Consider the following 70,720-nt stretch of genomic DNA (forward strand, 5'->3'; position numbering starts at 1 on the left):
GGGTTACGGATCTTGGTTTTCATGCATTTTGAGTTATTTGGTGAGTAATAGTTTCCCTATTGTTTGTACATATCGTGGTGCCACTTCTGAGTTTATATCTCAAGTCATATCCCTCAGCGCAGAGAATATTCATGACATCCTTTGTAAATTAGATTTTTTTTTTTTTACGTTTTTGGTTGTTTGTTGTCTTTGACGTGCCCTGAATTTGACTGGCTACCATTACAGGCTGTAGTCTCTATATTTGTATTTTATTTATTGTATTCTATTAATAACTGTATTTTATTCATTATTGTATATATGCTTGTCTTTGACTGTAAAGTGTCCTTGAGTTTTGAAAGGCGGTTGAAATAAAATGTATTATTATTATAGTCTGCCTCTCGCTTAAAGTCAATTGGGATAGACTTCTCACTCGTAACCCTGAACAGAATAAGTGAAATGAAATATAAAGTCCATTATTAACCCTGAGCAACCACGACGTAGAAAAAAATACATGTAGAACAAAATGTGCCCATGGGATTCTTCAAAAATAATATGAAGTTTGAGTTTCGACTTGTGATTGTTCAAAGCAAGTAATTGTTTGTGTTGCATGAAGGGGCCTTCTTGAGTGATGACACAATATACTGAAATACATGAATGCTTCATGACAGTTAATCCTCCGAGAGACAAAATGACACTTGTTGCGGTTGCCCCCACCAGGTGTCTGATTCAGGTGTTGACTGGATAACGATTTGGCCGCTGTGTGAAGACAAACACTTCTTGATGCATGCATTTTCATAACAACAACATCAGCAGTCTGTCCACATGCAAGTGGTCCGATAGAGTTACGCGGCTGAAGCCCAATGAAGTTTTAGAGGTTAACTGAATGTATTATTTGACAAGGGAAGGGCATTGACAAGGGAAGGGCAAATTGCTAGATATTCATGATGTGTAATTGGTCCTGGGGTCTCACTGGGGTCTCACTTATCAAGGAGTGGAATTCCAACAAAAACTGTGGGTGACTCAGCTGTAAAAAAAAAAAAAAGTCAGACCAGTAAGACAATTTCCCATGATGAGTCAAGGACATGGAAATCTGCACGTTGGTCACAGTCCCGACATGCCCAAATCCAGATGATCTTTGCAAAGTAGTAGATGGAAATGGAGTCATGTTGGCCAATGTGTGAAGGGTCTATCGTGATGACAATAACTATTATTGCAGTGTAAATATTGTTTGGTGACCTTGGCTGGAGGGCTGGGCAATAGGCAATATGGTGAAAAGTCAGTGACAATAGAAGTATTTTATATCAGTCCATACCGATATGTATCGAATAGCATTTGTTTTCTTTTACTCTTCAAAATTAAACAAATCTGCATGTAGGTAATCTTATTTGAAAATGTAATATTTAACCCTAAATAGGAGGCAAAAACAAGGCTGAAAAATGTGACATACCGATACTTGTAGACAGGATGTTGTGTACGCATCTCTCAGACCCTGTTTTGTGCATACACACTGTTGATAAGTGAGACCCTGGTGAGGCGGCTCATTATTAAAGACGCTCGTGTGAGCCAGCAGCCGAGGTGTCCCTGCAGTTATCCATCTGGACACTTGCTCACCGAGTTTGGCTGCCTCTTATTTAAAGAGCCTTACATTACCAAGTACTGTATCCTCAATCCACTTTAGTTAAAAGCGCTTGAATAAAACTTTTTGGGGGTCATAAAACACACATAAATAACTACGCCCCCAACATTGAATGTATAGTTAGTTGAATGATTAAGTGGGAATGTGAAAGACGAAGAACAAAGGTAAATGTGTGATTACATGTATGAGCATTTTTATGATACGCCTAAGCATTCTTCATTGCAAGCACAATCAATGTATCATAAGCAAATGTATGATAACTAAAAACAATAACCCTAACATTTTACTGTACATCACTCGCTGTTTAAAGGCTTTTTTTCCCAAAAAGAGTGACTTAATCGTCATGGCGGTCACGTTACTGACATATTTTTTCTATCATACAGATGGTTTGATCTAACTGTGCATGGTTCCACACAAATAATGAGTGGCAGGTCTGTAATTTCACACCATTTCTCAGTCTTCTAGCATTCCCTACCTTACACACAGAACCGGTTTCATCTCAGTTACTGTACTACCTTCAAAGATAGGTAATCGCCCCACACCCTAGCATGTGCAATGTTGACAGAATAGTGACCCAGCAAACAAGGGAGGAAAAAGGTGACTTTTCACAGGCAATGAAAATGTAGGAAAGATGTTGCAAAGAGCAGCACGTACAGTTAATTCGATGATTCAAAACCTTTGCGTGCGATAAATATGCAAAATACTTTTTAACCGAGGGCAAAATACTTTTTTTAATGGCATTGTAGGCATTCATTTTGGTTGAACATAAAATCATTCATGCTGACTAAAAGCAATTGATGGTAGTTTTGCATGATGTCAGCATTTTAGGGTGAGCTCACAAATGAGCGTGTCAGCTGAAGACTGGGAGGTGTTCGCGAGAGCATCTTTAACAGAGAAAAATGCAGTGGTTCTACGTTTCCTTTGACATTTCTCATTCTTTGCACAAGTAACTCAATGTAGCATAGATGCAATTGGCTACCACCGCAAGAATATGTAAAATTCTCCTATATAGACTTGATCGAGTTATTGGCTTGATCTTACTTGATTTGTCGTGAAATCCTGTGTACTTAATAATACTAAAACAGAGGATGCAGTGAGATCAAAAAACCTTTGGATATTTCACGAGTAACAGCACACAGAGTAATCACGGCTATTCATGTAAAATGAAATAAAAAAGTGTAACGTAATGAGAGCAATAAATATTAAGTATTTTTAATCTGTTCCTTCTTCCAGCAGAAAAGAAAATGTCTCTAGCAATAACTCAGTTGTCGAGTAAAATGTATCAAAAAGAGTTTGAGAATAAAACCCAGTTTTCGGAATGGAATGCAAAATTGTAAGAAAAATACCTTTGTTATTTGCAATAAGTCATAAATCACAAAAATAAATCCGTGTGAGGACAAACCCTATATCAGGTGCAATGTCTTATTGTCTTCTGTGTTATTTTTTTAAGTTTACTAAGACTGCAGCAAAACATAAACTGTCTTGACAGGAAAAAGTTTCCATATCAACACCAAGCATGACACCTACTCCTTTCTATAACATAACGTTCACATAGCGCCACAATTTCATAAAATGTTGCACATTTTGGGTGAACCCTCAAAGAGAAATTTAAGACGCACAACAGGAAGGTTGGGAGAGGACAAAAAAGAGCTGCATGGTTCATAGATGACCTGGTCCAGTGTGACATCGCTCACTAGTTTCTTCACTGTTTACAGTGCATCTGGACTTAACACTGTGAAGAAAGTGTCTCCTAAATCTGCGGTTGTGGTGACATTTCAGTTTCTTAAAGTTGGCAGGGACCTCGTTTCCAGAGAATATTGTAGAAAGAGGCATGACCTTGTCTGACTGAACACATAACACTTATGCATGCACACGCAAACCAACATTTGGTATTAGCTTAAAACTGGGAAAGACGTATTGAAAACACCTCTTAGAAGTTCCAAATTAGCACACTTTCCATTATTTACTGCTATCCAGCCATTGTTTAGCTTGAACGCTTAAAAACCAGCTTCATTCACATTTTTTTTTCCACATCTGGGCATCTGTCTGTCTGTCTGTCTGTCCAGCCTTCTTCCTTCCTCTGTACTTGGACAGGCAGGAAACTTTAACGAAACAGGGGTTGGCATGACATTATGTGCTGCCATGATAAGAACAAACACAAGAAGTGGCTTCTTTGTGTCTATCACAGGGGTGTCAAAGTCAATTTTTGCTGTGGGCCACATTGTAGTTATGGGTTCCTCTCGAGTGCCGTTATGAATTTGGGGAACCCATTAGAATGTTTAAATCCCTTCAAATATTACATATAGAGCACATAGCAAATTAATGAATAACTTGTTTTCAAATTTGAAGTCAAGAATAATGACTTTTATTGTGGTTGACATCCAAAAATATGAAATTTTGGCTCCGATTTTAGCAATCGTCATGGAATTTAACAAGTTTGATTTGCTTTCGCGGGCCGAAAAACATGATGTGGCGGGCCGGATTTGGCCCGCGGGCCTTGACTTTGACACCTGTGGTCTATCATGATACATTTCAACTTGATAAAGACAGAGAAATTACTTTTGTTGGGTTTTCATTGCAGCGTAATTGAGTAACAGTGAACCGCTCCGCTACGCTCACTTGTTCGTTGCCTCCTTCCATTTATCTCATTTTCCATATTGTCGGCCACATAGTATAGTTGCCGAAGTGCGTTTAGATGTTGTTCTGTGACATCCTCAAGAAGGCGTTGGGAGGGAGATCACTATTATTTTGAATGTACCGGGTTTGTAGAAAAGAGTAGAAATGTGTGAATTCAGAATTGTTAATAAACCAACAAATAAAGCATAGCACACACAGTGTCAAACTGTTCCCTGCTCAGTCTTACATACAAGTTGAAGTGGTGTTCATGGAGTTGTAGTTCCATGACAGGTCAACTCAGAGATTCGGTTTTGCTTTTCGGAGCCAAATCCATCTTTCACTCCTCTTTGTCTCCTCCCTCTAATGATAATAAGAAACGCCGAGGCATCTCATTGAAATACAGGCAAATGCATCTGACTGAGCTGCGGTCCTCTTTATGTCCAAACTAGCAAGAAAGGGAATCAAGCTGAAGAAACATGTGCTTTGTTTAGTCCCTATGCAACAAATGCCATATAATGGCACAATTGCACTGTGCAACTGACCTGCATGCCTCATTCTGGCCCATGCCCTGAGGTGGGTATGGTGCAAACTAAGCACAGTATAAACATACTTTTTGGCTTCTCATATGTCAGTCATGGTACAACACCAGACACTGCGTTAGATCACAATCAAGTTTTGCAATTATTTCATCATGTGAAATTTGACTTACACCCAGAGGGAAATGTTTTTGAAGATCAATTTCTGACAAAAGGAAGTTGGTCGCATGTGCAGTGATGTTCTGGTTCACTTTAAACTTCCACATGGACATGCAGGCATTTCGTCAGTGTTGGTGATATTAATCAGATGCACAATTCACTGAAAAGTCAATCAGAGAAAACACATGCTTTCCACGTGCTATCACAGTCAGCATGACAACATCCAGAATGCTACATTTTTCTTGTTGGTGTTGTCTTGTTACTGGTGGTGTCAAAAAAATGCAAAAATGATAAACAATGAACAACACGCAACATCATGATCAGAATTGACGAAGACAAAAATATGTTGCCATGTTGTTTGAAATCGGCATGTCAGTACAGGAGAACAATTATCCTACATTTCTAATTTTAGACTTGAGTCAGGACCTGATCGACAATTCAGAAAGCACACAATGAGGGCTGTTTGTCACTCAAATGTGTGGCTGCACATCTCACTTTGTATGTGCATGTGTGTATCTCAGTACTATAAAAGCTAATGCACTGCAGTTAGTGCAATGCAGTACTGTACTGCAGTGTGGTCAAACACATTATAATGATCTGTCAAATGAATTTTGAGAAATGGAGACGCATAAATGAAAAAAACTATTATGAATGTGTGTTGTATGCACTTGTCAGTGAGGTTGTATCTACCATGTTGTGAGGACATATTTCTATACCCCCATCAAGACAAGCACATTTACGATGATCATAAAGAGCTTTGAAGCACCATGCGGCTGGCTTTCAAAAGTTTGTTGCACAACATCAGCTGGCAACACTTTCTTGTTTGATGATCGAGGGGAGTTAAATTTCAAGTTAGCGACAATAAGTGAGTGAAAAGAAAAGCAACCAGGTCTGCTACAGCAATGTTTATGTAGAAAATAGTCCTAATTGTGTGACTGGTCTTGTTAAACTGGATTTTGTTCATATACCAGAACTGGATGCTGCAGTTGTTGTGTTACAAAAATATTTTGGACCATATATTTTGGGATTCTATCGTCAGTATTTTTACTTTTATCTGAATGTTACCGTACCGATGACCATTTTGTGTTTGGGGGGCCTTTTATCGAGTATCTTTATCTTTATTAAATTCACAGAGTTGCTTGTTATGTAGCCACAAGAGGACACAAGCCAATGTCTTATTGTGCCGGTCCCAAGCCCGGAGAAATACAGATGGTTGTGTCAGGAAGAGCATCCGACATCAAAGCTTGGCCCAAACAAACATGCCAATCAAACCTCTGAAGATGGAGGGCACTGATTCGCTCTGGCGACCCCTGAAGGGAAAATCCGAAAGGAAAAGAAGATTGGTTTTGTAGAGCATGCATATTTTGTTATGATACTTGCGTGTTCAGAAAGGACATGCACAATAGTTGTTTTTGACACCAGGAACTTTTGTTATTGGGAAATATTGGACAAAATAAAAAACGAGTATTGAAGGCGGTGCGATTCGCCAAAACATATATACATACAATTGCGTGCGTGCACACTGATTTGACATGTGGATTTCTCATCTGAACTTGGCGCGCAGACACACATACACAAACACACACACACACGCACGCACACACACACACACAAACACGCTCGCGCACACACAAACACACGCGCGCGCGCACAGTGCCCAAGTTAGCTAACAGAGTTTACTAAACGACACTGAATCTTCATATTTGCATGAAAACGCCACTAATGCATAGAACTCACCTCCTCCACAGTGAGCGGCATACATATCCTGTACTCCTTCAGCAACATCTTCCCTTGCTGCGTGCCGCTGAGAACGTGCTTAACAACGCTCCCTCCTCACTGGGATGTACGTTCCACAAAAGAAAGAAATCTAAAAGTCATTCGCGTCGTGTCAGCGCAGACGGGGGGACGGTTTCCAACTACGGCCCAATACACGGAGTTCGCTCATCTGAACCAGCGAGGCAAGCGTCCGATAACGGAATGGAACGACCCCAAATCAGCTCAGTTTGTATGATTTGTCCCCTCCTTGAAGAGTCAGGAGTCAGTAACAAGCTCACAGGAAAGCATTGCCGGAAATATTACAGATTTGAGCTTCAAAATAAGAGTGTTGAGAGAGTTCGCCCCCCGCCCCTTGAAAAAAAAGGAATTCTTGAGTCGATTGGTCTCGATGTTGTCAATTCTAAGTCATGCAAAACTGCAGATATCAAACTCTGCCAATGGTTCCAATATGGGGAAAAGTTTACACTATATTGCAAGGGTGGGTAACGTAAATGCTGTAAAGGGCCTCAATTTTTCATCTGTGATTGTAGGGGAGCACACACGACCACTCATTTCTTCACCATCTATTACCAAAAAAACGATTTTATGGACAAATTAGTTGCGCATGTGCAACATATATATTCTTAATCTATTTTATTATTTGATAATACAGTATATTGTCGCGAGCAAAGGTGTCAAAGTCAATGCTCGGGTGCATAATCTGACCCAACACATCATTTTATTCGGCCCGCGAAAGCAATTCAAACATGTCAAGTGCCATGATGCTTGCTAAAGTACAAACCAAAATTGCAAATTGTCATATGTAAACCACAATAACAATCATTATTCTTGATTTGAAAACTAGTTATTTGAAAACTAGTTATTCATCCATTCAACCCTAGTCTCTCTTCTTTCATCAGAAAAAAATAATGTAATACATACATATTGTTTTATATAGAGCTTGATCAACAGCTGAAGCTGGAACAAAGCGCTAACATTGAAAAAATGGAAATGCTGCCCCTTGTGGAAAGGAAAAACATGACCAGAAGATTTATCGGCACCCAAACAAGAAAAAACAAAACCTGAACAAATTTGGGAATGGCGCTCTCCTATTTTCAATTCTCGAATAAATTTGTGGATGGCAGAGAATTAGTTAATTGTCTAAACATGGTGGGCTAAACCCTACTTCACGGATTTTTCTCTATCACGGGTGGTCCTGGTACCCATTTACGCAAACGAGGGACTACTGTCGTGCTACTGATCACTGTAGTTGATTAATTATTATACATACAAACACAACAACAACTACTACAAACACGCGTGTAGCTATATGCAAATTGAAAATGGTCAATTCATTTTTTATTCGTTAAGTAAATATGACAACGCATCCACATTAATGTCTGTATTGTAATTTATATAGTACCGTCATCGCAAATGTCTGAACACGGCTTAATTATTACTTATCATATTTGCTGCGAAAATCTTTTTGCGCTTGTAAGTATACATCTGAGGCAAAAAATATGTATATTGTTGACTAACGTCGCAACAGGCATAATACTGACGTACATAACGGGTCTTTTTACGGTCCTTCAGGCGTGCTGAACACCCTTAACACGCTCGCACTGATTGGTCAATTTCCAGTTGCGTTCGATTGACAGGCAAAATACTTGCAGAAGCCTGGCGTGCAGCATAATCATTGTACGTTATCGTTGACGAGACGCCGCAAACATGTCAGAGGAACGATCGGAAAGATCCGATGGAAAGATTGTAAAGATGGAGATCGACTACAGCTCAACTGTGGATCAACGTCTCCCCGAATGTGAGAAGATGGCTAAAGTAAGTGGTCGTCAAAGAGGCCCCATCGGCTGAGTCATGGTGCCAAAACTAATCTAGCTGTTGAGCTTGTGTTACGCTTCTGAAAAATACAACCCCACAAGCCGAGCCACATACGTTGAAACAAAAAGGTTATAGTTCTTAAAATGTCAAATTTTGTAACATCTCTGTATCTCTCTGTATTTATCTTTGTGCTTTCTGTGAGTTTGTAAAACGAAACTTCTTAGCATGCTAACAGACGAAGCCGTCCGTGCGTTTCTCAACAGAATACCGGTTTCCAACAAACGTATTTGTCTGCATAAAAGCTCACGCCTGTCCAAATGTTTTAAGTGTAGCAAATGTTAAAAGTGTGCAAGTGTGTGGTGTAAAGTCTGCGTTTTCTTCACCAGGAAGGAAAGCTTCAAGAAGCAGTTGAAAGCTTGTTATCATTAGAGAAGCAAACTAGAACGGTAAGTCTGATTGTTGACCCTAGTTTTACTGTTCGCTGTATCGCACTTGTTATTTAAATGGAGGTTGGGTTTTTTTGTGCTGATCAATTTTGTGCACCCCCTTACCCTCGATTTCATTTTCTATCAAGGCGTCTGACATGGTGTCGACCTCGAGAATCCTTGTAGCCGTGGTCCAGATTTGTTACGCAGCAAAAGATTGGGATGCCCTAAATGAAAATATCATGCTACTTTCCAAAAGGAGGAGTCAGTTGAAGCAGGTCAGACATTATTTTTCTATCAGTCCTTTTCTACCAGTTAGTCATTCAACCATGTTTTTTCCCCTAAAATGTTCACAATTATTTCCAGACATTGTTTAGTGCTCACAATGTTTATCAAACCTGTAATAAAAACCTGAATGTGTTGTGGTATTTCTTTTATTAGGCTGTTGCAAAAATGGTCCAAGAATGTTACAAGTATGTTGACTCTGTGACGGATTTGACCATCAAGTTGAGGCTAATTGACACGCTTCGCACAGTGACTGCTGGAAAGGTTTGCTATGTGTCAAATACTCATATGGATTGTAGTGTATCTGATTTGAACGAATTGAAAGTGTCATCTAAAGCTTTAAAGGAACCCTTACTACTGACCAAGCTCGAATGCCAATAGCAAAAATTGATGAGTAACTTCCTGTCCCCCTAAAAATGTTAGTAGTGGTCTTTATTAAAAGTTTAAACTCTAAATAAATCTTTTATCCTAAATATTACAACATTATCATTTAAGTAAGAGGACAAAAACGATTTGTCGGTCAAGGCTCCATATAACCATTGCTGAAATGAAAAGCCAATATGAACATTAACTTCGTCTACACTCGTCTACTCTGACAACCTTGAATATTTCAGATGTTTTTGTATAATGTTTTAAAGAGTTGGTTTTGCTGCTTTGCTGAGTTTTATAATGCCCCCTTCCAGATCTATGTCGAGATTGAGCGTGCCAGGCTCACGAAGACCTTAGCTAATATTAAGGAACAAAGTGGAGATGTGAAAGAGGCGGCATCCATTCTACAGGAGCTGCAGGTAAGAGACTAATTATAGGTTTTTACTACTTTGGTGATAATTGTCAAATTTATTTGGGCCTAATCAATGTATTTTTTTCCTTTAAACCCCAGGTTGAAACGTATGGCTCAATGGAGAAAAAAGAAAAGGTGGAGTTCATTTTGGAACAGATGAGGCTTTGTGTTGCTGTCAAGGATTACATTCGCACACAGATCATTAGCAAGAAGATCAACACCAAATTCTTCCAGGAGGAGGGCAGTGAGGTAGGACACTGACACAATCATGGATTTAAAAAAGCCGTATATTTTGTCCAATACAAAGAATGATATAAGGTGTGTTTTTTTTGTTTGTGTGTTTTAAAAAGAGTTTGATTAAATAAATGGAATTTATTAATGACTCATCACAAAGTCTTTCTCAAACGTCTGGAATAAACTCCAGATGAAATACAACCCCAATGAGGAAACTTATTTGACTAAATGAATGAATGAATGGATGAGGGTTTCACGGAAAACTATCTTTTTCTTGAGCAATTTAGGAATTGAAGCTGAAGTACTACAACCTAATGATTCAGGTGGACCAGCATGAAGGGTCCTATTTGTCTATCTGTAAACACTATCGGGCCATTTATGATACCCCTTGCATCTTGGAAGACAGCAGCAAGTGGCAGCAGGTACATCTGCTTTTCAGGAAATGTATTTCGTCTTGATGACTGTTCCATTTTTATGAACAAATGTCTGCACAAAATGTGAATGTGTTTTAGGCCCTGAAGAGTGTCGTGCTGTATGTGATTCTCGCCCCGTATGACAATGAACAGTCTGACCTCGTACACAGAATCAGTGCAGATAAGAAATTGGAAGAGATTCCTAAGTACAAGTAAGTTTCCTGATGTATACACAGCAAGTAGAAAGTATTCAGAGTACTTCCCTTTTTCCACATTTTACATCATGCCCTTAATAACAATCTGAAAAGATGTGTGTGTGTGTGTGTGTGTGTGTGTGTGTGTGTGTGTGTGTGTGTGTGTGTGTGTGTGGGTGTGTGGGTGTGTGGGTGTACATGTGTATGTATACGCCGCATATATATGTATGTGTATGTATGTATAAGTGTGTATGTGAATGTGTGTATTTATATGTGTGTGTATGTATGTGTGTACATACATACACATGTGTATATATATATATATATGTGTATATGTATATGTATACACATATTTATGTGTATTTTGATGTATTTTTTTCTGTTAATTGACTAAATGGTGGAAAAATCAACTCTAAAATCATTCAGTAACAGACCTACTGTGAATATTTGTGGATGTCTTCAGTGATATCAGTGGTCCATTTACTTGTGATTAATCCCCAGGGAGCTTCTAAAGCAATTCACCACTATGGAGCTTATGCGCTGGGCTGCCCTGGTGGAGGATTATGGGAAGGAGCTGCGAGAAGGCTCACTCGGGAGCCCTGCCACTGATGTCTTTTTGTATTCTGAGGAGGGGGAGAAACGATGGAAGGATTTGAAGAACAGAGTGGTGGAGCATGTAAGTTTGAGATTTAGAGATATTGGTTGAATCTCTGATATTGTCATTTGTTGTGTTAGCAATACACATTAAGCATTAGCCTTTAAATCCAGTGAAGCCGAGAAAAATAGATACCAGAACAGAAGTTATAATTGTCTTAAAACAAACTTGGAATGAATGAAACTTTGATTTTGATGTATTCCTTAGCACTTGTTTTTTTTTTTCCCATCTTGGTCATCCAGTTCTCCAAATAAGAGACAAAGCACAGTGTAAATAACATCAGCAGAAAATAAGTATAGGTTTATTGCAGTGTACAACAGTTGGTTCTCTATTTCCACAGAACATAAGAATAATGGCCAAATATTACACCAGAATCACAATGAAGAGGATGGCTGGCCTCCTTGACCTCTCCATCGACGTAAGGACTGATTGACGTCTGTTGGGGTAGCCTTTTCAAATCAAGTTTGCCGTGAGGAAAAATGAGACATGTTATATTCTTCAGGAATCCGAGGAGTTTCTCTCCAGCCTCGTTGTGAACAAGACCATCTACGCCAAAGTGGACCGCCTGGCAGGAATCATCAACTTCCAGAGGCCCAAAGATCCAAACGATCTCCTCAATGACTGGTCACAAAAACTCAACTCCCTTATGTCGCTGGTCAATAAGACAACACATCTTATCGCCAAAGAGGAAATGATCCACAATCTGCAGTGAAACAACATCATAGTTTTTGTTGTGTTTTTAATGTGTTGTGTTACAAACACAACTGAGTCGAGTTTTGTCTATTAAAAACAGATACAGGACCATTGTGTTCCTGTCACACTTTCTGTGTTCCTGTCACACTTTCTTGCGACCCAGTCACTTCATCTTGAATTGTTAGAGCCTTGACCAATTATTTACTGCTGTATTTGACAAAAATAAATTACAATCTAAGAAACTGTAACAAATGTGTGATATAGTATTTCATGACAACCCTTTCAATACTAATGACCAAGTTACGAACTAAATAATAGAAATTTCATGAATATTCCAGTTAAATGCAAAAACATGTTGGTTCAATGAGAGCAATGCTTCCCAACTTTGGAACCATGCACATCTTTTATTTTAGAAAATGTCGCCTGAAATAATGATCTTGTCTCGTTTCACTCGCAAATTTGATTTCAATAAGACAACACAATGTTTTTCTTGTTGTCTGCTTGGTCTGCTTGTCACATTATGGTACTGGCAGTGATGGACGAACACGGAGATAGTTAGAATTGTGTTGTATGTGATGCTTTTTGTATCAATTAAATGAAATTGAAATACTTCCTTGTTTCCCCTGGTGTTCTTTTTTCAGAATTATGCTGCAGCACAATGGTTGGGAATGACTAATTTAGAGCAAATTATGAGAACCGGCGCTGTTCAATATGAAATATGCCGTGGTTGTACACCGTCCCTTGCTCAATGGCAGCTGAAATGATGTATGAATGGAATATAAAGAAATATACTATTTACAACCTCAATATTACTGTCAACCTACTCACACATGCTTATTTTTATTTTCCTATGGCCAAAAATATCGAATCCAGTTATTTGTTTATTTTTTTCCTTGACTTGGACGCAAATCTCAGTCACACTTCGACTTTTTGAACAAATGCATGTCACAAAACCAAACATGTACGCACCCTCTTCAACCTTCAGATCATCTTCCATCCCATGATCCTTTGCGCGAGTCTGACAAGTAGATCCAAGATGGCGTAGAAGTAAAGCTAGGTAAGTGTTGACTTCCCATTTTCAAACCTTTCATTTTCTTTTTTATTTTGAGGCCGGTGTCAAAAAATGCTAATGCACAGCGATAGGAAAATAACACATGGTTGTATTTTATGTATTGGCAACAGGGTGGTGTCATATCGATATACATGCGCCAGTATACCGTAGCGGAATCACAGGCCCGAACCCATTTTGTTACGGCGAACCCAGCTAGCCAACATAGCTTGCTAACGTTAACCCAGTAGTCTGCGACGCTTTAATCGAGCTTTCAATGTTGGTTCTGGGAAGATTCACGTTCTGAAAAGCGAGAAAACTGCACGTTATGAAAAGCAAACAAACTGCAAATGCTGCGTTCCCTTGTTAACGCCATTGTAGTTTTGGCTGTGGAAACGCGGTGCCGTGGAGACATTTTCGTGGCTTTGAACGTCGCCGTTTGTCATAGTCAAAACAAGTTTGCCTCACCAAAGAAAAAAGTAAGCCCTCACCCGATAGCTTCTCAGGATAAACGTTCTAGTGGGCTTTTCAATCTGATGAAATATGTCGGCTGGTTCTGAAAAGAGGTCGCACCATTAAGGCAACGAGAGAAATTTGGATGTTATTAATTTTATTATAATGACGAATTTATTAAGCTCACTTGGTCATCAGTTCAACCAAGTGCAGTGTTTTTTTATCCCACGTGCAAGCAGATGTCGCACCAAAACATTGGCATCGCACCAAAATGGTTATTGTAACGTCTTAAAAGCATCATGATCTCATGTTTATATAGCCCATTCATAACACATCCGTAATACACGAAACACATGAGCTATAGATGCTAAATACGTATAAATAACTCAATCATAAATCACGATGCAAAGTCTTCTCTGGAAATACAGTTGTTCAAAGCTGTTAGCTGAGGACAGAGAAGTTTCGGATGAGTGTGCCGGAATCCTAGATTTTGCACTCACAGTGCACCAGATATCACTCAATTTAGCTTCAAACTGATTTTGAAACAAGTCTTCAAATCTGAAGTCGAGAATAATGACTGTTATTGTGGTTGACATGGGACAATTTGAAATTTTGGTTCGGACTTTAGCAAGCATCATGGCACTTTGACATGCTTGATTTGCTTTCGCGGGCCCAATAAAATGATGTGGCGGGCCGAATTTGGCCCCCGGCCATTACTTTGACACCTGTGTGTTAGAGCATCCAAAATTGCATCTCCCTTCCTTCAGAGAACAACAAAACAGAATAAATGTTTAATCATCATCCTATACACACTGATGGATTACTTGTTTAGAAAGCATTCAATGATTTGTTTATTGTTTGTTCAATTATTGTTCCAATGGGTGTCAATGGAGTCACAAAATAATTGCAAAATCTCAACATTATTGATTACAAATGACAATTGGGTATAGATTTCACCAGCTAGATACATTAACTTTCTGGCCCTAATCTGCCCAAACACCCGCGGTCTAGTGAGTGACACCTGTGGTTTAAAGCAAAGATGCCTTATTGTGAAATAAAAGAATAAATACATAGTACAACTGGTTTATCAAACAAGTTTTAGGCTTTCTTTACGAATGATGCAACATTAATGAAAATACTCAGCTCTTTCATGCACTGCTAGTTTATTTTGTTCCTCTTCCATCATGCCCAAGTGCCATGACTTGTGTTCACAATTGTGATTGGCAAGTGGTTCACATGTCAGCCTCACAGTGCAGAGTTACAGGATTCGATTCCAGGTCATGCCCTACCTGTGTGAATTTTGTATGTTCTCCCAAGACAACTGCCCAAAGACAGCTAAAATAGGCCACGGTAGTCCCGTGACCCCTGTGAGGATATGTCGATCAGAAAATGGAAAAATGGATGCTTCATTTATTACAGCATCCTGTATTGTCACTTTAAAAGTACACTTTCCTGAGATATTTTTGTGCGGAAAGCCATACAGTGGCTCTTTAATATGAATGTATTTGTATTATTTTTACATTATTAATTTTTAAATGTATTATTTATTTTAGCTCTGTCCTCTTTGACTCGTTTGTTTTAAATGCATGAAATTGTATTTATCAAAGTTCACGTATTGAAAAATAAATGTGAAAAGGGTGACAGATTATGAAATGCTTTTGCGTTTATTACTGTCAATATGACAAAAGTCACCAATTTTCAGTACAGTGTAAGAGTTTCAGTGCTCCGGTACCGGGTAACGTAGCCAACTGGTTCAATTGTGAAGAGTTTTCATCATTGCATGCCCCTATAGATATGCACATGCGTGCTGTTGTCGATGTGGTTTTCTTTCTTTCTCTCCACTTCTCAGAAGTTTTGTCCCTGAGTCATGGCGGACAGGAGAGCTGAGAAATCATGTGAAGAAGCCAGCAGATCATTAGTAAGGCGGGAGTATGAGGCAGTAGTCAGTCATAGCACGGACACCTTGGCGGTCCTTGCTCCCCAAGTCCAATCCACGGGGATCCAGCTCTCAACAAACCTGCCTTCCGGAAACCTCCGCAGCCGTGCCTTGCTTTATCGCATTGCTGCGTTCCTTCAATTGGTGTGTATAGCACTGGTCCACTGCTCTGTCACATAGTGTAGAAATTGGGTCCCTGAGTGAACGCTTCCATGTACTACAAGCCATGCATTTGAATGTTTCTGGTTGTGAAACTGCTCACGTGTCTGGAGATTGAAAGGTCTCCATGTTAGCTTTCTCTGGTTACTCCATTTTCCTCCTACATAAAACAGACAAATGAAAACAAACATGCATATTACTGTCATATATGTGATGACTGTCTCTGAAGATATGTGAGAGTTGTTAAAGATAACTATGTGGAGGGGATAAGACTTGCTTTGGAAAATACCAATACTTTTAACCATCAGGGAAATCAACTGTTTTTGTTTCCAGGTTTTAAAAAGACAATAAATGAAGATGTTGATTTTCAAATCACTCTTTCACTTAAGTAACGAGAAGGTTGAATGAGAGAAATAAGCATTTAACCCTAAATGTTCTCTTCTCAAAGCAGTAAAATTATATGCGATACAATTATGGACACTACTTAAGATTTATCGTGATAGCATTATCTCCATCGTGATCCCATGAACATCTGTGAAGCTTTGACCCCGACACATCTTAAACATATTTGTTGTCGCCGTTTTTCAATTTCTTCTTTGTTGTGCCTGTTTGTTCAATTTCTTCTTTATTTCCCTACAGAAAAAATATGATGAAGCAGATCAAGACTGCAAGCATGGTAAGTGTTATACATTGACCTTTATACAGTATATAAAACTCTGAGGATTCTGAGCTCAAGATGTGATTAATTTATCAATAAGGATGTTCAATACCGCTTGTGAAAACCTGTCAAGAGCAACAAAGCTGAAACATGCAGCTGCGCTGCAAAAAAAAAACCTTCTGTGATGTCACAAGCCCTGCCATTTTAATGATGAATGAATGAAGTCTTCCCGGATTCCAAAAATATGCATAGCAGGCTGATTAAAAAAAAAATCTTTGAGTGTGAGTGCAGATTGAGAACTATAAATTGTCTTTAAGTGTGAGTGTGAATAGTTTCTCTGTGTACCTTGCGCTTGGCTGGCAACCAGTTCAAGGTGTCCCCCATCTACTGCCTGAAGACAGCTGAGATGGGCTCCAGCCAGCATGCCAGCACCACTGCAACGTTAGTGACAATAAAGCGGTTCAGAAAATGGATGAATGGTAAAGAATACTGTTCTACATAAGCTTAGAAGGCACACTTTGACCTGATTATTGACAGGCGTCTTTAATTGGCCACTCTGTCATTTAACTGTTTGACTTTGCATTTTGACACATTTTGCAGAGCAAGCGGCGATGACGTATAGAAAGAAAACTTGCACGGGTCATTAATATGACTGTGATTTCGCACATACATGTATATATAATCATAATAATACATTTCATTTCTAAGCGCCTTTCAAAACTCTCAAGGTCACTTTACAGTCACAGGATTAGCTTTTCTGTGGGTGAGCAGTGGCAGCGCCAGCGTTCACTCAACCTGGAAGTAACTCAGATAGAAAGATAGCTATCTATCTAATAGATACAGTAATAATAATACATTTCACTTATAAGCACCTTTCAAAACTCTCAAGGTCACTTTACAGTCACAGGATACAGTCGCTACAGAGTTTCCCCAGAGTTTCTGTCACTGGAATTGGCGGTGGTCTGTCAGGAGAAGCGGAATGACCTTTGAACAGGCTTATGACGCCACTTCGGATGGCATCCGTAACCATGGCAAAGTCCTTCGGGGTCACAGGGATTTGACAAGTGTTGAGAAACTCCGCATAGTTCATGAAATTATTGTTTGTGTTAAAAAGTTGCTTTACATATATGATATATGCAAGTTGTGTGTATGACTATTGTACGCTTTTTTTGTGACTAGGCCCTATGTTCTTCCCTTTCTTTCTAACCTAGTCTTGGCAGAAGAAAGGGCTGGGGGAGACGGTTTGCTCCGGGCCATCTTGTCCTCCATGCAGTTGGATGGCAGCCTGCAGGGTGTGGCCAGCATCCTTTCTAAAACATTGTTTGGAGAGCCAATGGTATGTTGAATGGATAGTATTGACTTGTATGAGCAAAGTCACCTTTGGTCAAGATAAAAATACACTGCAAATTTGGGCTGGACAATTTATTTAAATTAAAGCTTGATTTAAAATGTGGCTACTCCCGAGCTTTAAAACATTAGCATCGAAGATAAAAGATGAATGTTCAACATGCTGCAATGCATTTACAAGTTCCTGATTTTGTGAAAGTAAGTGTATCCTGAATGCACCATGCTGCTTGTGGGACAAACTTGAAGTATATGTGATTCTGCTTTCCCTGACTAAAACTCAAACATCCAACAAAAACAAATACTCACATTGTATTTTGAATACAAAACAGTTTGTTTTAAAATCAGTGTTATGGCAATGCAGCATCTCATTGTAATGCAATTCTCTAAACAGTAGAATGTTTGCTAAGAAACAAAGTCCACTTTATGGGGGTGAGGGCGACCATAATGTTTTTAAGCAAGAGGTAGCGTTCATCTTGCTTGTTTCACAGTAATGCTGGGGGTCATGATGTGTTTTCATTTTACATGGAAAATAATTGAGGTGTCAGAATGTGTGGAGTGCCTTTCAGCAGTAGTGAATGATGTCATATCATATTCTGAATCATGTTGACATTTTAATCTCACACTGTCTTGAATTTATGTAATTATTCAAGCAGCTGATGTTTGTAGTGAGGAAATGTTTCTTTTTCCTCCACTCAAAACCAAAACGTCCTTCAATCATTCATGTTACAAATCATTGTTGTAATGAAATTTCTTTCATCTTTTTTTCCGCAGAATGGAATTGTTGCAAAAGATATATCCAGATTAAAAATTCTGTTTTCAGAAATAGAGGTCAGTATTAAGTCGTCACACAACACATTGGCATTGTTGCTCGCTTTTTTTCCTTCATGCCCTTTGTCAGGCATTAATTACTCAATGCTTCAGGCTGGACTCATTATGGTATTTTTCTCACTATGTATTTCCCCTCAGTCTAGTTTGTGGCTTTTTTTGGAAATTATATGTGATACTCTTGTAATTGTAGTAGTCAAACTGCTTATTGGGTTATACTGTATGAAGAGCAATGACACAATAATTTTCCATGTGTCCGCCTTCCCATTACCCCATCTTTTGTCTGTCAGGCGATAAAGAAGAGTGTGATGGCACCAGAATACACAGATGACCAGGAGGAGGGTAGGCAAAAAATTGCATCCCACTTTGATGTTCCCCAAAAGATTTTCATTCAGCGTCTGTGACGATTTGACTTTATGTGCCCTGACAGAGGTCCAAGATGGCTGGCAGTTTAGGCCGCCACCCCGAGGAGTCACCAGCAGTGAGGAGTACACCCTCTGTAAAAGGTGGGGGGGAAAAAATAATAATAAATGACCGGTTTGAAGCTGTGCAATGTGTTGAGTTTGGATGAGGAGTTTACAAATATCAGAGCAATGTTATATATACCACTTTGTTATGAATAAAAATCATTTAGTAATGTTGAGTCAACTTAATATGAATAGCACATGTCGCTGAGGTTAAAATGTCTATAAATTGGTCTTTGAATGCTACTTATTATCTCTCTGGGTCCATTATGTCATGTTGAACCAGGATACGAAAGAGAGTGATGCTGCCTTTATCTATACTGAACAGTTTCACAGTTAAAGGTTGTTTAATTGAAGGATAAAAAAAAACTAGCAACCAACAAAATTCTTCACTTTTCCTTTAGGTACCTAGAGCAGGGTCTGTGTCGGTATGGGGCGCAGTGTACGTCAGCACACTCGCAGGAGGAGCTGATGGAATGGCAGAAACGATACGCGTCACGCCTCATCCGTCTCAAACAACAGCAAGAAAGCAAACACTTCACTGAAAATTACATGGAAACTCTAATAGAGAAGTGGATGAACTCTCTCTCCCCAGAGAAAGTGGTATGTGACTTGCTTAATAGAAAACACCAGAGAGTACGTTATTCACAGTCTACTGTGTCTAGTGAGGTAAAGGATGTGTCCACCGATCTATCTTATGCAGTGAATCAGAATCATCTTTATTGCCAAGTATGTAGAACACACAAGGAATTTGTCTCCGATTGAACACGCTGGACTAATATAAGAAAAATTGAGGCACTATACAGTTCTATTTGGGTTACTGTTTAGAGAGATAATGGCTTGGGGGAAGAAGCTGTTTAAATGTCTGCTGGATTTGGTGTGCATGGATCAGTATAGCTACACGCCTTCATATTTAAATCTGATAAAACTGCTTATAGTGCATAGCATGTTTGTAATTGTTGCAAACTGACCAGAGTTCATTGACACGAGCCTTTGAGCAATAAATAACAAATGTCAAACATGCATTACAAATACGTCTTACTACAGGTTATAAAAAGCACTTTTAAGCAAATGTTTTAATCAAAAATCAAGTTTTAATTAAAAGTGAGTGTTGGATAATTATTTTTTCAAAGTTATTTAATCTGTAGAAGTAACAATTGTTTTTGTTAGGGGTTTCAAATGCTGTTGGCATTTCACCTATTTTCCTCTTTCCAGCTTAGCGACTGTTTAGAAGGGGTCAACGTTGAAACCAGCACTAGCCTCTCTCTCACTGTTACCACCAAAAAATCCTTCCAATCTTGGACCTTCACACTTCTCTGCAAGGTAGGAAGAAAGACAATTTTTTAGCGACCATTTGATCAACACCCTACTTTTTTTAAATGTTGTTTGCAGCAGGGAAACTTCACTATTCTCCACGAATACCAGCCGATAACTGTAATTAAGGCCGAGTCAACATGATCAGCAATTTTCAATAAATTCCATAGAACTTTTTTGGGGCGGTCATTTTGAACTTAGTCTTTTCGAGGAAATGTAATTTTCATCACATTTAGGTCATTCCTATTCATTATAGTTTCAGTAGACAAATGTTAAAAAGGTTTGTCTGGCTTTGTTGTGGCTTTATTTCTGTGAACACTTCTGCTCAAGTACAGAGAGCATACACATGGCTAACCATCAAAATTAAGCAAAACAAATACACTAAATAAATGCAACAATGTTTGTTTTTTTTAATGCTGTGTTTTCTGTTCTAAACCAACATTTTTCTGTCATCTGTCTGTATTTCTTTGAGTAGCCTCCAAGAAAACTATATCGCATTGCCCTGCTCTACGATGCCCACAGACCACACTTTTCCATCACGGGAGTCTCTGCTGGGGAGCAGATACAAACTGTGTCCATTGGCTCCCAAGAGTGGACTCCACGAAAAGAAATGGCAGGTATGTTGTTTGGAGTATGATGCCCAATCGTCAGAGTATAGGTATTCTAATAATTTCAAGGCAAGTTGGCCTTGAAATTATTATTATTACTCTGCACTGTGAAGCCGGCATGCTAACCACTCGACAATCGGGCCGCGCAACCATTGACTATTTATGATAATACGGCACCAGCTCGGCCTGTATTTATTCAGAGCAGCCTAAGGCCACTTGAGAACCATACCTTGAGTAATACTCGCCTATCCCTAGTTGTAGTCTTTGAATCTCTTATATAATGCAAGTGTACTTCCTTTTTGAGGCTTATTTCCGCACGAAAGGTTGAAAAGTCATTTAAGTCATTAAGTTGTTGTATTTGGGAGGGTGGTAGATGACGGCACAAAGCACAGGGATAGCACGGCCAACTTCATAGAAGGTTGCTTCGAAGCTGCTGGTTGTTTTGTTTAATGTGCAACGTTTGCTTTTAAAATTATTCTGAAAAATAATCACCGTTCCTCGGGTGTCGAGGAATGAACAGTCAGGTGGCAGCAATTCAACTAATACATTGTACTCACCAGTAGTAGACCAAGTCTCCGTCAGACACAGGAATGTGAAACGGTTCACAAATAAATTCAGTATGTTGCATTCCTTGTCATCTTTGCTCTATGAACAGTAGCAGCAGACAACGGCATAGACCACTGTGTCTACAAGGTCACAGTGGAATTCACCACAGAGATTTTTGGCACCTTCAGACAGACCATCGTTTTTGACTTTGGCTCTGAACCAGTGCTGATGCAGCGAATCATGGTGGATGCTGCCTCTATTGAAGGTATGACAAGAAAGCAGCTTTGTTGCTCGACACACATCATCATGGTCAAAAGAAACTACAACCATTGAATTGAGCTTACTTGTGTTTTCTAGATATAGAACATTTGATGGCAGCCAGACAACAGCTGTTGATGACTGCAAAACGTTGGGACTCTTCCTGTAAGACTATAGTTGGATTCACACCTAATGAAACCATGTGTGATCTGGAGCGCAGTCTTTTATCCCGTTATCAAATCCCACTGTCGGCGGACCAGCTCTTTACTCAGTCAGTTCTGGACAAGTCTCTGACCAGAGAAAACTACCAGTCCCGGCTCCATGACCTTCTCTACATAGAGGAGATTGCACAATTTAAAGAAGTGAGCAAGTGAGTCGTTTTTTTTTCTTCCTGGTTGCAGTGAGACAATGGCTTTCCTATAATTGGAGAAGTGGGTCTAAATGAATATCACAATCTTCAACAGTAAAGTAGGTGGGGATTTTTTTTTAATACATTGGAAACAAAAGTAGTTTTCGTGCACTATGAGCTTTCTTGCAGATATTCCACCATGAGTCTTAAGTTACAGTAAAAAAGTCACAGTAAAATATAGGCAAGATGTCGAGTATAAGAATCATGAAATATATGCTGGCAGTTTGGTTAATTGTTCCCTTTGCAAGTTTCATACTACTTACATACTAAAATACTGTCATTGTGAATTTTCAATTTTAATGTTGGTTACAAAAAAACTGTTTTCGAGCTACCACAAGGTGTCAGCCTTAATCTTGATTGTGAGCCTTACATTTGTCTCTAACGCAATTCAACTTCCAATACGGTCGATGGACATGCCTGAGGTCAAATCTCAGATGGTAGAAATGCAAACAATGTACTCAATGAGACTACATAATTTTCAAAGTTTCAACTAAAGAGAATAATGAATGACTCTCTCTGTCTTTGTGTTGTCATATTATTTGCTATTTAGTTTTTTGTTGTTGTTATTTTGACTTCACGATGGTGCCGCGAGAGTGGCTGCCTTTCCAGCTGCTCGTGTATTTTGTTTTTCTACTTCATTCCTTTTATCTTTCTTTCATAACTTTGCTGCTGTGAAATGTAAATGCCTCCACTGCGAGACTAAGGCTAATCCAATCCAAATTGTATTGTTTTAGCCGAAAACCTGTATTTGCAAATTTGTCCAGATTTAAGGATGACTAACCTTCTGGATTGTTCCTGTTCTGATGGTTGACTGTTTTTGAAATGTCAGTTGGTATTCTAATTTAGATATTTTTTGTCTCTCTAGGTTTAACATCAAAGTAAACCTGCAGCTGGTATCCAGCTTCATGCTGACTGGTATTTCAGTTGGAGCCAAGTATGCCCAGAATGGACAACTCTTTGCACGTTTTAAACTCACAAAAACACTGTCTGAGGTATTGAGGGATTGTATTTCACATTGTGGGATTGCTACTGATATTCAGTTAGTTGCTTTCTCTCTTAATGCAGCAGCATTTTTATCACTTTTAGGACACACTGGCAGGACGACTTGTGATGACTAAAGTGAAGTCAGTTCTCTTCCTGCCTTTGGGCTCAGAGGGCTTCAGTAGCCAGCCTCCTCCGGGAGTCAAAGAGCGTGTCTACGAAGCTGTTATTGAGGAGAAGACTAAGGAATACATCTTCCTCAGGATCTGCAAAGACTGCTGTGATGAACTTGGACTACTGCCTGACAGAAAAATCCAGGTTTGTGCTTCACAGTGTATATAAAAAGTCTACACAGTCCTCTTCAAATGCAATTTTCTTGTTTTTTATAGCATGAGATCAAGATGAATCGTTTTCAAACCTTTTCCAATGGTGTTGTGACCAACAGTTGAAAGCATAAATTGTTAATGTATTTAAAAACATTACTGTCTGACATGAAGTTTAGGAGGGTGCACTTTATGACGCATTAGCCATGCGTTTGTCCCCTGGTGGTTCGCTGACCAGTGGTTTAGAAAGTGCTTAGATATGTATCAAAACCTGCATTTTTAATTTTCAGTGTCGGCAACAATCAGGTCACTGTAATTGCGGCAGGCACAACGGTAGTCATGATTAAAATTGAATTAATTGTGCTACCTACTTATGTTCGTGGTGCCATTTTTCTTTTCGGTTACCTTTTACCTCTTTTTTTTGTTTCAGTTTAGAGCCCACATTTACCAGTATTTTGGTGTAAATGGCGTAACACTTGATTATTTTGTCTGTTCAGTCAAACAGTGACGTTGCTTCTGTATCAGGTGGAGCTCCAGTTCCAGCTGAACAGGCTACCACTGTGTGAGATGCATTATGCCCTGGATCGCATCAAAGATAGTAAAGACAATAGCATTCTTTTTCCTGATGTTAGCCTTGTCCCAACCATCCCCTGGAGCCCCAACAGGTAATTCACACCGAACGCACACTTCAATGTTGTTCTTGTTCCTCACTCCCTCCAACAAACCTGGTCTTTATGTTGGAACAGTAGTTTGTTGGACACAACTTGTAATGGCAAAGCATCTTGCTCTCACCACGGTGGGCCTGTAACGGCAGTTCATAAGATAATCAATCATCCTTATGACCGGTGAATGTAAAGAGCAGATATCGGCCAATTCGTTGGTTTGGCCCATAGTTGTTCGGTAACTGAGTGACATAGTCTCCTTAAGTGGGTGACAATATATTCTATACAAAAATTGGCGTACTTCATTTGACTTATTAAAAAGAAGCGAGCAGCTTAATAATAATATAGAACATAATATGCCCCATTTTGAGTCATTTAACTGTCCCACACTCTTACCTCTGCACATATCTTTTTTTAGTTATACACACAGACACACCTCCTTGCAAATGATCATTCACTTTTAGGGTCATGTTGTTCAGGAACTCTCTTAAGCTCCACCACAAGTAATTCGATCAGGCAGTCAAGGTTGTTTCTCGTGCCAAAGCGGTCTCCAGTTAATAGGGAACATTTATTTGTTTTAGACCTAAAAATGTCAAAAACATTTCGCCATTGTGGCGGATAGTTCTATAAATAATTTGTTGAATAATTACTGGGCCCATCTTCCTTACACTTTCAGGCAGTGGGATGAACAGCTGGATCCTCGTCTGAATGCCAAGCAGAAAGAGGCCATTTTAGCCATCACCACTCCCCTCGCTATCGGCCTGCCTCCAGTCCTCATAATTGGACCCTATGGCACTGGCAAGACTTTCACCCTGGCACAGGCTGTCAAGCACATTCTACGGCAGGAAACTAGCAGGTATGTATGTTTTACTTTGTCAACCTATGTTCAGTCGCAAACTACAGATTTTCCCCAAGAAGCATTTTCCATCTATTTACTTTAAAGTCTCATGCATAACACACACCTGTATACACCAATTTGGGCTCTACCCCGCTTACTGCTCAAAGATAAGTAATATAGCCTCTAACACGCCATGATACTCGTCAGGATAAGCGTTTCAAATATTGGATGGGTCTAAGCCACGTATCGAGCTCATTGCACAATGTTTCTCAGTTCTTTATGAAAGATAAATGAACCACTGTGTTCAATGTTTTGTTTTCTAAGTGCCAGAAGGTTGACTGTACGTCACATGAAAGTGAAAAGAAAAAGATCTTTGGGACAAACTGGCAGCAAATGTAACATTTATTTTTCATTTTACTCTGAATGTATACAATAATGAATGTTGAGTGAATTATGGATGTTTTAAAAGCCAAGACATCCTACTGACATACACTCGTGTTACTCTTAGATCAGGGGTGCTCACACTTTTTCAGCATGGGAGGGACTTTTGAAATGACCAGGTTAAAATGATCTATCCATTATATTTCCTGAGAAATATATTGAGGATTATTGCAATTTATGTTGATGTATAACCGCATATGTTGCACAACGCAACATAATTATGTATTTTAATTTTCCATTACCTGAGTTCACTCTGATAACTGGCAGACGAGACAAACGCACTTTGAAAAGGTCATAGTGACATAATGTCCTCCCATTTTGTATGAAAGTACTACTTATTTTCTTCTTATTTGGTCCAGCTCCCCACTCACTTTTATACCCTATCTTACTTTTAAGAAGATAAAAACTAAGCAAAAAATTTGGATGTAACCAATGACTAGCTTGTTAACTTTTCAAAGCTCGGGGGCATTGTTAGAGCATGAAGTGTATCTAATAATGAGATGTTATCTGATTGGTTGTCCGGTGCATCAATCAATTGAAGAGATATTTGCAGCATGCCCAGTGAATGATTTCTCCCTGACTTGTCTTTTCTCTCTACAGGGTTCTGATCTGCACCCACTCCAACAGTGCAGCCGACCTTTACATTAAGGACTACCTTCATCCTTATGTAGAAGCAGGAAATCCACATGCCAGACCTCTCAGGTGTGTATATGTCCCCCAAAAAGCATGATGGCTGAAGTCCAATTCAATATTCATTTAGCTTTACACATTCTATTTATTTCTTATCCACATATTTTGAATTCTGTCTGCAACAAAGGGGATTTTATTTTTCCCTTAATTTTTGTAGTAAGCAAGCAAAGGGAGGACATTGTGATAATCTTTAACTATGTACCACAAAGTAAAAAAAATGATGAAATGGGGTTGAAATGAAGCGTAAGAAAGGTGGATGGGAATTCTGCTCACAAGAAATCATAACTTTTAAGATGTGATTGACATCTTGGGAAATAAATAAACATACAGCCTCAAGTAGCCAATTTTTGCTTTGATACATTTATTTTTATTTTCTCTTTTTCTAGGGTATACTTTAGGAACCGCTGGGTGAAGACTGTCCACCCAGTGGTCCAGCAGTACTGTCTCATCTCCAACACACAGGTCACTTTTAAAATGCCCTCAAGGGATGACATCCTGAGGCATCGTGTTGTTGTGGTAACCCTCAGCACTTCCCAGTACCTCTGTCAACTTGACTTGGAGCCTGGTGAGACGCATTTCATCTCGTGTAGATCAGTGAAATCCATTTCCAAGAAAGACCCGCCACAAATGCATAACATGGCTGAATAAATCTTACCTAAAGCGTACGATGGGGACCACCAAGTTTTATATTGTGATTGTTACTCTATACTCCACCGTTGGCAGCTACTAATTGGGAAGTTGTGAATTTGCAGGGTTTTTTCTTTTTTTCTTATTTTGGGTGGCGAGGGGAATCTCAGTGTAGCACAAGGAACCGTCTTTTTTTCTCCTTGAGCATGTCGAGAGCTCAGGAAAAATCTTATTGTCCACTTCAATGCAGTTGGTCTTTAAGGACTCTGATCTTCTGACACAGGCCTACCATTCAATCATTGAAACTCATTTACGTCACCTAAGAAGAAAAGGTAAACGAACCACTTTATCAGGGAAGGCGAATGACTGTCTCTTTGTTAGTGGAGGAGGCTTTGTGCCATTGGGATGCCATCTGCCAGGTTTAATGTATTTTACATCATTAGCCTACTCCCCACGTTTTATCCCTTGGGCTCGCTTAGTGTTTGAGAGTGATGTAAACAGTCAGGAACAGGAGCAATGGCTGTTAAAACATCGAGCAAGTTGCTTTTAAAACGTGTCACAGCTATGCTTGGATACCCGGGAAAGATGTTTAGGCTGCTTTATGTGACTAAACATGATACTTTATGGCCTCTAAGTGAGATTTAGCATTTGGATAAAATACGCATTGCTGATTGTCCAGATAACGAAATAAAACGTAAATATTACATGTGCATGTACAATTAAGGCTTTTAAGAAATGGACTAACATAATTTAAGTCTGTTGGTTTTAAAGGAGTTGTATTTCAACTGTCACATATACTGCACTAAAAGGAAAGAGTCTTGAAAGCATGCATGTGAAAGTGTGCAATGCTTGGGTGTGTAAAGTTGAAGGACTTTTGTGTATTATTTAATATTGTAGTAGTTATCTTTCCCAACATGCTTATCATTGTGACCTTTCCTTCTCATCCTCGTTCTCGATGCCCAATCCCGTCTCCATTATACTCCCACTGCTCCCGCCCCCCAAAAAGATGTAACCTCTGATCTTGAGACAGGATCTTCAATGAATCAACAATGATTAAAATTAAATAAAAAATAAGTTGTTTATAAAATATGCTGTTTGTCCATTCCATTCAGGCCTGTTCACTCATATCTTGTTGGATGAAGCTGCCCAGGCCATGGAGTGTGAGACGATCATGCCTTTTGCCTTAGCGAGCAGTACCACCCGCATTGTCTTGGCTGGAGACCATATGCAGGTCAGTCCCAAAATAAAGTGGCTACAGCAGGAGATCGGTTTTATATTAGTATTACATCTGAGTATTGTCTTTGCACTGTCTAGTGTCCATTGTTAAAATCCGTTTGAAGCAGAGCAACACAGCTCGCTTGCGGGTATTAGACTTGATATTTATTTGAAATCAGTAGAAAACAACCCTGATTGAGTTATCCCAGCAGCTCAGCCATAGCCACTATGAACGAAAGTGGCAGTTAGGCTCCAAAGTCCACATGTTTATGTATCTTTAACCTTATTTAATTGTGTCCTGCTTTATATGCATTACCCTCCCTCAACTCTGTCTGCCCCCTGCCCATCTCAGCACGATGGGGGACAGAGCTTTCAGCCGCTCTGCCCCCAAACTCTGGAACTCACTTCCTCCCAACATTCGTAACATTTATTCTCTTCCCGCCTTCAAATCACATCTCAAAACCCACCTATTTAAAATTGCATTCTCTGTGTAGCTTTATCTCTTGTTTCTATTTATAATTGTATTTTATTTATTATTGTATCTATGCTTGTCAAAGAATGGGGTTCAAATAACTACAGGTGGCAATGTGGTATAGAATAGCAAGACAATCAGGCTTTTCGAGCCTCCTAGTAAAACAATTTGTCTCTCCAAAGTAACTGTGTGGATAATTAAAAGGACAACTCCTCTCTAATTATCTTTCCTTTTTTATTTACAGCTCAGTCCATTTGTGTACAGTGAATTTGCCCGCGAGCGAAACCTGCATGTTTCCTTGTTGGACCGTCTATATGAGCACTACCCTTCAGAATTCCCATGCCGCATCCTGCTGTGCGAGAACTACCGCTCCCATGAAGCTATCATAAAGTAGGTGTGAGCCCTCACCGCACTTGGCGTTGTGACGGTGGAGAGATGAAAGGCTAACACGAGGAAATAGAGAAAAGCTTGGCTGTTTACAGGACTTCATTTTTCCCCCGAGGGCAATGCTTGCTCGCCTAATTGTCATATTTCAAATGCTGTCAAAAAGCAACAGTTGAACTGTGAATCATCAAATAAAAAAAGAACACAGTTGCAAGTTGTCACTCAGTTCTGAGTTTTTTTTGTGGTTTTTGGTATGCCCCTATACGCGCAAATTTTAAATTATGAACTGTGGTTGGCTAAAAACCAGGGAAACTAATAGAAATGCATTTAAACTGACTTAAGTTGATTCTTGTTGTCTTATTCCTTCCTGTTGTGTTCATACTACAGCTACACTTCAGAGTTGTTTTACGATGGCAAGTTGATGGCAAGTGGAAAGCAGCCCTGTCACAAAGACTTCTATCCTCTAACCTTCTTCACTGCACGAGGAGAAGATGTCCAAGAGAAGAACAGCACTGCATACTACAACAATGCTGAGGTATGACAAAAATAGACTGTCATGTCTGAAGTACAAAATGCACCTGATTGAAAGTCACAACAGCTAAATTTGGCCATAAAGACATTGTCCTCACATAGATCGCCTCATATTAATAGCCACAGCTCTCCATTTTTTGGGGCCACCGTTTTAGATTTAAGCCTAGGCTCAGTCTTAGGACAGTTTAAGTCGACGAAACCTCAAAAGGGGTTTTCATTGTTTTTAGTTAAAAACCGACACATGAGGTTTCTGCTCTACTAAGGGCTATGTATTAAACACATATACAGTGGTAACAGTGGAGTCAATCTTCAATACTCCAAAATAAGCCAAGAACAAAAACATATTTTAAGGGTAATTATTCAGAATCAGAATCAGAATCAGAATACCTTTATTCGTCCCGCAATGGGGAAATTTGCAGTCCACAGCAGCAATTGAAGAGGGATGGGGTTGGGGTGGGAGTGAAAGGATAGAAAACAAGATATTCTAAGCATAACAAAATAAAAATGTCAACTGTATACTGTGCAAATGTAGATGTGCAAAAACCGTTCTATAAACAAGACTGTACATAGTGCAGAATCAAGAGATGCATTTAGATATATTGCAACAACCCATATTTACAAGTGTCCAGGTTTTTTTTTTTGTTTTTTTTTTTCACATGTGATCATTGGGAATTGTGAAGCCTGACAGCAGTCGGTAGGAACGAGCGGCGGTACCTCTCCTTCTTGCAGCGCGGGTGTAATAGTCTCTGGCTAAAGGAGCTACCCAGAGCTGTCAGGAGGGGGTGGGAGGGGCTGTCCGTCATAGCTTTTAGTTTAGCTAGCGTTATTGTGGTTTAAGGTATGATACTTAAAGCAAAATAAAAGCAACAATGTTTGAAAAATGTAGAATTTTAATGTTGGCCTCGGACCGCCTCAGTCTTCGTTTCATTACTGTTGTGGCCATAGTTTTGGCCGATTCTTTGCTGGGGGCTAATTCTTAACTATGTGGGGAGTTGACAAAATTTATGGTCTGGACCAATTGCCGATTGAAAAAATAATGCGGTTTTGAAAAGTATTTATTTTACGTTTTACTTTGTTTCTTAAATGTTTTGTTTTACAGGTTTTTGAGATTGTGGAGCGTGTTGAGGAGTTACGTAAGAAATGGCCAGTTGCTTGGGGAAAGTTGGATGAGGGCAGCATTGGAGTGGTTTCGCCCTATTCGGACCAGGTCTTTCGCATTCGCGCTGAACTCCGAAAGAAGAGAATGCACGAGGTCAGCGTGGAAAGAGTGCTCAATGTCCAAGGTGAGAAAAAAACCCTTTACCAAGTTACTGTCGTTTTCTTTGTAAAATGTACCGAACTGGTGTACTGTCGACGACTGCTGTTAAGTGGTCAGCCCTTGATCAAATTTAGCATTGAAGTGAATTTCCATTCGTTGAAGGCCTCCTGAAAATGATCGAAGAAAGTGGAAAAAGGACTAAAAAGGTCAAATCGTCTGGTTCTCTGCTCTAATGGAAGCAAGCTAGAGTTCACATTCTCTGTGGATTTTTGTCATTTAAATAACCATGTTCTGTTTTTAAGTAACAATAACCTATTTCTATATACATATATATTTTTTTTGCCGTAATATTTTAAGAATTTAATGGTGTTCTTCAAAAAAACATTCAACATGTCAAAGGAAGACTGACCACAAAGGCAACATTGAGCATGTTAAAACATGAGAATGCTTACTCAGACATTTTGCTCTAAAGTGCATTTTACTCATATTTTATTCATGGTCGTTTTCGAGCATGCCTCTAAAAGGACATCTTTTCAGGAAATATGTCTTTTTAAAAATGCCATCTTATTTAGTCTGCTTTATTCAAGTTTGATGGGTGCCCGTTGTCCTCATTACGGGCTTCATTCACGCGCAGCTATCGTAAGCTATTCAAACCAATAAAAAAAAATCACCCCAAAAAGTTCCATCCCTAATTTACTCAAAAAGGTCATTAACCCCCTCATTATTTGCATATTTAAGACACAGAGACACATACACTGAAACGGCACTTTGATATATGCCAGGATTTGAACTTGAACAATCATTCTTTTTTGTGAACTTTTAGCAAAAGGTATTAGCAAAACGTGTTTATTCCGGGGTTTACCTTGCATGAATAGCCCATGATAGGTGAAAACTGACATTAAAAAAAATTACAAATGGGATGTATCTTTTTTTTGTCATCACAGATTTTAGTAGGGTTGAATTATGTTTGTGATATCATTTAGAAAACAATTTAATATTTGAACTGTATATTCAAATGTAAATGGTATACGTTCGTGGCTATCAATTTTAATTGTTTCTCAAGAAGTATGGATTTTTTTGAGGGTGGGGGGTGGATCTGTGTGTTTTGTTTTTAAATTGAATGTCACTTCTGAATGCACACTCTCAGGCAGTCAACCAAGTCATGTTTTTAGGTAAACAGTTCCGGGTGCTGTTCCTAAGCACAGTGCGGACAAGGCATACCTGCAAGCGAAAACAAACAGCCATCAAAAGGAAAGAGCAACTTGTGGAGGACTCCACTGAGGATTTAGACTATGGATTTTTGTCCAACTACAAGCTGCTCAACACAGCCATCACCAGAGCTCAGTCGCTGGTTGCGGTTGTGGGAGACCCAATAGCACTGTGCTCTGTTGGACGGTGCAGGTACTATATATAGGATGTGTTTCGTACTACTGGAGGAGATGTGAAAGTGGAGTGCATCTATAATATCATGTCCTTTATAATTCCATCTGGTTGTAAGATGATTTTTAGCTTGTATAGTTCCGACCAATCCATATAGTATCCGTATATTTTGGGAGCCTAAATTCTGATCGGCCTTGCATTTCCACTGCCAACTGTAGATGCAGCATGACAACAACTATCAGCTCCTTTAACTTAACTAATTCACTGCCAGACTTGCAAAAATGTGTCCACTCCAGTGCCAGGCCTTTTGTAATTGTCACTTGAATTCCAGGACCCACAGGATACTGAGTTTTAGGTCTACATTCAATGCAGCGTACGAACCTTTAGACTCTCTTCTTTCATCAGAAAAAGAGTTAATTTCTAAATTATATGGGTCTGGACTTATGTGAGCTTGAAATCCAAAAATATATATACATATTGATTTATATAGCACTTTAACAACAGCTGAAGCTGGAACAAAACACTAACATGGAAAAATGGAAATGCTACCCCCTTGTGGAACGGAAAACTTTGCTAAAATGTCTGTCCAGCGCTTTATTGGCACTCCAGCAAGAAACAAATTTGTGAATGGCGCCCTGCGTTATATTTTCAATTCTCGAATAAATTTCTGAATGGCAGTGAGTGAGTTAATGGTGTGCCATAAAAGTTAACTTGGCGTAACCCACCACCAAACAATTTAATGAATTGACATTAGGGAGGACATTTTGCATTGTGTTTTCTATGTTCACATGTGACTGTTTGTTACAAGAACATAAAATAGTAGCAGATTGCAGTGTATATTAATTCACCCTTCACCCATACTGCTTCGCACTTCAACTGCAGAATACAAAAATATGGGATGTTACTGTCTGAGCATTTGACAAAGGACCCACAAAAACAAAACTGAAGAATGAAAGAAATTACTGCACCAAACCAAATCCCAAGGAATGCAGCAGACGGAGTCTTAATATTCCAAATAGAAGTTTCTGAAGATGCTTACTTAAATGCTGTCTCTGTTCATTTTTAGAAAGTTCTGGGAGCATTTTGTTTCCATCTGCCATGAAAACTCAAGCCTCCATGGCATCACTTTTGAGCAAATAAAATCCCAACTTGAGGCACTGGAGCTAAAGAAGACCTATGTTCTCAATCCTTTGGCTCCGGAATTTATCCCACGCGCCCTCAGGCCCCTTCAAGGGCACCCGCCTTCACAGGCGCTACATGCTCACCATCATCCTCAGCATGTGCAGGCGACATCCACAAAGCCGGCACAGCAGCAATCGCCACCTAAGGTAATGTTTTTTTAATGTTGTTTTCAGGGGCACTTTTCATGTAAAGCCATTAAAACCAACACTTGCGTATACATCCAACTCACTTTCATATCCAATTATCTTACATTTCCCTTTGATTCAATGTGTCCACAGACGACAGAGGGTCATATAAAAATATATAAAAAACATTAATTTATTTTGCAACAGACTCTTGCAATCTTTTTGGGGGTTGATGCCCTTTTAAGCAAGCCCATATGTATGGATGTTGGAAAGAAATTATTGTGGCTAAACTACCTTGTACCCATACCAAGGCAAGAAATTACTATTGTATGTATGGTGTGCATGGTGTTTTATTTTAGAAACTAAGCTGTTTTTATTTATTCATTTTTATTTATTTTAATGCTCCCACATCTGCCCCCGCTGACTGCCTCGAGGTAAAGGTTAACAAAATCACCACTGCTGACAACCTGCTGTCATCACCTACTGGGGCTGATGAGCTAGCAAATATTTTGTCCTATGAAGTCTCCAGTAAATGTTATTTCAGTAGATGCATCACATTGTTTGTCTTAAAGGTCATCCCATTATTTTAATTTGCACAAATGACATATTGCAATTGTCATTCTAGCTTTATGTGTAATATTTTTTTGGATTAGCCGACTATTCAGTTTGGCATGGATGTTCATTCAGTGCTGCAAGGCAGGTTTATTAGCACATAGACATGTGGTCGGTCCATAGTTATATAACTGAGTCCAAATTAGATTTTTAATTGTTCACTGATTATTCAGATTAATTTAGTTCCTTTTCTATTACACACCTTCATTGCATGACCATTGATAATGAAATGGTTATGCAAGAACAAGTGTGACATGTTATAGCAGGACCACTTTAAAGTTCATGGTTTTCATTTGGAGTGGCAGCACATGGCCTGACTGACTTTTATATGATTTTCGAATGATTCTTTCTTGCAGGGAAAACATGCCAACCACACAGAGCACCTTCCACCTGAAGGATATGGTGAGTGTTTGGAGTGTTGTACTCATTTTCATAAGTGTTCTGCGCAAGTATGACCCACAAAAAAAAATCACATCTTCGTCATCATGAAAAGGTTTCTTCAACAGTCATCTGTACTTCATTGAAGGTGTCATACGTTTTGCTCCTCATCCGAAGAGCTTCGTCAGCAAACTGGCGAAGCAAAGAGCGAAACGTCCCACACCTTCAAAGCAGTAGCGACGATGGCTGAAGAAACCTTTTCATTGACGGTTCACTCCTGTGAGCCTACACAGACCTTTGTCATCCTGGTTGAGTGAATGTGGAATATGCATTTACTTCTGACAGGCTTGTTATGATTGCTTGAGTTAAAAGTTTGACTTCTCACCATCGTTGACCTATATATATCATCAGATCGAAATCAAAATACTAAAATGTGTGAACAGCTCATCACAGCAAAAGCTTCTGGGACAACACCACCTGACCAATTATCAACGACTTGAGTTTTTTAAAATTTTATAATGGCCGTTTTTTTTTCTCTACTCAGTCTTCTACGCTTCCCTTGAACCAACACTGTGTCTCCTTGAATTCCTTGTGCCATGCACAAATTGAAAGATGTGACAGACTTAATCCACATTCAATACCCTGTTGCATAAATGGGGCACCAAAAATAAACAAATGCAGCATAATTCAAAACGTCAATAACCACTGAGTATTTAAAAGATATCAAATTCAGTGGAATTTAGTGGCTTTTACTTAAGCTCCACCCTTTGAAGGGAAACATTGTGAAGTGGGCTCAGGAACACAAAACGCATTTAAATGTTTTCGAATGATTTAATCACAGGGTAAGCAGTATTTTTAATTCATCTCTCCTTGCAGTCCAGCCCAACCCAGCTGTTCTAATGGGAAACCCAATCCAGGCATTTACACCGCCTGTGGGGGCCAACCCAGCTGGCTTGGGGAAGTCACCAAGTCCCGTTCAAAGGATAGACCCTCACACAGGCGCCAGCATCCTTTACGTTCCAGCAGTATATGGTGGAAACATGGTCATGCCCATGCCACTTCCCGTAAGTCCTTTGCCTAAAAATGAGTCCATTTTGACAAATGTGTGCAAGTCAATTTTGGATTAAGAGCTAAAAAGCTTTTCTTGGATCATCATGTTGATATCAGAAGGGAATTATGTTTTTTTTTTTTTGTTTTCTTTCTTCTTAAGTTACCATGGCCAGGTTATCAGAATCGCTTTGCTGTTGACCCACGCATCATGAATCACCAAGCAGCCATGGCCTACAACTTCAACCTATTGCAGGCCCAGAATCGAGGCTCCCCTATTCCCCCCATTGGAGTGGCACATCCATCTCCCTTAGGAGTTGGCCAATCAAGCCCTGACACAGATCAGCAGTCAGATGCCATCAGAAATGGCATGCTTTGATTTTCATTTTGCCACAAAAGTTAACAGTAAGAAGTTATTGTGGTAATAACACCATCATTGTTGACTACTTTTTAGGAAAACTTGAAGGAGGTCCGAAGTCGGAGCAGACAACCGAGAGAAAAAACATTGAAATTAAGGATAAACAGGTACATTGTACACAAACATATTCCAAACACATTGTGTTATATCTACGGTCGTTTCGATTACGGTACCAAATGATCCTCAATTCTGATTTTATTCGGCAACATGATCAAACAAGTTTTAATGTTTCTAATTAGGAGCCTATAGACATAGGTTAAGATTTGACATAACCTCTGTCAATTGACTACCGCACGGGGTGGTAAAGTCTTTTTGATTTGTTTTGTTTCAACCCCCCACCGTGTCGTACCTTTCTTTTTCAACCAACTAACCGAACACACCGCAAAATCCTGAAAAATCATTTACTTTTTACCTTTTTTTTAATCTAGATGTTTTTTAACTACTCAGTACATTGAGTAAAACTAAATAGAGATTATCACTTTGCATTTCTTTACCTTCTGTAATGAATCGTTTGTTAAATGTGGTTTCGAAAAATAAATATCAAAGAGCCACTGGGAAAAAAGTCAAGATTTTTGAAGGAGGATAATTTGCAAGTCATTTTTTTCTGCTTTATGTTGAACACAACACCACAGCTTCATTGTAATTGTGTCTGTAATTTTGTGAGGGTTTTCCCCCCAGTCAAAAGGAGAATAATTAAATTTTAACAATACATGATTCTTTGGATAGTGACTGACTGTATGGCACTACCATCTGATTTAATGTTTTGACACAGAAACATACATTACTCAAATTTTCCTCCCATGGTTTTCAATGCATTTTCCCCCCCAGGGTGATTTTGACACCGGGCGAAGTCTTGAATCACAGACCGATGGGATAGGTGGTTTTCCAAATGCACTGCTTCACCGGAAAGACCCCTCGGCTGCTCAAAGAGCGCTCAATTATCTTGCACCATCGAACCCCGCCTTCCCCACACATCCCGTCAGTGGAAGAGCCCTCCCTCAACAGTGTCCAGTCTCAAGACTGCCTTATCGGGTAAACCAGCCTCAACACCCAGCAATGGTCCAACAGAGTCAACTCAGCCCCGCTTTCCCTAGTGGAGGTCCCGGGACATCCTTCTTCAGTGGCAATATTGCCCCACATAGGGCTGTCCAGTCTCCCACTTTAGATGCACCAGAATCTGGAGGTGCAGAAGAAATGGGGAGCTCCATTCGGACTCCTGCGCCCCACCTGGGAGGTCACCACCCAAATCTATCACAACACAACAATAAAGTCGCCAGCTTTGGGGAAGAAGATGCCGTGCACGCAGATGGTCTCGGTGAGTCGCCTATAATGTATGTGAATGTTCAAAGTCACAAAGGCAGTCATTTTAGAGCAACGTGATGACTTTTTAGATCTTCGGCGCCCTTTGGCTATTGAGGTCCTTAACCAACAGCAGCAGGCTGCCAGGCTCGGTCAGTGGAATGAAGCAGCAGGCCCTTTCCTCCCAGGGGGGGTCGCCTTCCCTTTACCCCAACAAATCCCCCACCTTGCTCAGCCAGGCATGACTCGCTTCTCACATCACTTACATCGTGCGGCTAACTGGGGCCTTGGTGCCAACATGGAAGATGAAGCTGGTTCGGCTGCTTCCACTGGTCCACCTTTCAACAGGTTAGACCATTCAGGGCAAACTGTATTTCAAAATAATGTAATCATCATGTGGTTTAATTTTGACTTTAATTAATCAAATTGTTTTGCTGATAATCACATCAAGATCTTGTGTATCATCGCGTTTTCACTCGTCAGGTACACAGGCCTTCTGAGAGAGATCCCCCAACCGGAGCCACTTGAATCCAGGGAAGCAAGTGAAATTCAACCCCCTCCTCAATCTCGCCTTCTCCAGTATCGCCAGTCCCGTGCCTCCGCTGACCCTGCATCTTCTTTACCTCCCACTTCAAATCATGCCGGCCAATTTCCATCTGGGCCTTTCCCCCATGAAAGCGGACGTGATCAGATGAATAACAATGTTCTCAAAACAGCAGCTTTGCCGCAGCATCCTGTTGGAAATCCCCTTTACAATAGCAGTTGCTACGCACAGCAGACACAAGCCCACCCCGCCAGCCCACCCGCGTCCCAGGTCAAATACCTTTTACAGGAGGCGCAGTGGTCCCATGGTGGAGGTGCATCTGTCAGCCCGCCCCAGCAGAGCCACTTGTTGGGTCACCAGGCCCATGGTCTTCCATACGGTGTCCCCGTCTTGGCCCCACCTAGCAGGCAGGAGCAAGTCCATTTGATGCAACTTCATCATCAGCAGCAGCAGCAACAGCATCATCATCATCACCATCATCACCACCACCACCACCACCAACAGCAACAGCAGCAGCAATCTCAGCAAAGTCAAGACCAAGAGTCCTACCCTTCAATATCACCCAGAACAGCTGCAACTATTACCCTGCACAGTGTAGATGAGGTAGATATCAAACGTGTTTGGGATATTCTATGCTGTTTGCACCACTCAAAATTGAAAATGTTGATGGTCTATTCAATAGACCATCAACATTTTTAATTACACCCATTCAAATGTGGCAACACGTGAGCTGTTAAACCCCCCCCCCCCCCCCCCCCACACACACAGACGCCTTCACACCCAAAATAACATGAGTTGCAGACCTGATTACTCCTCCTTTCCGTCCTAACCAAAGTGATCCTTAATGGGATTTACTGCCTGAGTACAGTATTTTCCGGTATATACGGCACACCTGTCTATTTTCAAACTTTTTCCATATATAAGGGGCACCAGAGTATAAGACGCACCTTCAATGAATGAAAAAAGGTTTCCCAAATATAAGCCACACCACATTATAAGGCGTGACATTTCTGGTTACGCACTACTTCTACAAGGATAAACTGAGTCGGTGACTGCTGACAGTAGTTGCGAGACCTGTTGTGGCTCAATATTACTTGGATTGGATTGGATGTACTTTTATTCGTCTCACAGTGGAGAAATTTACATTTCACAGCAGCAAAGTTATGAAAGGAAGAGGAAAGGAAAGAAAGAAGTAGAAAAACATAATACAGGAGCTACTGGAAAGCCAGGCACTGTCACGGCGCCATCTTGAAGTCAAAAAATAAATACTTAACATAATATGACAACACAGACACAGAGCGTCATTCACTCTTCAGCACTTGCTGTACCCTCTTTGTGACATGAAGCAGTTCTAGATGAAAGCGGAGAGGATCAAAGCATCCTTTTCAGCTGTGGATCAGGGACGTCATGGTAAACGTGTAAGTCTACTACAAGCTAAATTTTGAAAGGAAACACACACCTGTGGCATTACTTCACATATAAGGCGCAGGGTCATCTTTCAAAGAAAATTAAGGCTTTTAGGTTCACCTTATACACCAGAAAATATGGTACCTTACACCATGAAAAATGTACATTGACATATTTTGTAAAACTAAATTCCAATACTTATAGAGGAGTTAATTTTCGAAAGCAGCTGTAGTTGTCACCAGACATTTGTACGATGTTAACAGAAAAAATGTTCACCACCCCTCCAACCCCTGTTTTAAATGTTGAATTTGGTCCTTATATGGCGAGAGCTAAAAATTACTGTAAAATAAGTATGATTTCACTTACCCTTGTTCTTGGAATTCATCTAGTGATATTTTTTTTTTCGTTGCGATCTAAAATTTTTATACAATTTTTTTAGATTGCAGCGTTTATTTTTTTCCCCCCCAAACACCATTCTATTTCTATCCTATTTTCATATCTCTGTTATTGTTACTGTTATAATATGCCGGTGTATTTTTTGGGTGAGGTTAAAAGGCCTTCGTTAAAGAATGAAACGGGTCTCTAAATATCATGCTCTCATTGGAATCAACACAGCTACATTTGTGAGAGCCTTGGTTTCGATGTGCTTCTAACCTTTTTATGTCTTCTCTCGTGTATCCAGTATGAACCCAGAGGTCCTGGTCGGCCCCTTTATCAGCGCCGTATTTCCTCCAGCTACCCTGATCAACCTTCTCTTGCCAATAACCACAATGCCATGTCCCAGCAGTCCCAGTCCTGTGCATCTGACAGGACCCCGGACCATCCCCATCCACACATGCAGCAGCAGCACCCACATCCTCCCTACGGCTACCCTTCACATGAGGTCTGGCCCAGCAACGGTGGTGGTCCGGGTCCGTTCCAGAACATTCCGTGCAATGGAGGTGGGACCCTCAGTCATCATCGGGAACTTCTCGGTAGGTTTTGTCGTGTATGAGGACACTAGTAGAACATCCAATGTACATCGTTGGCCACAATCACTCTCTCATTGCATTGTCTGTCCCACTTATGCTTAACATATCTGAAAATATACAGATATTTATTACATCATGAGTAAAACGTATATTGCTACTTTTTTTTATAGATTAAAATTGATTTAGTTCCTTTTTTTTTTTTTTTTCAAAAAGAATTAGACCTTGTCACGACACCACCCATTCTCCCGTTTCAAGTCCAAAATGAGCTATAACAGTGGAAGGGAAGCCGTTTATTAATAAGACGGATTGTTTCAAGAAGCCAAAGTGGACTTCATGGGAGATGAGCAAGGAAAACACCATTGTTGAAACCAATAAAGTGAAACGGGGATTTGTTACATGTTGACGAGTCACAAAGCTTTAGGGCAGATGTCCTTTGCACAGATGAGACAAAACCTGAACAGTTTTTAACCTTGTTTCACACTGCGATCACTTTGGTTGACGGCATATATGATAATGTTTTTTTCTTGGTGTGTTTGACAGCTTCCAAGGCTCTCCGTCAGATCGAGAAGCAGGTGAAGGCCGAGCCTCCGGCAGTACAGCAAACACACCCCCACGCACTCACCTCGCTTCAGCACCCCGGACAGTTCCCACCCCTCATGTCCAACAACAAGCAGCCGCCGCCGCCGCAGCCGACACAGCCGCCACCACAACAGGCTCCCACAGAGCCCGCTCAGGCAGCTCCAAATCTAAACAAAGCACCCACAATGTCCTATGCCAGTGCCCTGCGCGCTCCACCCAAACCAAGAGCCATTCGCCCCGAGCAGGCTAAAAAAAACAGCGATCCACTCTCGCTCCTGCAGGAGCTCAGTATAGGAAGTTCAGATGGTAGCAATGGCTACTATTCCTACTTTAAATAATGAGTGTCACTCTATATATATATATATATATATGCGCTAAAATTAAAAAAAAGAAAAAAAGAAAAATCTCGTTTCTGAAAATACAAAAAAAAAATAGTGATGAGTTCATTTACAAATTGTTTCTATCAGTAGGTTTTCTTCGTTTTGTTCCAATTTAAACCTTTTTATTTGTAACTGTTTCTTCTGTTTCTCATATATGTGAAGAAAACAAGTATATAGAATGAAAGCATTACCCATAAATCATTATGTATATATGAACATATATACTTATATTTACAGTTGTATATGTACGTAATGCTCAAAAAAAGTTGACATTTTTAAAGGATTTTGGTTGGCCACTTAGCTTCCTTGCATTTTTACTTCCTTATTGAAATTGTTTTTACTGGTTACTAAACACATGTGTTTGCATTTCTGTCAAGTTTTACTTTGATTTGTGTTTTTTTTTATTGTTGTTGTACTCTCATGGCAACAGTCAAGAGCTAAGTGGTCAGCCGACACAATCTACATGGAGAAGTGTATAGACGTAGACAAGTTTCCTCTAATCTGTACATTGAAGACAATAAATGACTGAATTGTATGCCACAGACATGTCCTTAAATTATTGTAGACGCTTGTTATGCTTTCAGACATGTCGGACATTCTGAAAAGCCAAAACAAATATATTCAATGTTTGGCTTGTTGCAACATTGTCATATATTGATGTTTTTCCCTTCCATTATGAGAGTTCATTTTGGATCTTACATGGAGGAATTGGTGGTGTCACCATATGGGCATATTCTCACAAAAAAAAAGTCATGAAATACATGCTTGTAATCGTTTCAAAAAAGTAACAATATGCATTTTACTTTTGATTCATCCAAATACAGTGCAGATGTATTATTATTTTTTTAGTTTATTTTTTACTTTCCCGTGGTCGCGATACCTTTCTTACTCCCCCCCCCCCCCCCCCCCCCCCCATTGTGGCTGCTTTTAATCTATTTTATTCCCTCCAATAAAACAGTTGTGACAATTTTATTTAGGCTGGGGGAGAAAAAAACAAGTCAAATCTAAGAACGTGATGGAAGGGATATAATATGTGCTGTTCGCAAAAAGAAAAGGTATCGCGCTTTAGAATGTTGCAGTACTGTGATGGTTAGTGAATGTGAATATGGGTATTGAGGACTGGGGGGGTGCAGGGTGACTTTGAAGTCAAAGTGGTGTGACTTTCTGCCTAATTGGAAACACTGCCAGTCAAAATGTTTTTAGTATTTTTTTTTTTTTTTTTTTTTTTTTTATATAAACACTGTTATTTGTGATAAAGATGCATTGAATATAGCTGAGATGTGACTCGCACACACTGCCCCTGTTTTCCCAATAAGACAATCTACTAACAACGTGAAAATGACATTAACAACTTCATAAATAATTTTAATATGATTTTTTTTAGTAGTTTATAAGTGCAATTGAGCAGTCAAGGACTATTAGTTAGTTTTTTTTTTCTTTGTGTTTGTTAGAGTATGAAATAAAAAGAAAAAAAAAAGCATGTAAGCAGCTATATATAGGGCCGATACTACCGGTAAAACTTTAGTTCGCGGAAGAAGCATTTTGGATAAGAAGCGAAACGTCCGACACCTTCAAAAAAGTACAGATGACTGCTGAAGAAACCTTTTCATCCCGTTGTGACAATGATTTGTCATTCAGCAGTTCAACTTTAAAATGTGAAAAGGGACCTCTTGTCCACTTGTGTTGGTATTTACATTGCATTCTTGTCACTTGGAGTATGATAGTGCTGGATAAATGCAGACTTGTAAATATAATAAATATACATTTTCTAGGTAAACCTCACATTTGGGAATTTTTATAGAGGCTATTCAAACCAATAGTTGCGTCCTTTTTAATTATACAGTTTGCCCCCACCCCCTCAAAATAAATGAGGCAAAATCTGAAAATCTAGTCAGTAGTCTAAAATGTATTCAATCTTTGATTTTGTTACACCCTCCACTCCCAGTTGTACAATACCTAGATTTATGTTGCTGTTCTACAACTGTTGTGTCACAATGCAGTTTAGACTACAATCATTTGTTTCTTTTATTGCATGCTCTTTTTCTTTAACTTTCTATCCCTGTTTTTATTTGTAACAATTATGAATGGCAAACCAAATTTGTAATCGACCCATTTCCATAAGTCAAAATTTCCTTGTGTATTTGATGTGTACAATGTGACATAAGACGGCTATTCTATTTTACTAACATGTCATTCAACAATGTATCGGTCATGTATGTTTGTGTTTCAAGCAGGGCTTCAAGCTGAGATTGCTCCTTGGTGTGTTTGAAGCTCGTTGGTTGAACTTGTGCAATACTAATTAATATGTCACTGCGTTCTCCAGAAACCTTTTTGTTATACATCTTGGCAGAAGGTATTGAGACAAAGACAACTTTGGCCCAGCCTGTAGAGATAGATAGATCATTGTGTCCACCTCTTTCTGTCACATCATTGCTCTCACCTGTTGTTTCCTGCAGGGGGTCTGCACCGTCACGCCTCCCCATCCCAAATTCCAATGGATAAACCCATATGGGTGCAAAAGTTCTGTTTTACTCTTTTCCATTTCAACTAATGGTGGTTATAATAAAGGATTTAGACTGTGTTTTAAAAGGTTATTTACTTTGTTTCTCTATTAAAGTGTTTTTATTGAAATTTGCTTCAATGTTTTTTTCTTTCCTTCGTAATCATCCACAGCAAATGACACATTTGTGCTAACCTTTGAACATAACGCATGAAAACTCATTTTCATAATAATAATACAGTAAAGTCTCGTTATATCGATATTCAAGGGAGTCCGAAAAAATATCGATATAACCGGGACTATCGATATATCCGACCCTGTTTGCATGTAATTTTCTCCGTGCGTGCATAGAAATAGTATCGATATAACCGGGACTATCGATATAACGAGACTTTACTGTACTTAATTCAAGCGACTTTCTGAACACCCAAGGACACTTTACAATTAAAAAAAAACAATACATAAAACAACAAATTGAACTAAACCATGAAAGCAAGTTTAAACAGGTGGTTTTTGATTTGAAAGTATGAAGGGAGTCAATGTTACGGATGTTGGGTGGAAGTGAGTTCCAGTGTGGGAGCGGAGCGGCTGAAAGCTCTGCACCCCATCGTGGTGAGACGGGCAGAGGGCATATAGAGGTGGAGGGAGGAAGAGGATCTGAGGGCCAGAGAGGGAACGGAGATTTGAAGTAGGTCAGTTGAGTTTTTAAATTACAATCTATATTTTAGCCATCATACTAAATTTATGGAACCATAATGTGTACTTTTGATTATATTAATAATAATAATACATTTAATTTCTAAGCGCCTTTCAAAACTCAAGGACACTTTACAGTCAAGGGATTTTTTTGTGCGGGTGAGCAGCGGCAGCTCTTCACGCCAGCGTTCACTCTCTTTCAGCTCCCCATGAGGACCTGCAATGCCTTCTCTGCTGGCCTTAAAATATCTGAATCAGACTGACTAAATTTTGTCCATAAATTCTGATTAAATTGTCTTTCGGCTTCGCATCAGGGCCTGCAAGGCTTTCTCTGCTGGCCTCAAAAGATCTGAATCACACACTAATTAGATTTTGTCCATCAATTTTTATTAAGTTGTCTTTCAGCTTCCCATCAGGGCCTGCAAGGCCTTCTCTGCTGGCCTTAAAATATCTGAATCACAGACTGACTAATTATATTTTGTCCATAAATTCCGATTAAATTGTCTTTCAGCTTCTCATCTGGGCCTTCAAGGCCTTCTCTGCTGGGCTCAAAAGATCTGAATCATAGACTAATTATATTGTGTCCATAAATTCTGATTAAATTGTCTTTCAGCTTCCCATCAGGGCCTGCAAGGCCTTCTCTGCTGGCCTTAAAATATCTGAATAACAGACTGACTAATTATATTTTGTCCATAAATTCCGATTAAATTGTCTTTCGGCTTCTCATCTGGGCCTTCAAGGCCTTCTCTGCTGGCCTCAAAAGATCTGAATCATAGACTAATTATATTGTGTCCATAAATTCTGATTAAATTGTCTTTCAGCTTCCCATCAGGGCCTGCAAGGCCTTCTCTGCTGGCCTTAAAATATCTGAATCACAGACTGACTAATTATATTTTGTCCATAAATTCTGATTAAATTGTCTTTCAGCTTCTCATCTGGGCCTTCAAGGCCTTCTCTGCTGGGCTCAAAAGATCCGAATCATAGACTAATTATATTGTGTCCATAAATTCTGATTAAATTGTCTTTCAGCTTCCCATCTGGGCCTTCGAGGCCTTCTCTGCTGGCCTCAAAAGATCTGAATCATAGACTAATTCTATTGTGTCCATAAATTCTGATTAAATTGTCTTTCAGCTTCCCATCAGGGCCTGCAGAAGTGTGTACAGTACCTGAACCGCAATGCCATGATCTCATTTGATCAACAACACAAAGGTAGTTTTTCCAAGCATATTTATTTTGCATTAAGAAGGTACACAAAATATGCAGCATTTCAAAGTTCAACCTTATGAATAACACCTACGACAAGTCACCAAAATGCATGAGCATGTATATATTTAAAATAAAATCAGATGCTTCTGTCTTATAGTCATTCACTATCCAACAATGCGTGTACCTGCAAAATGGAAGTTTTCACACTGAAAGGGAAACAAATTCAATGGTGGTACGCCTTAAATTGATTAAACTGTTTACACTTTATATGTAATTGCAGTAATTGCAAAGAAAATATATTGAATGTTCAGACTGAGTAACTTTGCTTTTAGTTTTGTAATGACTTGTGAAATACCCCCAAAATAAATGAACATTAAAGGACAACCGACGTCACTTTTTTGTTTTTTAACTGACATCAGAAAAACGTTTTATAGCATCTAAAATACCCAAAACACGTAGTATGATGATTTTAGTCAAATGCAAAACACCAATAAAAATGACTTAAAGTGTCCTCAATCTACAAAAAATTGAGCTGCAAATTGGCCATTTTCAGAAAGTCCCGCCCCCAGTTCGTGACGTCATGCCAAGACGTCTTGCATTTCTGCAGAATCAAAACAATGGCTTCAGATTCGGAGAATATGTTTTCTTGTTACATATCCAGTTATGAATATGATTCAAATAGTTCTGAAGAGGAAAGCATACGTTTGCAATCGATTAAAGAATTATATGTGCCATTTTGAGGCAACATTGGGGGAAAATCTCTCACCTGAAAAAAAGAGGCACAAAATGGCGACCTCCAGTGGCCACCTCCGCTTCCACAGGCTGATAAATTCCTTGTATGGAGCTCGGACTCCCTCTTCTGGTGGCTTTTGGGTGCAACACGAGGTCCCCAGACCAAACAAGTACAGCAAAATACATTGACGTGATGGAAGGACTGCTACAATGCGTCTTTTTTTTACGGTCAAGGACGGTCCTTTAGTGACGTCACTTACGGACTCGTCACCAACTCAAAAACAAGACTTCCTGAATATTCAGCGCGAGTCTTAAAACGTAAAATATAGCTATATGCCGTGGAATCTTTGTAAAATACGCTCTGTAGAAGTCATTTGAAGCCATTTTACAAATTATGGACACAACTTGTCCGGAGACGTCGGTTGTCCTTTAAATATGTACAATATATCATACATAAGGCAAGAGACTTCATGCATCATTCTTATCAATATATGACCATATATTGCATAAATTGCATGTGATCTCATTCAGTCAGCAAACCCTTGACTGAGGTATACTTGCACACCTGAATAAAAACCAAGAGTATCACAAATTCAGAAAAAAATGAAGTAGATTTCATTGTGCAGGCTTACCAAACATTTTTGGCCGTTTTGTGTCAATATAGTGTACAGCTCTGTCTGTCTTCCTGCGTGTCAACAAAGGGATTTTGTGTGCTTCATCAACGATGGTTCAGCAGATGACATGTTCCTTTACATTTCTCTTACTAATCTTAGAAGCGATACAAAACATTGAAGTTGTTTCATGGTTGGGAGGCAAAGCCGTTCCCATCACGGCCACGGTCCTTGCAATTCCGAACTAATAGGTCTGCTTTTTACTCCACTGGCTCGGGCTCGGCATCCATGCAGGTCTCCCAAGGGTTCCTGGGCATTTGTGGCATGGAGAGGATGAGGAGTGCAATGCCGGTGAGAAAGAGCAGGACGAAGCCGGCGCAAGCGCATCCGAATGACCAGCTGTAGTAGTACTGAATCCAGATGGTGTCCTCACTCTCGATCATGCGTTTAACCGACTGCCGCATCACCTCCAGTGAAATGAACGAACACAGACCTGCAAAGATAAGAACGTAATCGTCAATGGCGGCGGCGCAGATGACGTGTTTGTCATTGGAGGAACCTACCTGAAAAAGCAAAGAACATTCCGGAAGGTTTGAGGAGGTATAATCTTCCTTTTCCTTTACCCGTGAAGGAACCGATCAAACACAACGATCCTAAGATCATGAAGGCCACACCGAAGATGGAGATGGCCGCAGCGGAGATGTTGTACTCTGTCACAAGAAATCAGACACCTAGAACCCATTGTCAACCAACCACATGAGTCATAATCATTACTGCGCAATTACTTTCGGGCTTCCTTCATTCAAGGTTTACAGATTGCTAGTCTTACACTTGATCTTTTATTCTTTTCCCTCAGTGAATTCTTTCTCACACCACATTTAACTGCAGGGCTGTTTGTAGTGACGAGACGTGTCGTGATCATGCACCGCTGTGGTTTATCAACACAATGCTCACACTTGAGTGAATAACACAACAACGAGGCAATCATTCGAGCGAAAACTTGCGGCACTGATAGATGTGTTTTTTTTTTTTGCGGGATGGGAGCATGGTAGAGGTCGCTATAGCATATGTCACACTGCTACAGAATGTTGCGACAGGTCGAAAAGCCGCGGTGACGTCACGACCACAGGTAGACTAAGTTGGTGGCACACTAAACACGTTGACAAAGCAACTCCTCTCCTCTCATTCCTCCGGACACAACAGTCGCTTATGTTTTGAATGGATGCATCTTTACTCTCGGGTGTGGAGGCATTTTAATACACGCATTTGCCTCCATCCGATGCATCTGCTGCAGCGGGGACAGCTGGGAATGCAAATGCGGCAAAGCTGCACAAGCGCACGATGACAGATTGAAAGCAGCAGCCTTAAAGCCAGCATTGTATGAGGGTGTGTCAATCACAGCGAGGGACTCACCTTTCTGCGTTTTGTGTTCAAAAATCTCAGTGTCCTGTCCAGGTGTAAAGTGGCCGAAGTAAGTGCAGTTTTCATCTAAAGGGATCAAACAGTAAATGTTAGTCACAGTAGTAATAACATAAATGTATTATTATTATTATTATTATTATTATTATTATTATTATTATTATTATTATTATTATTATTATTATTAAAGGACAACCAACACCACTTTTTTTGTTTCCTAACTGACATCAGAACAACGTTTTATAGCATCTAAAATACCTAAAACAGGCAGGATGATATTTTTAGTCAAATGCAAAACACACAAAAAAAAATGACTTAAAGTGTCTAAAAACTACTTCAAATTGAACACGGAAGTGGCCAGTTTCAGAAAGTCCCGCCCCCACTTCGTGGTGTCACGCCAAGACGTCTTGCCTTGCTCGAGAATCAAAACAATGGCTTCAGATTCGGAGAAGATGCTTTCTTGTTACTCATCCAGTTATGAATAGGATTCAAATAGTTCTGAAGAGGAAAGCATACGTTTGCAATCGATTAAAGAATTTATTCCGTGTCATTTTGAGGCATCTGGACAGAAATGTAGCACCCCAAAAATGCAGAAGATGGCGACAAGGCTCCGTTGCAAATGGGCTGATTTTCTTTTGGGAATTTGTGTCAACTAAAATCAAATCGTAGTCTTGGTGCAACACACAATGATTCACCATTGCGTTATTTATGTGTTTTCCTTCTAATTTCACCATCATCACGGATCAACACGAAGTTTTCAGACCAAACAAAGTTCCGCAAAATGCATTGACGTGATGAAAGGACGGCTACAGTGTGTCCTTTCTCAGTCAGGGGGCGTTCCTTCCGTGACGTGACATCAGGAATCGTCACCAACTCAAAAACAATATTCAGCGCGAGTCTTAAAACGTAAAATATAGCTATATGCGGTGGAATCTTTGTAAAATACGCTCAGTAGAAGTCATTTGAAGCGAATTTAGAAATTATGGACACAACTTGTCCGGAGGTGTCGGTTGTATACAGTACTTCCCTCCAAAATGTTACCAAAGATGACCAGTCCCAAAATATCTGGGCGTGTCAATTTCCATTAAAAAAATGTTCACATTGTCTTCTTAAATTATTCTTAATGAGCAACAGTCTCTCATCATTGTTTTTCTTAGGGCAGTGCACTTGTGAACAGTGTCCTTCAACTGATTGTGTTCGACTTCGCGGTCTGGGTTGTAATTTCTTGTTGAGTGGCAAAACGTAACGAGTTATTCAAAGACCTCTGGCATATTACTACATCCGTATGTATGTTGTGAATTGACACCTGTCATTTCTTGAAACGTAGAGCCCATGCATGATACTTTGCATTCAAGCAACAAAAAGCGCTGTTGACAGAACCATAAAATGTATGTTGCATGTTATTTATTGCTCAAACATTCTCCAAAAAGTTTTGGCCCCGCCAATTGTAACTTGGTATACATTAAGCGCCACCTGTTGTCGCTGTACGGTGTGAATATGTACATCTATAAGTAACTTCATAGTGTCACGTCTCTCCTACAAAGATCCCGTCTGACATCTTGAAGGTCTAGACCTGATGTCAAAGTCAAGGCCCAAATCTCAAATCAATATCAGACCACTTGTGGTAATATATTTGATCGACACAGGGAAGTTTACTGTTCAAATGTTAGCTTTGGTCTCAAAGTGCGGAATTTTCGCAGTCTTGGGTCAATTGTCAATCACAGTGCACATATAGACAAATAATAAATAGTGTAGGAACTGCCATTGTAGTTCTCCAAAGTTCAAATGAAATCATATATTTGCGCAAATGCTCCTCAAAACAACATGTTTTGAGACACATGGAAATCTCGTCACCTCCATTGACCATATTAGCCTGCTCTGTTCTTCTAGGGATGTCAAATATACGGCCCGCGGGCCGGAACCGACCCCCAAGGAGGTTTGATCAGGCCCGCAGGATAATTTAAAAGTGGGAAAAAAATGCACAAACGACATGGAATTCATATTTTAATGAGGTGCAATTCAAGGATTGTCCACTAGGAGCAGAGTTGTGCTGTTTCGATCAACGTAGAAGAAAACAGCTGTTTTTTTTAACCGCGGTGTTTTTTTCCAACCGCGGTTTCAACACCCTCATTAGTCAAAATGTCAGACTCATCACAGCGAAAAATATGACAGCAGTAATTCATCAGCATAACTAAGCCTGTGTTGCCCTATGCTGTCTATTGTACGAACGATCCAAATTCAACCTCACCCCACCATGGCGATTTAGTGAAGGATTTTCCTGTGTTATGAAAATAGCTTCTTTTACTCCCCTGCCATACCATCTATTTTATTTCGCTGAGATTTTAACCTCATTGTCGTCAAATGAGTGGTAGCTTGCTTTTAGGTGCATATGTACTGCCGATCGAGGCCACTAGTATTATCCCTGTGATGTTGGTGAAGTCATCGATAAAATAGTTCGTATGCCAAAATTATATTCTCGCGGATTTAGCGTTAACGTTAAATTTAACGTTAGCTAAAGCGTTTGTAAGCCAAAGGTTCTTATTTGGTATGAAGGAACAAATGTGAATTCAAGATTTCTTTATAAAAGATAAATTCAGTGGATACTGCACAAGTTATGTCAAAAAGCAATCATATATAGAAGACCGGAAAAGGTATAATAATGGAGATATTATATAAATATAATATCATATATTTCACATATATTTACTGGCCTTTTGCACCATTCCATGTGACATTCCTTCAACTCGTCTTAAAGTGAGCGGAAAACTACCCCAGTACGGTTCTTAAGATTCAAACAGGGAAAAGATCAGTATTTCCAAGTAAAGGCACTTCACTGATGTCTCACAGTGAGAGCGCATGGAAAACGAGATTAAGAATTCACATGCATGTTGCATATTCATCACGCATCCCGCATCACTTTGCATGATCTAATGCAATAGCATCTTGTCATAGCGGCTTTGCCGTTACACGCGTCAACGTTCTCACTGCATGATCAGAGATGGGTGTGCTTTCGTTGAAAATACGGTGCCTTGAAATAAAAAGCTCACTTTGTTTCACGTGGCATTGAAACAATACATATATAACGGCATGCGCGGCATCATGACAAATAACATTTGGGGAAAGGCGGTGTGGAGGGCACGTGGTTAGCAGTTCTCTTGTTATCAGCTTAAAGGACAACCGACGTCACTTTTTTGTTTTTTAACTGACATCAGAAAAAACGTTTTATAGCATCTAAAATACCCAAAACACGAAGTATGATATTCTTAGTCAAATGCAAAACACCAATAAAAATGACTTCAAGTGTCCAAAATCTGCAAAAAATTGAGCTGCGAATTGGGCATTTTCAGAAAGTCCCGCCCCCAGTTCGTGACGTCACGCCAAGACGTCTTGCATTGCTAGTGAATCAAAACAGTGGTTTCAGATTCGGAGAATATGCTTTCTTGTTACACATCCAGTTATGAATATGATTCAAATAGTTCTGAAGAGGAAAGCGTACATGTTTGCAATTGATTAAATAATTTATTTGTGCCATTTTGAGGCAACATTGAGGGGAAATGTATCACCCAAAAAGAGGCAGAAAATGGCGACCGAGCTCCTGTGAGGAATGAATCAGCCCGTTTCCACAGGCTGATAAATTCCTTCCATGGAGCTTGGACCCCCTCTGCTGGTGGCTTTTGGGTGTAACACAAGGTTTTCAAAAAAATAGTACCGCAAAATACATTGACGTAATGGAAAGACGCTACAATGCGTCTTTTTTACGGTCAGGAGGCGGTCCTTTTCTGACGTCACGTACGGACTCGTCACCAACTCAAAAACAAGACTTCCGGAATATTCAGCGCGAGTCTTAAAACATAAAATATAGCTATATGCGGTGGAATCTTTGTAAAATACGCTCAGAAGAAGTAATTTGAAGCCATTTTACAAATTATGGACACAACTTGTCCAGAGACGTCGGTTGTCCTTAAGTAATTAGATGTGCCTCATAAAACGCCTCTTGACTTGATTATTATTTCAGAGTTGTGCCACTCCAAATGGGAACTCCACCATTCTCCGCATGCCACAGAGAAGCCTGGCACTCCCCATGTGTTCCCTCCCTCCAAGAAAATGTCCTGTGATCGCTCAACGGCGGCCAAATGTCAGCAGCCGTTTCGCTTGACTGCATTACGCCTCACAACTTTTGTTGAGTGTGGGGTAATTTGAACGTTTGGAAATGTGAAGGCAGCAAGGCGAATTCTTGCTCGGGTGGGATAACAAAGTTTGGAGCTCAGTTGGCTTCTTACAGGTGGTGCAGTCACTCAAGACGAGACTCGGACCGATTGTGAACGCTCGCACGCCGCAGCTGCCAACAACGACAGCTGAGTATTCACAAAGCCTATATTTGTATCTCTAATGACTCCTCGCAGACTTGACATAGCATCACATCACATCACATCACATCAGATATACTGTACAAAATGCATTATATAAATATAACATGCGTAGCCATACTGGGTTTATTGTCCACGTTCTATGTCTGCTGTGATGGTCACATAAAAGTCAAAGCAACATTCTCAGAAATCCTTTCTTATTCTTTTGAACTGTGATGCAACGATTGGCTTTGGATGGAATGTCTTTTGATGAAGTGGAACCACTAAAGTAAGAATGAGGTGAGAGCAGAAGAACTAAGTGACAAATGACAAAGATTGCACATTTAGTGCAAGTTATGTGATGCCAACAGACTCGTTCAAGGAGTTAAGCTGATAAAGTTGTATCTATGTTGTAACTATAAGCGTGGTTCATTTCTTTCATACGCAATGTAGCTTTTTTTGTCTTTTCTCTTGACTTTATTCTTATTTCTTTTTTCCTCTCTTCTTTTTATTTCTTTAGCTATCCAGCTATCTATCTATCTAGCTAGTTACCTAGCTGGCTATCTATTAGCTAAAGATAATGACTGTGGGCAACAGGTAGCAAGCACCTAATACTACAACATTAATAGCCTGTTTTAAAAAAAGTGATTGGGCACCATCAATGTCAACAATCTTAGCTCTCTATTAGCTAGCTATCTATTGGCGATCTGTTAGCTAGCTAGCTAGCTAGCTTTCTATCTATTTGAGTTACTTCCGGGATGAGTGAACGCTGGCACGTGTGGCTGCTGCTGCTCACCCACAGAAAAACAAAAATCCTGTGACTGTAAAGTGAACGTGGGAGTTTTGAAAGGTTCCTACAAATTAAATGTATTCTTCTTCTTCTTCTCCTTCTTCTTCTCATTATCATTATTATTATTACTAATAAAATTTGACTGTAGTTAAATTTTAGTGGGTGATGAATAAGGTTAAGCCGCTGCTGTGTAATCATGAAATCTACAATAAGACCTTAATAGTAGCTCAGGCTACATTTCATCTTACTGCCTTACTCATGGTATTAGACCTGTTTTTTATCAGCGGCTTTTGACACCGCCCTTAAAGACGTGCGGCTGTGATAAACAATAACGTTCCTCTCCAAATACAGAACCGGAAAAGGTATAATAATGGAGATATTATATAAATATAATATCATATATTTCACATATATTTACTGGCCTTTTGCACCATTCCATGTGACATTCCTTCAACTCGTCTTAAAGTGAGCGGAAAACTACCCCAGTACGGTTCTTAAGATTCAAACTGGGAAAAGATCAGTATTTCCAAGTAAAGGCACTTCACTGATGTCTCACAGTGAGAGCGCATGGAAAACGAGATTAAGAATTCACATGCATGTTGCATATTCATCACGCATCCCGCATCACTTTGCATGATCTAATGCAATAGCATCTTGTCATAGCGGCTTTGCCGTTACACGCGTCAACGTTCTCACTGCATGATCAGAGATGGGTGTGCTTTTGTTGAAAATACGGTGCCTTGAAATAAAAAGCTCACTTTGTTTCACGTGGCATTGAAACAATACATATATAACGGCATGCGCGGAATCATGACAAATAACATTTGGGGAAAGGCGGTGTGGAGGGCACGTGGTTAGCAGTTCTCTTGTTATCAGCTTAAAGGACAACCGACGTCACTTTTTTGTTTTTTAACTGACATCAGAAAAAACGTTTTATAGCATCTAAAATACCCAAAACACGAAGTATGATATTCTTAGTCAAATGCAAAACACCAATAAAAATGACTTCAAGTGTCCAAAATCTGCCAAAAAATTGAGCTGCGAATTGGGCATTTTCAGAAAGTCCCGCCCCCAGTTCGTGACGTCACGCCAAGACGTCTTGCATTGCTAGTGAATCAAAACAGTGGCTTCAGATTCGGAGAATATGCTTTCTTGTTCCACATCCAGTTATGAATATGATTCAAATAGTTCTGAAGAGGAAAGCGTACATGTTTGCAATTGATTAAATAATTTATTTGTGCCATTTTGAGGCAACATTGGGGGGAAATGTATCACCCAAAAAGAGGCAGAAAATGGCGACCGAGCTCCTGTGAGGAATGAATCAGCCCGTTTCCACAGGCTGATACATTCCTTCCATGGAGCTTGGACCCCCTCTGCTGGTGGCTTTTGGGTGTAACACAAGGTTTTCAAAAAAATAGTACCGCAAAATACATTGACGTAATGGAAAGACGCTACAATGCGTCTTTTTTACGGTCAGGAGGCGGTCCTTTTCTGACGTCACGTACGGACTCGTCACCAACTCAAAAACAAGACTTCCGGAATATTCAGCGCGAGTCTTAAAACATAAAATATAGCTATATGCGGTGGAATCTTTTTAAAATACGCTCAGAAGAAGTAATTTGAAGCCATTTTACAAATTATGGACACAACTTGTCCAGAGACGTCGGTTGTCCTTAAGTAATTAGATGTGCCTCATAAAACGCCTCTTGACTTGATTATTATTTCAGAGTTGTGCCACTCCAAATGGGAACTCCACCATTCTCCGCATGCCACAGAGAAGCCTGGCACTCCCCATGTGTTCCCTCCCTCCAAGAAAATGTCCTGTGATCGCTCAACGGCGGCCAAATGTCAGCAGCCGTTTCGCTTGACTGCATTACGCCTCACAACTTTTGTTGAGTGTGGGGTAATTTGAACGTTTGGAAATGTGAAGGCAGCAAGGCGAATTCTTGCTCGGGTGGGATAACAAAGTTTGGAGCTCAGTTGGCTTCTTACAGGTGGTGCAGTCACTCAAGACGAGACTCGGACCGGTTGTGAACGCTCGCACGCCGCAGCTGCCAACAACGACAGCTGAGTATTCACAAAGCCTATATTTGTATCTCTAATGACTCCTCGCAGACTTGACATAGCATCACATCACATCACATCAGATATACTGTACAAAATGCATTATATAAATATAACATGCGTAGCCATACTGGGTTTATTGTCCACGTTCTATGTCTGCTGTGATGGTCACATAAAAGTCAAAGCAACATTCTCAGAATTATTTTCTTATTCTTTTGAACTGTGATGCAACGATTGGCTTTGGATGGAATGTCTTTTGATGAAGTGGAACCACTAAAGTAAGAATGAGGTGAGAGCAGAACTAAGTGACAAATGACAAAGATTGCACATTTAGTGCAAGTTATGTGATGCCAACAGACTCGTTCAAGGAGTTAAGCTGATAAAGTTGTATCTATGTTGTAACTATAAGCGTGGTTCATTTCTTTCATACGCAATGTAGCTTTTTTTGTCTTTTCTCTTGACTTTATTCTTATTTCTTTTTTCCTCTCTTCTTTTTATTTCTTTAGCTATCCAGCTATCTATCTATCTATCTAGTTACCTAGCTGGCTATCTATTAGCTAAAGATAATGACTGTGGGCAACAGGTAGCAAGCACCTAATACTACAACATTAATAGCCTGTTTTAAAAAAAGTGATTGGGCACCATCAATGTCAACAATCTTAGCTCTCTATTAGCTAGCTATCTATTGGCGATCTGTTAGCTAGCTAGCTAGCTAGCTTTCTATCTATTTGAGTTACTTCCGGGATGAGTGAACGCTGGCACGTGTGGCTGCTGCTGCTCACCCACAGAAAAACAAAAATCCTGTGACTGTAAAGTGAACGTGGGAGTTTTGAAAGGTTCCTACAAATTAAATGTATTCTTCTTCTTCTTCTCCTTCTTCTTCTCATTATCATTATTATTATTACTAATAAAATTTGACTGTAGTTAAATTTTAGTGGGTGATGAATAAGGTTAAGCCGCTGCTGTGTAATCATGAAATCTACAATAAGACCTTAATAGTAGCTCAGGCTACATTTCATCTTACTGCCTTACTCATGGTATTAGACCTGTTTTTTATCAGCGGCTTTTGACACCGCCCTTAAAGACGTGCGGCTGTGATAAACAATAACGTTCCTCTCCAAATACAGAAAGCGGACTCGGAGAACCCCCGTGAGGTTCATGACTCTCAAGCAGGGAAACATTGTCTGCTAGCATGGCAATGGCTGCTCATCAGGCTTATTTATTGATATAAACCTACAATTTGAAGTAGTTGTCTAAATAGACCACATGCAAGAAAATAACCTGTTCACGTGATGGTCTGTACTGCAAAATATTAAGGATTTATGGGCTTTGGAAACATTAAAGGACAACCGACGTCTCTGGACAAGTTGTGTCCATAATTTATAAAATGTCTTCAAATGACTTCTAATGAGTGTATTTTACAAAGATTCCACCGCATATAGCTATATTTTACGTTTTAAGACTCGCGCTGAATATTCCGGAAGTCTCGTTTACGATGGCGACAAAAGCTCCGTGTAAGGAATTAATCAGCCTGTGGAAACGGGCTGATTAATTCCTTACGCGGAGCTTTGTCGCCATTTTCTGCCTCTTTTTGGTGCTACATTTCCCGCCCCCAGATACCTCAAAATGGCACGGAATGAATTTTTTAATTGATTGCAAACATGTATGCTTTCCTCTTCAGAACTATTTGAATCATATTCATAACTGGATGAGTAACAAGAAAGCATATTCTCCGACTCTGAGGCCATTGTTTTGATTCTTCAGCAAGGCAAGACGTCCTGGGGTGACACCACGAACAAGGGGGCGGGACCTTCTGAAACTGGCCACTTCCGGGTTCATTTTTTTTGCAGATTTTGGACACTTTAAGTCATTTTTATTGGTGTTTTGTATTTGACTAAAAATATCATACTGTGTGTTTTGGGTATTTTAGATGCTATAAATGTCAGTTAGGAAACAAAAAAAGTGTTGTCCTTTAAATGTCTGGAAGCAATCATCGCTGGATTAATTACAACCTGAAACAAGATATATTTTGTCATATGTTGATGAATGATGTTGTTTATTGACTTCCAAAAATGATTGTGTTTTAAAAAACTGGAAATTCATGTTTTCAATGAAAATGTTTTCTTATGTTTTAAAATATCTAATTTTGTTAAAAAAAAGAGCAATACACGTTTTATTTTATTATTTTAAAGTCCATCGCAGGAGACTCAGATGTTTTCTGTGTCCCAAAAAGGAGCACTGATGGCCTCATTTGTCATTTTGATACTCTGCAGCATACAATCATGTTTGAAAACCAGAGAGTGGAACGCCGAGGATGTAAAATCGAAAATGCTTTTGTCAACTGTGTTTCTCAGGTCCAAAAATCCAAAACTCACAGACACACCTTCAGTTTACACATCGTCATTTTGAATGCTGGATTCCAGTTTCCACCTTAAGAATCTTTTTGAAGTCTGCCTTTTATTTATTATGGAACTGTAAATTTCAACCAAAAACTGTATATATATATATATATATATATATATATATATATATATATATATATATATATATATATATATATATATATATATATATATATATATAATATATATCGTTATATCGATATTCAAGGGATCCAATTTACTTTCGATGCTGTGAAATGTAAATGTCTCCGACTGTGAGCATGTAATAAAGGCATGCATAGAAATCCAATCCAATCCAACACGAAGTTTTCAGACCAAACAAAGTACCCAAAATGCATTGTGTGTCGCTTTCTCAGTCAGGGGCGTTCCTGACGTGACATCACGTCAGGAATCGTCACCAACTCGAAAACAAGACTTCCTGAATATTCAGCGCGAGACTTAAAACGTAAAATATAAATGGAATCTTTGTAAAATACGCTCCGTAGAATTTATTTGAAGTGATTTTACAAATTATGGACACAACTTGTCCAGAGGCGTCGGATTTTTCAGGTTGAAAACAGTGGCATGAAACCTGGGCTCACCTCCTGGCAGGGTGATGGGTCCACAACCATGCTTCTCCTGGTACTGGTCAGCGCTGATGTAGATTTGCTTCTTACACAGTCTCCAGAGGCCAAAGTGGGCCGCCTCACAGGTCTCATTGACCTTCTTCACCGGAGGGCTCAGCACAGCCCAGTAGTCCGTCACTACGGCCGTGAACATGCAGGCCATGCCCACCAACAGCACAAAAATGGCAATATTTATCTTTGTGCGCTTTTCCATCCCTCCAGTTGCTCAGCTTTCAATCTAGCGAGAAAAAAAAGAAACTAATCTATTATCGTCTGCACATTCGACTTCAGTTCACTTTGACAGCAGCAACTTTGTGTCTTCTTGTCTCTCCGTCTGTGTTTTGGGCGTGCGCCTGTGCTTCCAAACGAAGAGGGTCAAACTGGTCCGTCCCGCTCGCTCCGATCTGCTCTCTGACTGAGAGGGTTGCGAGTTTAGAGGCACAGCTGTTGATGTAGATCAGGAAAACCGATGACCAAACGAACTGTCTGCCTTTGCGGTCAAAGTGGACAGCGGCGGTGTTGGGTGCTGGTTGGTGTTTTCAAATAGGAGTGGCGGGGGTTTTAATGCTATTAATGTGACTGATGAGTCAAGTAGTGCACCTATCTCATTGCTCACAACATATATGAATGCTTGTAAATCGACCCATAAAAAACACTGAACCGCCTCAGAAAACCCTCTGTCAAACTGTAAAAAGTGGTCTGCCTATCAACACAAAGGATGGAATGGCAACTGCTCTTTTTTTTCGATTCTAAAAGTAGAAGAGTATTTGTTTGGAAATACGAAATGAAGCCACTCTGTCTCCCAAGTGCTATAAAATAAACAAATATCCTTCTCACCGAATGCCACAAAATGGAAACTTGGACCAAATGTGAGGGGTTGGTGATTCAATTTGCATTTTGTGTCATTTATTGAAGTTGTAACTTAAAGGACAACCGCCGTCACTTTTTTGTTTCTTAACTGACATCAGAAAAACGTTTTTATAGCATCTAAAATACCCAAAACATACAGGCTGATTGTTTTAGTCAAATGCAAAACACCAATAAAAATGAGTTAAAGTGTCCCAAAAGTACTTCAAAATGACCTCGGAGATGGCGCGTTTCAGAAGGTCCCGCCCCCTTGTTCGTGACATCACGTCAGGAGGTCTTGCCTTGCTCGAGAATCAAAAGAATTGCTTCAGATTCGGACAAGATGCTTTCTTGTTACTCATCCAGTTATGAATATGATTCAAATAGTTCTGAAGAGGAAAGCATACATGTTTGCAATCGATTAAATAATTTATTCCCTGTCATTTTGAGGTATCTGGGGGGGGAAATGTAGCACCCCAAAAATACAGAAGATGGCGACAAAGCTCCGTGGAAACGGGCTGATTTTTTTCCCTTAGAATTTTTGTCCGCGAATATCAAATAGTTGCTCGGTCAACACACAACGATTCACCATCGCGTTATTTATGTGTTTTCCTTCTAATTTCGCCATCAACATGGATCAACATGAAGTTTTCATGCAGACCAAACAAAATACCGCAAAATGCATTGACGTGATGAAAGGACTGCTACAGTGTGTCCTTTTTCGGTCAGGTGCGTTCCTTCAGTGACGTGACGCGAGGACCCGTCACCAACAAAAAAACAAGACTTTCGGAATATTCAGTGCGAGTCTTAAAACGTAAAATATAGCTATATGCGGTGGAATCTTTCTAAAATACGCTCAGTAGAAGTCATTTGAAGCCATTTTACAAATTATTGTCCGGAGGGGTCGGTTGTTCTTTAAAGTCACTTCTTGCTTTATTTTATAACCAAAGCAGCATCTATAAACAGTGGACAATTATTGTAGTGGCTGTTTTTCAAAGTGTAGCATGTTTCCTTAGTATGACTTGAAGGAAATTACATGACATCCCACAGGCATCCTTTTTATAGTGTCACGGTTCTGTTTAGGACCAACAGGTGCCACTGTGGATGTCAACCTGCAGTGGCACTCCTGTTGGTCATTATGTCATTACAGTAGTCGTATAAAAGGACTCCCGGCATGACCATTCGGGGTCAGGTCGTTGTTTGTTTGCTAATGTCACGTTGTGGACAGGTTTGTTTTGAGCTCATGTCTTGTTCCAGCAAAAGAATCATTGTTGAGAAAAATGTCAGACCAGATCCAACTAAACAGCTTTTACTGATGGACAGAAGGAGAAGACACCCAAATTCAGCAGTGGGGAAACAAGGTCATAAGACCTGTTTGGTATGAGGAAGTTACATACACACACAGACACATGCAGACTCAAAATAAGTCCATTCTAAATCAAGGCTAAGTGACTTGGGAGTTGAGAATGTGCACACTCATCAATGACATGTCCATGAAGCAGAGTTTAACTGATCCCAAACTGGGCAAATTATTCAATCCATCAAGCCGAGTCGAGTTTGTCCAATCATAAGAATGAAGCGTGCGATCGTCTTGATAGCTGTGTGCACACACATCACTCGCTTTGCTCAAGCTCATGTTATGAGACGCTGGCAAGGAAGTATTCACCAGCCTGTTAGCTCAGTCAAGCATTAATTTCCCTCATGCATTTTCACTTTAACACCTCGTGTTTTTCGACTGTCTGCCATCAAGCGTCTTAGCATAGCAGGCCTGCATCATTAACCAGAAATAGCATCTCAACTGTAGCGCATGGAAAATAATCTCCCACATGTTTACTTAAGCACAATTCAACTTTTCAATTATTAAAAAAATACAATGACATGACCGCAATAAACATATTACAAACACCATAAACAGTTTCCATGCCACCGTGACACCATTTCGGTAAAACATTCAATAAAACAGAAATCTTGGTCTGGTCACAAAGATTTTTTTGTTTGTTTGTTTTTTTTTCTTTTTGTGTGAGGTCAAACTCAGGCAGTTCATAACAAAGACTTCATAACTATTAAATAACCCCGTCTCATAACAGTCCAGTTTAGATAACAAAGCAATGATTCAACACAACAGCATTTCGTTCATATTTTGGCTGCGGTGACCCAAAAAGATGCATACCCATGAAAATTTCAATTGTGGCTTTGATTAAAAAGCAATTTATTTCAAATTACAACCACACATTATTCAGTTTATGGAAGACCATTCACCATAGTTTTGGCTATTTCTGTCAATTTTTAGTCAATTTATGGCTTTCCCAAGTTGTGTTCCAAATGTCCACCATTTCGTTGCAAGCAAACCTGTACTCGTCTGACAAAGTTGTCAATCACTTTGACACACTCTTCTTTCGAGACCCAAAAAGATGCGTCCTACGGAGTCCCTCACTGCAGCAATGTTTTCTCCCAAAAGAGGAGTGTGTAAAAGTGATTGACAGCTTTGTCAGACGGATACAGGTTTACTTGCAATGAAATGGTGAAAGGCAGAGTGTAGACTGCAAGGTTAAAATATCCCATCAATCAGGCTCCACAAACAACCCGTACGCTTGATGCAAAAAGCTATCAACCCAGATAAACAGAACACAGTTGATTAGGAACTAGATAAAATATTATCACAGAGAAAGCACCGACAAAGGATCATTCCTCAAGATGGTGAAAGAAGAAGGTTACGTTCCTCATCAAGTGTTTAATGCTGATGAAACCGGCCACTCCATTCCATCAAGCAATCAACCATCACAAAGGTAAATAAAATGACTTTATTTATACAGTACAGTTCATTTCTTTAATTATAATACCATATATACATTTATTATACATAAAATAAGGTATATTTTGTGTAGTTTTAAGGCTTAGAAAATTAGAAAGTAGAAAATTATGTTTTACAGGGACCTGGAAACGGATTATTCTCATTTTAATGGTTTCCTATGGGAAATTAATTTTTGGGAGACACACTTTTCGCCGTACACACTCTATCTGCGAACCAATTAAGTTTGTAAGCCAATGTATCATTGTAATAGCAAGTGTGTCCCTATACAGCCTTTTGTAAAGTCCGAAAAGAGCGTTCAGACAGGTGTGGTCCTCCTGTTACGGCCATCTTTCACATCATTCTGGAAGCAGTTGTGGACCTGTAAGAAGCCAGAGTCACTCTCAGGACTGTATTGCCTCGCCCCTTTTAAAGGGTCCCTGCGGAAGGTATAGAGGGAAATGTCTCCCACCTGTAAACTCATCTCCCCGCCAAATCCTCCCCCCCGCTTTAGCCCTCCCGGGGAGGGCTCAGACGACCTGGAGCTGGAACGCGAGCGCCTCCGTCTGCGGTGGTAGCTCGGGATACGCGAGTACGGCGAAGAGCAGTCCCTAGATTTGATAAAGTCACGTCTGGCTCGGCCGCGTGTCTCTTTGTTTTTTTCGATGTATATGTTGACGGTAAGGACCCCCACTGATTCTGCCACTATGAAGGAGAGTGCTCCAAAGTAGAAGGACCAACCGTAGTTGTACTGGTTCTTCTTGTCCTCGTCTTTCTTGTCGCTGGGATCACCGGCGTTGCTGGAGATGTAAACAATGATGCCGATGATATTGCTCAGACCTGGAGAGACAGAGGAAGAAACAAATAACAACAAACAACCTGGAGCGTCTCCAGGTTGTCTACAACTCTGCTGCGAGACTCTTAACCCAAACTAGCAAGAAGGTACACATCACCCCTGTGCTGACCTCGCTGCACTGTTATGTTACCAGTGCATTTTAGAACCCATTTTAATATCTTTGTTCTCACTTTCAGATCTCTGCATGGACACGCTCCTTCTTATCTGTCTGATTTTATACAGTTTTACTGCCCCACCCGCAGTCTGAGGTCATGTGACCAACGGTTGCTGGTTGTCCCCCGTAATCGATTTAAAGAGTCAAGAAGGAGTCATGCAAAATTGGTCCATTTTTTTATTTAGCTAGTCAGTCCAGCCCTGTTGAGGGGATGGTTGGGTCATGTCATGAAAGACATCCAATGTGCCAAATAAAACATACAAGCAGCAGAAAGTCATATCAATATTCATTTTATCATGGGTCTGGCTATTATGACTTGTTTAAATATCTATGTGCGATTTTTACCACAACTAGAATACTACTAAATTAGGAAAACAAATATGAGTAGACGAACGATTTCCTTGTGTGTGGCATTACCTGCAGCCACAAAGAGGATACCAGCACTGAGCAGGATGTTGTTCCTCCTGCTGTAGATCCGACCGACGCCAACGCACAAGCCGCCTAGCATCAGTAGGATGGTGCTGAGGATGGGGAAGAGGCTGGAGGCTCGGACAATACCTGCCCATGTGACACGGTGAGCAGAGACAAAAAAAAGGAACGTTCTTAATTGAAAGTGACGTGTGAGTGAGTCATAGTCAATACAATTTACATTTGGTGGTGGTGGTGGTGGTGGTGGGGGGGCATTAGATGGAAAATGTGTCATTTGTTTTGAGTCATTTCGATGCTGTTAGCTGGTGATTGTCAACATTGACTCAAAGGTGGTTAAACAGGATTCTTTGGGGCATAACTACAGAAAATTCACATAAATATTTCTGGTATATCACTAGTTTCATAGTGTTACAATCAGGGATGCCACACACAGACTATTTCCTAGCTATTAGCTCTGTCTGGCTAGCTAGCTAGCTAGCTATCTATTCACTATCTAGCTGGCTGGCTATCTAGCTAGTTATCTATTGGCTATCTATTAGCTATCTAGCTAGCTTTCTATCTATTTGCGTTATTCCGGGTTGAGTGGACACTGGCGCGTGTGGCCGCTCACCCACAGAAAAACGGATCCAGTGACCTTGACAGTCTTGAAAGGCGCTTACAAATGTAATGTATTATTATTAATGTGAAAAACACAAAACCTCAGAATCAGAATCATCTTTATTGCCAAGTATGTAGAACATACAAGGAATTTGTTTCCGGTAGAACACACTGCACTAGTATCGTTGTCAAAAAGAAACTGCTAAGTGGCACTATACAGTTCCATTTTGGCTACTGTTGAAGAGTTCAAAGAGTTAATGGCTTGGGGGAAGAAGCTGTTTAAATGTCTGCTGGATTTGGTGCGCATGGATCGGTAGCGCCTGCCTGAGGGGAGTAGTTGGAAAAGGTGGTGGGCAGGGTGCGGAGGGTCCAGTAGGATTTTCCGCGCCCTTGTTCGGATTCTTGCAGTGTGCAAGTCAACCTGAGCAAATTCGGGAATGGCACTCTACGTCATATTTTCAATTCCCGAATACATTCATGAAAGGCAGTGAATAAGTTAACTGGGTGTCAGATATCTGACATGATTTGAGGAAGGCCAATTGGTTACGAGCAGAGTCGCTGTCATGTCTTTTGAGCCAATTAGTGTCCTGACACCCATATTTAAAGGGAGCCGGATGGCAACATGATGACTCATGAATCACCCTTGCGATGAAGCCAGCACTCAACAAAGGACAGAGAATTGAAGTGGTTGAAGATGACGTCCAACACACTCACGTAGGATGTACTCTGAGCTGTCTGTGTCGTAGTCATTATCCTCCGGAAAGTGATTGATCCGAAAACAGCTTCCTTTGTGGATACCTGCATGAGCCAATGACAAATGGTGAAAATATTGTCTTCAATGTAAAATGGAATACAACCAAGAAATTCTTCTTTCCATCTGCCGGCCAACTTGCGATCTGCTTTTCAGAAAGTTGTAGAGCCTGCTGGCGCCATTTATTGAGCGTATATGCAACTTTAAAGGACAACCAACGTCTCCGAACAAGTTGTATCCATAATTTGTAAAATGGCTTCAAATGACTTTTACTGAGCGTATTTTACAAAGATTCCACCGCATGTAGCTATATTTTACGTTTTAAGACTCGCGCTGAATATTCCGGAAGTCTCGTTTTTGAGTTGTATCATGATTGCACGTTTGTTTGAGGTCACCGCATCCACTCCGTAGCATCGAAGCTTCGTTTTTCATTTTTCTGTCGCTGTGCTCAGCGTGTTTGTTTGAATAGGAGACACCTCCTCAAAGATGGGAACGAGTCAACATTCACAAAAAAATACATAAATGTAAGTCAGAGAGATGCTTTAAGTGCGGCACGCTCTCCAAAGTGCTGCCACTTATTTGACGCTCAACGCGAGGAAGCAGAAGAGAGGAAATGCCTCTTTGAATTTGAAGATGGGTCTACATTTTTAATTCAATTCCAGTCAGAGTGGAAGCCAATTACGGTGTAACTGCATGCAATTACCAAATGGTGTTCATCTTTTTTGTCATGTATTTGAAAAACACAAACAAGTATGGTTTATTTTTTTTTTTAGTTATGAAACATGATAGCAGTGATTAGAAGATTCACATTGATCTGAAATTTGCTTCAGATCTGAAAGCCGTAAGATTATCATATGATGTCACCATGGTAACTTCTGCTCACCCACATAATTGTCATATTGTGTTAGCGGACCATCCAAGACATCAAATTTACCAATGTCCGTTTTGATCCATAATAGTGAATTAAAAAAAGATAGATATATGTTAGATTTGATCATTACACTGTACAGTATCATTATATGAATTGACCAATTTTATGGCCAGATTTGCACATCCAATGAAAGAATTGTTGCAAATCTACCATTTTCAATAATATTCACTTTTGATTGACAGACACATCGAGATGAATTGTACACCTTCATTAGTGTGGTGGATTGGATAGTCATGCAAAATAACGATCCTAAATTAATCTAATTTAAACTTTTTTCGCGGTGTGGCTGATTTTGGCATGGGAAACAAGACGTGGTTGTCGCCTATCGCTTAACTGTTGATTGAACTTCGATTCGTATATTTAAGACCCGATACCAGTTCAATACTCGCTGAAAGGACTTTAGTAAGAGTGTGCTTTGTGCGCAACAAGCAGGATGCTGCCTAAAATGCACGCCCATTCCAACCATGGCGCACGCAATATAAATGATCCATGCACGCGTAATCCTTATTTCCGACACATACTACCTTTCTCTGGAAAGACAACAAATCGGATGTAAGTGAAACGCCACAAAAGGTTTGTAGTGTGTGTTCCTTACCTTCGATACAGCAGATCCTCCACAGTCCGGAGTGCGTCAGATCGCCTTTGACTTTCTTGCTTTGCGCGTGGCTTTCGTCCGCGCTGGCGTTAGTGGCGTTGCAGATGTAAGCCCGAGAATAGAGCCAGTAGTCAGTGGCGATGGCGATGCTCATGAGGCTAAATGCCCCAAAAGCGCCCGCGACGACCAGTAGAGTATGAAGTCCGCGATCACACCACGCCATGGCCGTGCATCACGCGTGTAAATAGCGTTCAAAAAAAGTCCACCACCACCATCGTCACCACCTGGTCACCTATCTACAGTACTTTGGTGTCAACTTTGGGCTCCCGGTGCCTCCAAACTTCAGCAAAAAGATGACAAGGGTAGGGTGAGCAGCACTATCCTTTCCTTCCCATTTGAATTTGGCTGGACCGACTTTACTGGTGGCTTATCCAGGTAGATCACTGGAGGAGCCAAAAAAACTCAGAAAACCACAGCTGCCTTGTTCGGAAGCGCAAGAGACGGACTTAGACGTCAATGAGGTGCAGCCAATAGGAGAAGAGCTGAGGAGAAGAAGAGAATAAAAGTCACCCGAGAACATTTTCAGCGTGTATACATTCCTGATAAAACATGATGAAAGGAAGGGAAAATGACATCTAAAGAGAAAATTGCATTGACGACTTAGACCAGGGGTGGGCAAACTTTTTGACTCGCGGGCCGCATTGGGTTCTAAAATTTGACAGAGGGGCCGGGCCAGGAGCATTTGGAGGGAGTGTTTGGGCCGGAAATACTCTGAACAAGTTATGTCCATAATTTATAAAATCACTTCAAATGACTTCGACTGAGCGTATTTTACAAAGATTCCACAGCATATAGCTATAGTTTACGTTTTAAGACTTGCGCTGAATATTCATGAAGTCTTGTTTTCGAGTTGATGACGATCCCCCATGTGACGTCACGTTTGGACCGCCCCTGACCGAGAAAGCAACATACAATGCATTTTGGGTACTTTGTTTGGTCTGAAAACTTCGTGTTGATCAGTGTTGATGGTGAAATTAGAAAGAAAACACATAAATAACGCGATGGTGAATCGTTGTGTGTTGCACCAAGACAACTATTTGATATTCGCTGACATAAATTCCCAGCTGACAAATCAGCCCATTTCCAACGGAGCTTGGGCGCAATCTTCTGCATTTTCTGGGTGCTACATTGCTGTCATTGACGGATCGAATTGATATGGGAGGACTCCTTGAATCAATTGCAAACATTTATGCTTTCCTCTTTAGAACTATTTGAATCATATTCATAACTGGATGAGTAACAAGAAAACATCTTCTCCGAATCTGAAGCCATTGTTTTGATTCTCGATCAAAGGCAAGACGTCTTGGCGTGACGTCACGAACAGGGGGGTGGGACCTTCTGAAACTGACCATTTCCGGATTCATTTGAAGTCATTTTTAAAAAATGGTGCCGGTGCCTTTATATGTAGTATGTACAAACCTCATAGCACAGTAAGAACACTACAACCCAATTTATTAACTGTCTTTCAAATGTGAAAAATATCCCTGATCAGTTAATAAATTTGTCTCAAGGAACATGGCGTTTACATACTATTTCGCAGATACTTGGAGGAGGAAATGGAAATAAATTAAAATAACATGCACTGTGATTTATCAAGATTGCGTCTGTTTTTAATAAGTTTCCATCGAAGGGGCAAAGTTAAAGAAATCCACATTTATTGAAAAAATTGAACATGCACTGTGATTTATCAAGATTGCGTCTGTTTTTAATAAGTTTCCATCGAAGGGGCAAAGTTAAAGAAATCCACATTTATTGAAAAAATTGAATCACTTTCAAAATTCAAAACATATTATTACACAACGAAATATTCAAGCTCAATAATACCTACTTGTGTTAAATTCCGCCAAATCATAGATGGTTTGTCCTGACCGCGCGCTCAACAAACTCCTCACTGACGCCCTCGCCTACACGCACAAACAAAACACGAGTACCGTCGCCGAGCACACAAACATAGACCACCTGCAGTTGAAATTTGCATTCTCGGCACGGCAGCCAATCAGAAGCCTGCTTCTTTCTTCCGGACTTTCGCAAGCGTTATAAAGTCGTGCAATTGCATGTCATTTTCCAAAATAGATGCACAGAACCTCAGACCAGAAGAAAGATTCAAAAGAAGCTAACAACATATGTGACGCTAAAAAAACGTAAATTTACATTAAACCGTGACTGTAAAGTGTACGTAAGACTTATGAAAGGGGCTTAGTGGCTCGTAGGAAGCAATGCAAACGTTGCATTGTGCACCGCAGTGACAATCGACTACTGCAGCAAAATCTACGGCCATGCACATTTACCGTAAATTAAGCAAGGTGGCATTTGTAGTAGGTGCATTCTTGATTTAACAAAAAAAACCTTATACTTTGTTACAATGTTTTTTTAATGTTATTAGTTGTCTCTTTGTGCTTCAAGTTGTGAAAAATGGGACAGGCGACTTTTCAGTTATCTGCCCTGTTGTTCGCTAACTTTTTGTCATGAGTTTTAGACACTGTTTGTACTATAATTTGGGCAAGTTCGGCGGGCCGGATTAAAAAGCCTAACGGGCCGTATGTGGCCCGCGGGCCGTAGTTTGCCCAAGCCTGACTTAGACTCTGCTGCTTCAAAGCAGACCAAAACTGGATGATTTTTTCTCAGAAATAAAAAGTACAACTCGATTTCATATTTGACACATATTTTTTTTTAATTGACTGCTTGCTTTTTTAGAAACTCAAGTGTTGAATCAATATACAAATTGCTCCAAAACCTTCCGGGTGTACAAAATAAACCAAGGGGTGCTGGCTATTCTAATGGAGAATAAAAAAAGCCTATCAGTGAGTGAATTGATTGGTATTTTGCTCAAGGCAGATTTCCTGAAAATTCAAGCTTGTAAAGAGCTATTACCGAAGAAACGGAGAAGCGGGCAATTAACGTCAGATGAAGGGAAATTGACGCTTTGGATATGCAAATACTGCACATAGGGTTGATCTTAAACAACTAGTAAGTATCCCCCGCCTTTGACATGCTCCTAAAAGTGCAATTGATGATTCAACTCGCCTGGCAGGGTGCTTCCTGACACCCACTGTGCTCGTGTGTGTGTGCTGTATGTAATGACTAGCACTATAAAAGTACATAAGAGTGTTGACACTGATGGTGCTGGGTTTCCTTGAGGTGATCCTTAATAGAATCGAAAGTACACTCCCTTACAAGATTGTGCTTTCTTTCATAAGATGCTATTTCTTCCCAGGAGTGCAGGTATACTTTAGATTTATGTTTTAAAGGACAACCAACGCACCCCAGCAAGTTGTGTCCATAATTTGTAAAATCATTTCACATGACTTCTACAGAGCGTATTTTACAAAGATTTTAAGACTCCCGCTGAATATTCAGGAAGTCTTGTTTTTGAGTCTTGACGATTCGACGTCACGTCCGGAACACCCCTGACCGAGAAAGCGACACACAATGCATTTTGGGTACTTTGTTTGGTCTGAAAACTTTGTGTCTATCCGTGTTGTTGGCGAAATTAGAAGGAAAACGTAAATAACGCAATGGTGAATCGTGTGTTGCACCAAGACTACTATTTGATACTAGTTGACACAAATTCCCAGCAGACAAATCAGCCCATTTCCAGCAGAGCTTGCGCGCCATCTTGTGCATTTTCTGGGTGCTACATTGCTGTCATTGACGGCTTGAATTGATATGGGAGGACTTCTTTAATCGATTGCAAACATGTATGCTTTCCTCTTCAGAACTATTTGAATCATATCCATAACTGGTTGAGTAACAAGAAAGCATCTTCTCCAAATCTGAAGCCATTGTTTTGATCCTAGAGCAAGGCAAGATGTCCTGGCGTGACGTCACAAACAAGGGGGCGGGACCTTCTGAAACTCACCATCTCCGAGGTCATTTTGAAGTAGTTTTGGGACACTTTAAGTCATTTTTATTGGTGTTTTGTATTTGACTAAAAATATCAGGCTGCGTGTTTTGGGTATCTTAGATGCTATAAAACGTTTTTCTGATGTCAGTTAGGAAACAAAAAAATGGTGTCGGTTGTCCTTTTAGTGGGATACAAATCAATCGTGAGCCAATCGTGTGATGTATATATATATATATATATATATATATATATATATATATATATATATATATATATATATATATATATATATATATATATATATATATATATATATATATATATATATATATATATATATATATATATATATATACACACAACAGCTGAGAGGAATGTTTTTAGATTGTTCATGTGTGATTGACATGTGCACTGCATGTTGATTGCACTTCATATCCCAGTTCTGCGGGTGGAGGATTAACGCATGGAGACGGCGTCTGTGATGTACATACAGGAGAAGCCTGCAGCAGAGACCAGGGATAAAGAAAGAAAT

The 70,720-nt window shown here is 39.9% G+C and overlaps 5 protein-coding genes across 8 annotated transcripts in view; 2 read left to right on the forward strand and 3 right to left on the reverse strand.

Moving 5' to 3' along the window:
* LOC148892903 (cytoplasmic phosphatidylinositol transfer protein 1-like) overlaps positions 1-6,939 on the reverse strand; it is a 36,998-nt gene extending 30,059 nt beyond the window's left edge. Inside the window, exon 1 of the mRNA XM_089007235.1 lies at positions 6,664-6,939. Coding sequence (XP_088863361.1) covers positions 6,664-6,711 — 48 coding nt within the window. The 5' untranslated portion in view covers positions 6,712-6,939. The remainder of the gene's footprint in view (positions 1-6,663) is intronic.
* A 1,378-nt stretch (positions 6,940-8,317) lies between these two features.
* On the forward strand, positions 8,318-12,809 carry psmd12 (proteasome 26S subunit, non-ATPase 12). Its single transcript, XM_089007020.1, has 11 exons — positions 8,318-8,517; positions 8,904-8,963; positions 9,092-9,220; positions 9,384-9,491; positions 9,911-10,015; positions 10,108-10,257; positions 10,530-10,664; positions 10,755-10,867; positions 11,351-11,525; positions 11,845-11,922; positions 12,007-12,809. The coding sequence occupies exons 1-11, from the start codon at positions 8,410-8,412 to the stop codon at positions 12,214-12,216; spliced, it is 1,371 nt and encodes a 456-aa protein (XP_088863146.1). The 5' UTR covers positions 8,318-8,409; the 3' UTR covers positions 12,217-12,809.
* Positions 12,810-13,221: 412 nt separating this feature from the next.
* On the forward strand, positions 13,222-43,602 carry helz (helicase with zinc finger). Of its 3 annotated transcripts, none has more exons than XM_089006169.1 (33): positions 13,222-13,254; positions 15,548-15,778; positions 16,433-16,469; positions 17,663-17,787; positions 18,570-18,626; positions 18,914-18,965; positions 19,054-19,129; positions 19,492-19,690; positions 20,303-20,410; positions 20,877-21,018; positions 21,665-21,820; positions 21,913-22,183; positions 23,088-23,214; positions 23,309-23,521; positions 24,052-24,191; positions 24,865-25,044; positions 26,068-26,169; positions 26,544-26,722; positions 27,897-28,015; positions 28,716-28,861; positions 29,243-29,390; positions 30,486-30,669; positions 31,817-32,045; positions 33,091-33,352; positions 34,300-34,345; positions 35,198-35,385; positions 35,532-35,736; positions 35,823-35,893; positions 36,615-37,101; positions 37,178-37,433; positions 37,569-38,232; positions 39,719-40,010; positions 40,548-43,602. In XM_089006169.1, exons 2-33 carry the CDS (start codon positions 15,566-15,568, stop codon positions 40,922-40,924), a joined length of 6,051 nt encoding a protein of 2,016 aa, XP_088862295.1. In that variant the 5' UTR covers positions 13,222-13,254; positions 15,548-15,565; the 3' UTR covers positions 40,925-43,602. The 3 variants fall into 3 exon arrangements, with proteins under 3 accessions (XP_088862295.1, XP_088862297.1, XP_088862296.1); XM_089006171.1 differs by having other exon boundaries at positions 39,821-40,010; XM_089006170.1 differs by having other exon boundaries at positions 21,668-21,820.
* Positions 43,603-45,378: 1,776 nt separating this feature from the next.
* Positions 45,379-58,846, reverse strand: LOC148892906 (voltage-dependent calcium channel gamma-1 subunit-like). The gene is made up of 4 exons (XM_089006039.1): positions 58,314-58,846; positions 48,125-48,199; positions 47,275-47,421; positions 45,379-47,204 (listed from the first exon to the last, which is right to left on the reverse strand). Exons 1-4 carry the CDS (start codon positions 58,549-58,551, stop codon positions 46,972-46,974), a joined length of 693 nt encoding a protein of 230 aa, XP_088862165.1. The 5' UTR covers positions 58,552-58,846; the 3' UTR covers positions 45,379-46,971.
* A 2,763-nt stretch (positions 58,847-61,609) lies between these two features.
* Positions 61,610-66,714, reverse strand: LOC148892907 (voltage-dependent calcium channel gamma-4 subunit-like). Of its 2 annotated transcripts, XM_089005933.1 has the most exons (5): positions 66,285-66,714; positions 64,722-64,805; positions 63,399-63,539; positions 62,444-62,811; positions 61,610-62,353 (listed from the first exon to the last, which is right to left on the reverse strand). In XM_089005933.1, the coding sequence occupies exons 1-5, from the start codon at positions 66,505-66,507 to the stop codon at positions 62,291-62,293; spliced, it is 879 nt and encodes a 292-aa protein (XP_088862059.1). In that variant the 5' UTR covers positions 66,508-66,714; the 3' UTR covers positions 61,610-62,290. The 2 variants fall into 2 exon arrangements, with proteins under 2 accessions (XP_088862059.1, XP_088862057.1); XM_089005931.1 differs by having other exon boundaries at positions 61,610-62,811.
* Positions 66,715-70,720: the final 4,006 nt, after the last annotated feature.

Source organism: Hippocampus bargibanti, linkage group LG10 (assembly GCF_051943395.1).
Source record: "Hippocampus bargibanti isolate YZ-2025 linkage group LG10, ASM5194339v1, whole genome shotgun sequence".
Classification (NCBI taxonomy): Eukaryota; Metazoa; Chordata; class Actinopteri; order Syngnathiformes; family Syngnathidae; genus Hippocampus; species Hippocampus bargibanti.

Bases quoted from the DNA above. Each gene is read 5' to 3' on its own strand.
- psmd12 (XM_089007020.1), top strand. From the start codon at position 8,410: ATGTCAGAGGAACGATCGGAAAGATCCGATGGAAAGATTGTAAAGATG. The intron at 10,868-11,350 runs GTAAGTTTCCTG...ATTAATCCCCAG, and splicing joins GAAGAGATTCCTAAGTACAA to GGAGCTTCTAAAGCAATTCA. The intron at 11,923-12,006 runs GTAAGGACTGAT...TATATTCTTCAG, and splicing joins TCCTTGACCTCTCCATCGAC to GAATCCGAGGAGTTTCTCTC.
- helz (XM_089006169.1), top strand. From the start codon at position 15,566: ATGGCGGACAGGAGAGCTGAGAAATCATGTGAAGAAGCCAGCAGATCA. The intron at 25,045-26,067 runs GTATGTATGTTT...TTCTCTCTACAG, and splicing joins CTACGGCAGGAAACTAGCAG to GGTTCTGATCTGCACCCACT. The intron at 28,862-29,242 runs GTAGGTGTGAGC...TTCATACTACAG, and splicing joins TCCCATGAAGCTATCATAAA to CTACACTTCAGAGTTGTTTT.
- LOC148892906 (XM_089006039.1), bottom strand. From the start codon at position 58,551: ATGGAAAAGCGCACAAAGATAAATATTGCCATTTTTGTGCTGTTGGTG. The intron at 48,200-58,313 runs GTGAGCCCAGGT...TGATCCCTTTAG, and splicing joins ACCCATCACCCTGCCAGGAG to ATGAAAACTGCACTTACTTC. The intron at 47,205-47,274 runs GTAGGTTCCTCC...TTATCTTTGCAG, and splicing joins AATGTTCTTTGCTTTTTCAG to GTCTGTGTTCGTTCATTTCA.
- LOC148892907 (XM_089005931.1), bottom strand. From the start codon at position 66,507: ATGGCGTGGTGTGATCGCGGACTTCATACTCTACTGGTCGTCGCGGGC. The intron at 64,806-66,284 runs GTAAGGAACACA...TGGCTCATGCAG, and splicing joins GAGGATCTGCTGTATCGAAG to GTATCCACAAAGGAAGCTGT. The intron at 62,812-63,398 runs GTAATGCCACAC...CTGTCTCTCCAG, and splicing joins TATCCTCTTTGTGGCTGCAG to GTCTGAGCAATATCATCGGC.